The sequence below is a fragment of the Cyphomyrmex costatus genome, unplaced genomic scaffold (assembly GCF_001594065.2).
Source record: "Cyphomyrmex costatus isolate MS0001 unplaced genomic scaffold, Ccosl1.0 scaffold123, whole genome shotgun sequence".
NCBI classification, from domain to species: Eukaryota; Metazoa; Arthropoda; class Insecta; order Hymenoptera; family Formicidae; genus Cyphomyrmex; species Cyphomyrmex costatus.
Window position 1 is genome coordinate 3,216,202 of NW_017275207.1, and position 72,089 is coordinate 3,288,290.

Consider the following 72,089-nt stretch of genomic DNA (forward strand, 5'->3'; position numbering starts at 1 on the left):
CTACTATACTTGTTAAAATTGTAATATATAATATATATTACAATACCGATAAATTGAAATAACACGAGAATTTAATTTATCAATAATTTTTATAAATCAAGTAAATTTCAATTACTTATTTCTCAAATATTTACTTGCATACTTAATTAATTCCATTGTTAAATAACAAAATATTTCGAGCAATCATGTAAGAATATGCAGTATCAATAAGCGCATTTATTATTCCGACTGTTGACAATCATCCATTTCATATCCTGGCAGAACGATTATGCGCATAATTTTAAACGCAATTAAATCGCATAGCATAAATGACAAATAGGGGTGATAAAGAAGCAGTTGTTACAGCTCTCTTGATTTAAAACAAAAAGAAGATGCATAAAGGCTTCGAAATATTATTGTATATACATGTATACACGTATAATATAACTACATCCCTTAAAAATATATACTAGAAAAAGTATTAATCTAAATACATTATCATATAAAAATTATTTAAACAACTAATTTGAATAATGATATAAGTATTATTACGATTAAATTAAATTAACATTAGATTAATATTATTTTAATTTACTGCTGTTTGCATTACTTGTAATTTACTTGTGATAAATAATTTGATCTAAATTGCAACTGTTTAAAATATACGCGAACTATCAATTGAACAATCATACATTTAAAAAATGGGTTAGAAGGTTACAAAATTTTCTTATTGCTAGATTATTGTTATATTAGATTCATATAATTACTTTAACAAAACACATTTTATTATTTAAATAATTAATGCGCGCGCGCTATTGATTTAAAAAATTAGAACTATAAAGCAATCAAAGTGATTCTTTTCAAATTCATAAAGATATATTTTTTGAAATTTTCCACGATTTTTATAAGCATTTTAGAGCATTCTTTATAAGCATTTTAAAAACAAAATATTGATATGTATTTACATTTTTAGAAGGAATAAGTATTTCATTTTTTATATTCAATTTGTATAACTATATCTTGTTTAAAATTTTTCAAATTTTTTTATTTACATATAAAAGGTAAAGGTGATTTTAAATAGAGCCATTCCTTTTTAAATTTTAAAACAACAAAAGAGAACACTCCATAGATAGACGGTAGGAACAAGAGAGGTTAATCACCTCGTGAACTCGCCATATATTGATCTCTTATTCTTCGTCACCCTTTCCCTTACTGTCTCCGCGGTATGCAGTTCAGCCCTCTCCTTCCATTTCGGAGAAGGGTCCTGTGGCGTCTGCGTACTCCCTTTACGCACATGCGTGCATCTACACGAACCAGACAAACGTGATATCTCGGGATAAAGTTACTTCTCATGCTCAGTGAGAACTCTGGAAACTAGAAGACTGACATTTGCCAGTGAAAAGCGGTTTATTCCTTATAAAGAATCGTCATACTTGCTTCACATCGCTATATATCGACAATGCAATCACGCTCTTTCTTCCTGTGACACGCCATCGTTCAGTTTGCGCACATCCGACTTGATTTCGACGAGACCATTCCCGTCGGAAGAACCCGGTCGATCGAGCTAAAGTTATAACAATAGTATCCAGGAAGGTATCTTGTAAAATTCGCGGAATTTAATGTAATAAAAATTATTTGTAATTGTGGTTCTTGATACAAAAACAATTCTGACAAGAGCGATTGCGTGGATGCGAAGGATATATGAATGGGGTACCGAAGCGATTTTTAATACATCGTTGCGCTAACCGATAACAGAATCGTTGACTGACGTTATTGGATTCCAAGGTGATATCAATACTTATATAATTGTACGTGATAAGAAAATAGTGCGAGTTTTTAACTCAATAGACTTATATAAACTTTAAATACTTTCAAGATATTTAAAAAACATTTTGACAAACAGAGATGCCGTTTTAAATTAATGGATCGAATAAATATATGGTGATAATTTTTTATAACTGACAAAAGATAGTACTTTTAACTAATAATTAAATTCGTTACGTAATTATATGATTAATATAAAACGTACAGAAAATAAATAAAAGCAATTCAACGAAGATTTGTTATGCCTTCTTACCTACAAATATAGATAAATACGTAGAACATATAGACAAGATTAAAATAATGTATAACAGATGACAATCATAAATCACGATAAGTTATAATTTAAGCGCAATACTTATTTACTAAAAATTATAATATAACTAGATTAAACATTGAAGACAAAAAAATTAAGAAGAAAGAAACCATCACGGTTTTCATCGTCTCCTTGACCAATAAAAGATAAATAAAAAGATCCATAAACAAAGCAATAAGCCTTTTATCGACAGTAACATCTATAATGGATAAGAAAGATTAAGAAAGAATATAAAGATGCTGGAAGAGAGAATAAGAAAAATCAGAGAAATTCTCACAAAACTGAACGATAAAAAGATATCGCGGGTGTGATACCATGTTGCATATGACAATAACAATTTGCTCAATAATGAGGGCCGGAGATTAGGGGACGCTCAACAGACAAAGAGACGTGTAAATGCCTCGTCGGGTGGGGGTAGCGTCGGGAGTGCGGCAACAACACCTACGCATCGTAACAGACACGCCGGTACGGTGCAAGTAAAACGGCAACACACTCCTCGAACTCCTATAGCGTGGTCTGTAATTCTCTCCGCGACCTCCCAGACCCCGTTGTGGTGTATCCGAAGCCGCGTGGCGCTAGCTTCGTGTCTCGGAGAGGCGGCTGGACTCTTCCACCGCTACCACCACCGCCAGCACATCGTCACCACCACCATCCCCTGCTGACGGTCGACCGAGCGGCCGACTCTGACAGTAGCTCGGCCGACCGATGACAGCCGAGGCGTCAGTCCTCAGTGCGCCAGCGTGCCGTATGGAGCGGTGGCACGCGCGTTAACGTGCGGAGCAGCACGCGTGGACGGCCAGCTGTCAAACTGTCTGCGTATCGCTCCGACGATTCCGGCGAATCCCATTTAAGTGAATCATTGCCTGTCTATTTCGGGGTCAAGTGATCGTGCTATATTGTATTTCTGATTTCCGACAGACCGTGTCTTCGTCACGCAATCCGCGCGTAATTCCCGCGCACGTATAGTTTTTAAAAGATGTGCGTCGTCTTTGACATCACGAAACCGGCATCGAACGGCTTTTACCGAGAAGACGTTCAGCGTGCGTACGCGAGTTACTCGTAAAGAGAACGCGTTGCAAAAGGATACACTCTGTTCTCACTCCTAAAGAGTGACGCACGAGGAGCAACGCGATGACGGAGCTGGCTAAAGAGGCATTCACCTCCCGCAACTACCACTTGGCGGTCGAGCTGTACGAGAGATGTCTGAAACAGCAAGGATCGAGCTACGAGGTGCTGCTTGGTTACGGTGACTCCTTGGTCAAGTGCGGTCGTATCAGGGAGTCTATTGAGATCTACTCCAGATGCTCAACGGCGATGTCCGTGCCGGCCGACAGACTGAAACACCTGGCAACCGCGCTCCTGGAGGACATGGTCGGTATCGGAGCGAACCCCAGACGGAGGCTCGAGACATCCTTCGCGTGTCCCCTATGTGAAGGCACCCTCTACCAACCGATGACCGCCGGCTGTGGTCACACGTACTGTAGAAACTGCGTGCATCCGTCAAAGAACTGTCGCGTATGTGGAATTAAAATCGCTATTGTGAGTGAAACGAATGTGCTAGTGCAAAGACTTGTGGAGAGATGGTGGCCACGAGAAGTGGAAGCCAGTCGGGCGAGGCATGAGGGTGATATTCTCATGAGGAAGGGTCACCTAGGTCAAGCACTGGAGAGATACAACCTGGCAGTTCATCTCGGTAAGAAATCACCTTATCTCCTTGTGACGCTCCTTTGTCTCTCGATGAATATTTAAGTCGTATCACGTATTTAATATATCGGTGCTCTTTATCAATAACATGATGTGCGCCTAAAGGTTCCGTTTTATTGAATAGAATAGGAAAAAAGGTTTTTATTGTGTGATTAATGATTTCTAATTAACGGAAATTAATTTTCTTTTGTGTTTCAATGACAAAAATATTTTAGATATGATATTTAGTCTTTATAGAAAAAGAAATTTATTTAAAGCTTTGCTTTGTGAGATACACTTAATAAAACCTTGTATATATTGGAAATTTTTAGCCACAAAACTTAATTTCTTAGATGCAAAAGATCTTTTCGACACTTTTAAGTATTTTTCATAGAATCCCTCTAACGCTTTATGTTATTTAAGAAGTAAGAAATGCTTACAAAAAAAATATTAGTAACTTAGAAGAAAATGAAACGATTTTTAAAAAATATATATTGTATGACAGAAAAATATATTAAAATAGAATAAATTACAAATGATAATAATAATAAAAACGTTTTAATATTACTTAATATATATATATATATATATGTGTGCGTGTGTGTGTGTGTGTATATGTATATATAACAACACCTAAGAAAAATATCTAAAAGTATTGCTTAATGACTATGAATCATTAAAATCTATTATCAAATTTTGATGTTTTCTATTTGAATCATATTGCTTATCAGTTTGATGTATCATATATGAATGTCACAATTTCAACAATGCTTTTTGATCACAAAATGCTTCTCATTCATTTAGTTTTAATTGAAATTAAAATTAGTTCAACTGGATTGTGTCAAATTTAATTTTCCTACAAAGAAATAACATTAAAAACGATTCTTAAAAATCAGGTGACACCATTTTTAATTTTTCTGTTTGCAAGCAAAGGATAAAAACATGTGGTTATATAAAGATTATTACGAAACACCTAATCTGAATAATATTTCAGGCGAGTCGATAGACTAAAAGTATATTGGTTTCATTCGCATTTTATAATCTGCCACGATTTAATCAAAATCATGAACATTTAGTACTAAAAAAGCATCTTGTTTAGAAAGGAATACATTCCTACTTTATCTGGATTAATGCAAGTAGTTGCTTAAAGAACAGGATATATTTATGGATTTAATGTGGAAATATTAGACAGCAACAAAGTAAACTTGCTGCGATATATACATACACACACACACACATACATATATATATATATATATATATATAGAGAGAGCGAGATCTATGTACATATCTATAAATATATATATCTATAAATATATATATATCTTTCGTAATAAGATTCATTCTTTCACGTATATTTGTTGTTTTTTTTCTTATTCACTTCTGTATCTTGTTTTTTATCACTCCAAGCTAAAGAGACTCCGATTATTGACCTCGGTGTAATTAATTCACTCACATCTGTTTTCTGTCGTTTAAGGTTTCAATTACAAATCCTATGACACTTAAAAATCGAAGATGACTCAAAACTAGAGTCGAAACGTACGAGAAACAAATTTATAAACGTCATCGAAATAAAGGTTGCTTGACTTTGTAATATATATTTATAATTATTCGCAAATTATAATCAGCGGTTGACTCACATTATCTGTCATATTTGTTTTTAATTTATTCATTAATTTGCATTAATTCATGAGTCGTTAACCAAACTTAATAGGTTTGTGCTATTTTATTTATTTTTTTCTTAAAAATAGACTTCTTTTTAATGAAAATTTTATAGTAAACTATCATTTATTACAAAAATTTTATATTTTCCAATATTAAATGGATAACTTTTACATAAATAAAGTCTTTGTTTAAATAATTTAATGTAAAGTTATATTAGTATTAGCTCAATATTTTGAAAATATTTCTATATAAAGTAAGGTAATGAAATTAATCATACAACGTATTGTTCACGTTTATTATTTTGTAAATTATGTTTACAAATTAATATAATGATAAAATTGTAAATCTTATTTGTTGGCTTATTAATTAAATATATTAAAACATACGAAATTATTCTTATAACATAAAATATTATTATTATATTATTCTATGAGATTAAATATGTAAAATTTTATTGCTTAGTTTTAAATTGATTTCAACAGCATTTTATAATTTTTATACATATTATACATACAAAAAAATCATTTAAAAAGGTAGTCATCTTACTTTTTGGTTAAAATATTTAGCATTGATGATTTTGAGAACATACAAAATTTTAAGACAACAAAGAATATCGCTGATTTCTGAATATTATTTATGTTTGAATAATTTCTTTGGTAAAATCTGGGAAGTAATGTAAAGATGATTTATGTTTCGAAAAACAAACAAAAGTCTCTGCGCACGTTAGAGACGAATAGCAGAAATTGAAATTGCACGTTTGATGTTTAACCCTTAACTGCTCTGACGTGGAAGAATTTTAGTCACTGAAAAATTTTTAACTCTATATATCACGAAATATTTTATACATTTTATCTACAAATACAAAAAGCTTATTTAAAAATGTGTTATTGATTATACTTATAATATAATTTTTGTTATTCAATATTAATTTGATACAAACGGAATACTACAATATAAATTTTATTGTTGGAAAAACGATGATTTCTTTTTTACTAATGATTTTTGCTAATCTTTAATTATAAATTACGTAAAGTCTTTATTTAAGCATAAATGCTAATATAATAATATAGTTTTGACAAATAATACAGTTTTAAAGCAATTAAATATTAAAAATAAATTATTGAGTTACATTCTGGTACAAGCAAACGAGTAGTGAGATAGGTCAACGAATGATATGTTTCTAGATATAAACTTGATAATTGTTCAGCAATTCTATAATTATATGTTTGCAAAGATAAACGTTTTACATGACATAATTTTTCATTAGAAGTTAAAAATTATCGAATTTCATCTTTATTGAGCTTTACCCTCAATTTTTGTTATTCATTATATTTAATTGTTTCCATAACAAATATATTGATTTTATTTTAAATGTAATAATTTTCCACAGAAATTCAATTTATAATTTATAACTGGTATTTCACATAATTAGAAATAAAAAAATCAAAGGTAAAAAACCGACAGTCGTATCACAAAGAAAAAGAAAATGAAATATAAATGTTTACATCAGCCTTGCATATCTATCTTATTTTTAAATTAATAAATAGGTTAATTGAATTAGATTGTCATATACATATATGTATATATACACTGTTGCTATACTATATAATTTTCTCTTGCTTTTCTTTTTAATGATTGTAATTACGTGTAATAATTCGTATAAAACTATTGCTGTGATAAGACAAAAAGACCCAAATTGAATACTGAAATCCGTATTCTTTTATGCATACTCGAGTGCACCGAATGTGTAAAATGCGTGGAAAGGGAGGCCTCCGTGTTCGACTACGACGACGACGCCGTTAAGTTCACGGCCAGTCCGAAGCGGTTCTTACATAACGTTTCTTGGAGATATCGGTCTGAATCGACGACGTCCCATCCGGAGACACGCTACGTCTATTCTATGAGATATAGCATATAAATATTTACGCGTTCTGAATCAATTCCTCACACCTTTCAATGTTTAACTTGCAAAACCATATTTTAGAATGCTAAATTCTTTTTTCATCATCAGCATTAAATGCACTACTTTTGTACATGTATATGATTGAAAGTATAAAAATATTAAACATTTATGATAATTCAGAATTATAATACTGAAATTTAACAAGACATTATTAATTTTCATTGACACCGAGTTAATGTATTTGAAATAATTTTTGTTGCGAGCCATGGCTAAATGATCGATCACATCATCTCAACTTCCTTCGTGTCGCTTTTTGAAGCGTATTATAGTTATATCTATCTCTCTCTTCGAGGCTATCAAGCAACAGAATTACCAAGAACAATGACGCGTATACGCGATAACAAGTGAGCGCTTCATGACTAATCGACCTCGCCAAGATCGTCCTTGTTATCTTTGTCATCACGCGTACCTTGAAATAGGATCTTTTACGAGAAAAATATTTAAGGGATTATGTATTGTAAAACACATATTGAGTTAGGTCTTCATCGCTTAAGTTTGCTATTTACCAATAATCAATAATAAGATTTTAACGAACATAAATTCAAGAATTATTTGAAAGAAATACTATCATATTAACAATTCATAACGGGAATAAAATAATAAGAAAAATATAAAAACAATTATATAACAGAGTAAGAATATTGGAAGAAAAAATGAACGTATGCAAATATGTAGATACAAAATATAAGATGCTGCTTTGATGTATTTGATACCTTGAATTGAAAAGAGTGAAACTATACGTGAAGAGAAAAAGACGTACACAATGATTATAAACCAATGTAAACAAACTCAATAAACGCAATGATAATCGCAGTATATCGGTGTAAGATTTCCTCGATAAATGCGATTAGCAAGTGACGTAGTTGTTTACACACATGTGACGCGTAAATATTGCATACAGCATTGAATCGGAATCTTCGTGAATATATTACACTATACAATAAATCGTCGAGTTAAAACGCGAAGATTACGTAAAACAACGTTATCGCTCATATGTTTACTAACGAGCGATTCTACGTGAAAACGAAATTTTAAAGATCGACAAAGAAGATCTTGCTAGGAATAAAACGGGTTATATGTATATAAATATATGTACGGTAGCCATACTACCCTCGGTCGCACCTGCATCATTCACCTGGCCTACAGGTTGATTACGGTAGTTTTAATAACGATCTTCAGTGACGCCGTACACTATACTTTAGAACGAAACTCGTTGGCACGAAAGAAAATGTATCTCATTTCGTTAGTAAATTATGTAATAGATGAGGAAATAATTACAGAGTTAAATCTTTTATATGAAATTCTTCGTCTTAAAAAAATCTCTGAAAATTTTGTTTAATGAAATATTTAAAATATATATCGTTAATTATTGTAAATCGTTAAAAATTTAATTTAGATTTTTTAAATTAGAATTAAAACTGTATTGTTAATTTACAAGAAATAAAAAATTAATAAGCTATAATAAATATATAAGTACAAATATTTACATATTAAATATAAATAAGATGCCTGGAAACAAATATCAAAATATATACAAATAATAAAAAAATATTTAAGTTTAAATAAAAGAATATTTCTACTTTTCTTCTCTCTCTCTCTCTCTCTCTCTCTCTCTCTCTCTCTCCCCCCGAAACATTCTGTATTGCAGACATCGATGATCTAGTTGAAAACATCTTCGTCAACACGCGAGAATGCTAGAGACACTCAATTTAGTCTGACTAATTTGCTATTTTAATCGGCATAAGTTCTCTTTATGTCCAGTATATTCAGTTTACATTTAAAAAATACAATGTATTATTTTTTAAATTACAAAATTATATAGAATAAAATAATATTGTATCACACACATAATTTCTTAAATAACAGTGAAAGTACACATCACAATTTGAAACACAAAGAAATTGAAAAATATTACAATACTTCTAATTTATAAAATATAACAGATTGTGTAGACCTTAATATTTAAAACACATAAACGCTCTCCTTTTCTTTTTACCTTCTTTCTAATATAAAACTGGAGTTGAATTTATTATATAAGCAATATAAACATTAACTTTGATGATAAATATTTTTTCTTCTTTATTTTATTATAAATCAGCTATATACATATTTTTATGATCATCTCGTTTTCATTTTTCTTTCTTTCTCTCTTTGGAATTCGTAACTGTCATCAGTTGGGAATCGCCATATATAAAGAATGCCACCCACAAGAGCATTTCGCCAAGACCGATACTCATCTCTCCACATATTCGCGAATCCCGGAGTTTCGTTTCTCTAAAGGAAGCTATAATTAAATTCGACGCGCCGCTGCGCTTATATAGTACAAATTTAGCGTGTGTCGCGTCGCGTCGCGCCGGTGCAACGTGCTCGACGAAATAAAAGCGATGACAGGCTACGAGGAGTGCGCTTTTACGCTCCTTAACTATGCACGCGAGCTCCATATATCGGTCTTGCTTACATAATGATCGCCGACGCTGCTTTTCTCGCCGCCGATAAGCGTCGCAAAATTACATCGGTGGATTTAATGGCTACAGCTAAGCGATTCTTAAGTCCGATGTCATTGTTCTACACATGCAAATTAAATCATTTAATTGTTAAATGTTGACTTTTCTTAATTGTTAAATGATTTCTATTTCAGAATGGTTTTCTGAAAACCTTACAATTTCTTTTATAATCGGCTTTATTTTAAAATTGGTTTAAATTTATATTCACGTAAGCCTAATTATAATTAGTAATATATAAGAAATTTTATTATAATATTTTTTACTATTACATATAATTATACATATAAAAAATTCTTACATATACATTTTAATTATTTCTTACAATTTAAAAACGAAAAATGCAGAAGGTTAATGATTAAACTTCATATAATGATAAAATAATAGAATACTTTTTTTTTTAATTATCTTTTGTTATCGATACAGTATATTTATTGTTCAAATTATATATTGCATTTATCAATACGGTGTAATAACAAAAGTCTTTTAATACAAAACGCTTATGCAAGATGATATTAAGCTGCACGTGGTGATAATTACGTGTTATTTTAAATGAAATGCACTTTCAACCACGTTTATTTTTAATAAATGTACATTAGTATCAAATATATTCCCTAAATTAAATTAATAAAATTAAATTAATTGAAAGCATTATACAATACAATAATTGTTATAAATATTCCATAATTTTAAGTTTTCTTATTATTTTGTATGCATCCTTTTAATATTGTTTTTTGTTGAATTATTTTATAAATAATTAAAAAGCTTTAATTATATAAAAAATGATTCTTTACGTTTACATTTAAAACATCTTAATAAACGTATTTAATTAAATATACGTTAAGAGAATGTATTCGGATTTCTCTATTAAAGGAAAAAAATCTCTCAAAAAATTATATAATTGTATATATAATAAATAAGGAATATTTATATATGTCCTATTTAATTTTAATAAAAAATTATTCCGTTAGTGTTTTAAATTTTATACTTAAGATAATTTATATTTATTAAAAAAATGTTTCAGTTTCATATAAATCGGGGTCACAGCAATCTGTCGATGACCTAATTTAATTTCTACTAGTAGATCACAAATAGCTCTTCATGTATCATTTTCTACTTCGATCAATGCTGCAATAGTCGAGTAAAGCCTTGCTTGACATAGTCATGCTGAGCACTGTTGAACTTTATATGAACTTTATAAATAACGTGAACAATAGCGCAATGTTACAAAATGTGTTAAAAGCTTCCGACGTATTAAAGCAAATTTAACTTTAGCGTTTAGACCAAATTAAAATAAAAGAAATATATACGTAAATATATTTAATACAAACTTTAACTGTAAAGAAACATTTATTTTTTACATATTTATAAAGCATAAATTACAAAAAATTTGTTTAACATTATACAAGTGAAATAAAATTCACATAGGAAACTCATCCTATCTCAGTTAGAATAATGTGTTTTCTCCAAGGGAAATTAGAAGAGCGACACGTACCTCGGAAAACACGTTAGACTGTGGGCGTGCATCTCAAGAAACCTCGTGAATCCCTATTCGACCCCGGCACGTGCATGGATCTCTGCCAAATCCGAGATGTCATCGTCTATTCGAGTTATACTCGGTCCCGCAAGAGAAGCTGTCACGCGCGAGGACGCGACTCCTGCGGGTCCTATCGTATCAAGGACGCGCTCTCGTAGTGCTTCAACAATTTGCAAAAAGAGCAACGGGAGCGATTTTCGGGTCAGGGCCGCGCCGATCTCTGGTTTAGTGAAGAAAGACCTCGAGGGGAAATTTATTTTTGAGTGAGTTCATGCTCTCTCACTGCTTTATTTGCTGGTTTATTTTGCAATTCTTTATGGCGAATTATAGCGGAGAGTGTTATAAATGTTTTTATTTTTTCTTGTGTTATATATTTTTTGTTTTTTTCTACAATTTAGAATATAATTATTTTCCTTTTGAATAGAAACATTTAGTTTTAACATGTTGAACTATGATTTAATTAAGACGTACAAATTGTGCCTTGGGATAAACGTAAAATATGAACCGACATTATTACGTTTGGACAGATTTATCGAGTAATGACTTTCAGCGATAATTCACGTAGAAGATATCTTTACGATCTATTAACTAAGTTACTTATGATTATCTCTCTTTAATGATAATTTATATTTAAGCTGAAAGAGTACAATGTTGTGCATATATTTTGTCTTGCAATTTTCAGCTTAATTTTTAAATGAATTACTGTCTCAATCTAATATATTAAAACTGATCTTTCGTTAACCTAAAATCTAATAAATTGCGACTATTGCCCAGCGCTCGTAGCATTAAAGGTGACAATGTACGTATAACGTGACAGTAAATAAGACGAGCTATGTCGGAGAACGCATGCTATCTTGTTACATGAATCACGCGATAGTTTATTTAGACCAGTCTTTTAATACAATTATCACCTAAATTAATTATATCTGAATTACTTTTAAATATTATTAAAAACATTGGCAATATTCACATTTTATTTATATTTAACTTAATTTATGTGATACAATATTATATTTAATTTCTTTGTTTAATTATATTTATATAATTAAATAACAATATTTATATAAACTAAAGTAGTAGTGAAAATTGTTTTATTTCTTGATTTTGTAATAACATCGTTCTTGGCTACGTGATGATATAAAACCTTGTATAAAGCTTTAAAACCGGCCTATCGTCGATATACATTCAGAGAAACTAATCTTATCAAAGAACAATACCATGAAAATTTGCACAATGTTTTAACTTGAATAACTTTAGTAATCTGTGGCCATATGGTTATTTTGGTAGTTGAGAATTAAATTTTATGTTACAAAAATTGAGGTAAAACCAATTCTGTACTAATAAATTGTACAGATTTAATTATATAAATTTACACACACACACACACACACACAAATACGTATAGTCAACAAATTACTGTCATTTATAATTTCTTTCTTAAGGACGTGCACGTTATGTGGAGGATTAAATACGTCAACGTTCTTAATTAAGGCCAAATATGTATACTATGTGTGTCATATTTGTATACATACATAAAGAATAGTTGCGCGACGCAAACTCATCTCCTTGCAGATACAATCCGAGACATTAAGATTTGAATTGCATAAAAAAGCAAAATTACTTTTAAATTTAAGGTGTATTATTGCAGGATGGACAATTAAGAAAAAAAATGGGTAGTTTATGACGTCTGTAAGATACCGTTGATAAAAGTGGGTCATGTCCTCAATCCCTCTCCAATCTTCCATCCATCAATCGAAACTCGATTCGTTTCATGTTGGATATTACTATATATTGCAACTTATATTTCAATAAAATTACCAATCATAGATTTCATAAACTTTGAACAGTATTAATCACCATAATTATTGAAAAAATTAAAAACGCGAAAAAAGATATAACAAGTAAAAAAGACAATCTTTTACATACAGATAATTTTTTATACAGGCTTTTTAGAGTTTTCTACAGAATAGAATGACTAATGTAAGTAAAATTAATAAATCGTGATTTATAAATTTTGAAGTAATATTAAATTATTACATATCACGAAAATAAATTGCATACAAGCTTTATTATTTAAATAATTTAATTATTTCTTATTTTTATTTCTGAATTTTGTGACTTATTATTTACACATATTATTTGCACATTATTTTATTAAATTACTACTTTATTATATACTAAAAATTATAAGATATTTCTAAAACTTCTAAGTGATATTCTATTAAATATTTTTTTCTAATAATATTTATTATCCATGAAAGTTAAATAATAAACTGAACTTTGTATCGTCCAAATTATAGCTTCATTAACAACTGCCCACATATTCATAGACTTATGTCAAAAGCCAGCATATCCGCTGCTATTTACTTACATACATTAATCGTCTCCTTGATAGATACGATTTGTTAATTGATTTTACAGAAGTATTGATTACTTATGTATTTTTATGTATGTTTGTATTAAATAAATCTTTAAGAAAATTAGGTATACTTAATCATGTATCTCCTAATTAAATATAAATCGTATTTATGTATAACTTTAATTTAGTTATATTTTGAAATCACTACATAATTTGTCAACTTTTTATCAACAAATCCCTGAAGTATTATCTATTGCCACGATCTCATTATGTAGAAAGAGCAATGTTATTAATTCATTTTTTCAACCTCCCGTTTTTCAATCTCCCGCACATTTGCGACGCAATCTATCTCACGACATTTGGCCTCTAAATATCTAGCGACACATTTTTATATGCAATTATTGATCTTTTTTCGAAAACTCGCACGTCAGAATCGCGAGTTCTCCCACGACTTTTGCCCGCGACTCATGAGTGTTACGCGATCAATATACATACGTTTATACATAATAACAGCGTCACGCCCGAGCGAGTCCACGGCTCTTACAAATCCGCGAGTGCGTTTCGGTTGTGCAATTACCGCGAAGCGAAATTAATCCGTCGCAGGCGCAGTCGATTTATGTCAAGGCGACGACAGAACAGCAATCCACACGCCAATTTTCTCGCATTCGAGGGTGGCACAGACGACGCGAAAGTGCCACGAACAGTACGTGCAAGATGCTATTTTCAGATTTTTATCCTATAATGTTAATCCTGAAAATATATTAGAGTCCAAAAGAGCAACAGCATGTTCACAAATGTTGACAAATCTATCTGTTCCTATATAGATTATTACTTTAGTATCACATCTTAAGTTTTACTTCTTAAACTTTTATAAATACATAAAATAATAGTTCTTTTGATAAAATTTCAAATAATAAATTTATAATTATATTTGTAACTATAGTTTCTTATCCACACATTTACTGTAACAATTGTTTACATTTAACATTTAAAATGCATACTATGAAAGCTTAAAATACATTATCATTCTGTATTAACACTCGACAAATTTATCATGTGTGTCTGTATTATTTTAACTTTATATTTACAAAAATTCCAGGAACAAAATTTATTCATACAAATAAAAAATTAATTCAAATTTACTAGTAAACCAAAATTTTGAATTTTAAATTTTTTAGAAATATGAAAATAAAAATCTTGCTTTTTCTCACATAGAGTAACAAATTATTTATATGCATATTATTAGAGAATTTTTATCCTCCCATGCTGAATAATCCAGTGTGTCATAGAATGAATTTATCTCAGACATATGTAAATAGATATCATAGTTCCGGTCCTCGTGGACGAAGCGATAATCAACGGCAACGCAGAGGGTCTCACGAGGTTGCTTCTATCAATGCAGGGTGCTTAAATTGATTTAGCTGCTTGAACTCTTACATATTTTCTAATTGAGTCCGATTACAACTCGCTTCGCGAGAAGCGCAGTACTGAATTGCACAATGTATTGGCTGAAAGCATCTTTGCGCTGTGTTGCTGTGCTTGACATGTACGAATTACAGTTAAATTGTACGTGATTTGTCATTGTTATTTTGATTATACTTACCTTACAAACATTTAATGCAAACAAATAAACGTGCATATAAATTCTAACGATAAATAACGCAATTTCTAAAGGAAGATATTTTAATTAAAAAAATTTTTAAAGATTAAACGATCTCTGGAAAGTACCATCAAGGGTAATAACATCTCAAATAATGTGTTTAGTAAAAATAATATATTATAATTAAGTTTATTATACGGAAAATTATATATTACACATCTTTTTTTATAAAAATGTTATATAAAAATTGAAAATTAATAAAAAACTTGAAGACTTGAATGAAAAAACTAAAAAAATTATCATCGCTATATTAATATAATTCTCCTTATTATTTCTGTCAACAAAAATTTGGCAACATTATGTATTAAAAACTATATACTATTTAATATTATCATTTGTGTTAACTTATCATCATATCTTTACTAGATATTGCTGTCTTTAGTAGTAGAAAGTTACTTTAGAGATTCATTGCTATAATATATATTCAAAATTGTGTTATTTAATTTTTTTGACAATACTTGGGCTTTTTCATTTTTTTATAATTATAGAGAACATTTTTTTATAATTATTTAAAAATAATAAGTAAAGTATAATCATTTAATTACCTTATTATCGTTGGCACTCAAAAGTGACTCAACCAAAGATACAAATATGTATTATTCATAAGTATTTGTGGTTACAACGCGATCCAAAAACAATACAAAATAGAGTACAAACAATTCTAACGACTAAAACTGACTTTTGCATTGGGAAGAGTTGCTGTTGACTTGACTGAGTCACCGCGGGGCAATCCGACCAGTTAGTCGGATAACGCCTGGCACGACAACGAAAATTTGGCCGATTAAATAGAAACCACGAGCGAATGAACAAATAGCCGCGAATCGATCCGGATCTAAAGCCGAGTTTCACAGCGAGTGTTTCGCCCACACTCGGAGTTGTGATGACCTGAACGAATTACGTAAGACAATCGCGAGATTTGCTCTTACTCACTCGCCGGATTCTAAACGTGCGCGCACATTAATTCGTGATTCATCGTTTAATCCAGCGGAAGTTTTCCCTAATCGAGAGGGTAATATACGCTTTGAAAAGTATCGTCACTATCGTCACCTTCTTTTCGAGTAAATTGCCTTTTTTCGAGTCGACTCTTGCATTAATAATTAAAGAGTCTAATAGAGTGTCATAAAAAATAGAATATACTTTTATATAAAGATCAATAAGCGCGTACAATACTTATTTAGTTGAGAGAGAGAGAGAAAAATAATTATAATTTATATATTAAATTTATTTAAGTATACTAAAACGATACAAGTAATAAAGAAGAAGGTAAAATAAAACATGTACACATACTATAATAAGAAATATATTATTCACAAGAATTATCCTCTATATTGAAATTATTTTTTTAAAAATGATAGTAATAACTAATAATAACGAATAATTTTAATAATGATAAGATACTATTGTATATCATTTTATAATTTAATTTATGTAATGTTAGTGATTTTTTATTCACAATATAATGATCATTATGATTTAGTTACCTAGTAAATGCTATCATCTGCTCTACACACTTTATTAATTATTATAAATAACTTTTAATTTTCGTGTGTAATATCAATTTTATTATCCATAATTATCGATAATTTAAAAAATGAAGGTATTAACAACATTATATAATTACTAAATAAATGAATTATATTTATATATACATATATATCCATATTAACGTCAGTTATTTATAATATTATATTTTAACAATATATTAATGAAGCTAAAAAATAATTTCTCATATAGAAAACAATTGTATAATACAATCGTGTGTTACATAATTTTGCACAAAATTTTTATGGATGAAATAATGAAGTAAACATTTATACTCCAAATATTAAAAGTAATCGTATTCTTTTGCTTTTAATTTAATTGTTGTAGCGCAGTGCTTTAAAAATATTTTAATGTCGATAAGTTTAATTTTTTTAATACGGGATGATTACATATAGTTGTTTTCTCGTTTTATTGCACATAATATATAGTAACAACACATAGTGAAGAAAAGGTCGATCACGTGTGCTCTTGGCGTTTTTCGATGCTCAATGATAAAGACTATTTGGAAAACGCAAAAACTGGGTCACAGTGACACGCAACTTATTTTTTTCTCCTTGTATTCTTTCTGTATACGTATTTAGCCTTCTCCTTTATTTGATATGTCGTAATAGATTGCCGCAGAGAGAACTGGAATCCGCCATTTCAAACCTTTTTCGCCTTGCAATCGGAAACAACAGATTACAACACACCTTCCTACCTTCATACGAATCGACCTATCTTTTACACTTTAGGTATTACATAATGGTGGAGAATATTATGGCGAGAGAGTTAAGTAATAATTATCCAACTTTAGTCAATTATAAACCAGAGTTGAGGTTAAATAGGATATAAAAAATATTTTAATTAGATAAAAAATTCATTAATAAGAAATTTATAATAAAATGTACATAAATAAAGTTTTTTGTGACATAATATAAATTCGCAAAAATCAATAAGAAAAATAAATTACTGTTAGAAATACTATATATATATATGAAGACTAATTAGTCATAGTGAGTCATTTCCACTTTACTAAAAAAAAACCTTAGTATTGAAAAATTGTAGAAGAAAGTTAACAAATTATGACTAATTAGTCTTCATGTATATATTATATATATATATAATAGTAATTTATGTCTCTGAAGAGGGCTCAAGAATAATTAATTTAATAAAGAGATTTGTGTTACAATTGTATTTTATTTCGTGCAACGATTATAGCGCTTGACTCCTATTTGCCCTTTTTTTACTTAATTCCATTTGAACAATAAGGAAGATCTTTGTAAATCAATCTATGTTTCAACAAGAAAAAATTAAAAGTGTTCTCTTGTAAACACATTCTGTGCATACTGCCTGCCACGTAAACATTTAACAAATAATTATAACAAATAATATTTATTAGATTTAAAATATAATTAGATTACGAGAAGTATTTCAAGAAGCTCTCTTGTATTTGAGCGAAAAGAAATTTTGAATTGAGCACGTTCAAACAGTAATCGACAGCAAGTACTCTAGTGTCATATCGCGAATTGACAGCCGATGATAAAATCTTCTGTTTAATCGCATGCAGCGAATACTTTGCGAACGACATTTACTCTCATGCACGTGATTTCTCCACGTGAGCTTGTTGTATAACTTCTGCGTTAAAAAAAAACTACATGCTACTCGTCGTAACTTTGTTTCATACGTACGAAATTACGACCTCTTATCAATGTTACGCTTACATAACATTCTGCTCATCCCTTCCGTCAACAAAGCCCAGAATATTAGATTTCCCTAAAATTGTAGACACTTCCTATCTAAAGCATGAAACAAATATATTTTTTAAATATGATGTATAACTTGATAAATCCTGTCTACTTATAAATCTCATAAAAAAATCTTACGCCTTGTTCATTAAAAAATATTCAATTTTTAATAAAATTTGTAAAACATAGCATTTTATATAAAATGCTATGTTTTACAAATGTAAAATATAGAGCTACCACAACAAAATATATATTTATGAAACAGTGTTTGACATGTTATCAGACTTATGTTTAGAATTAAAGTAAATTCAGATCTTACGAGTAATAATAAGCTCTTATACAACAGTAATGCCTTGAGTTGGAAAATTTTTGTTTGACAGTCCCATCAGTTTACAGGCTACCAGATGCATTCTATTAAAAGTGTACAAGATGTTTATATGTGCTACATTGTTTACACAACTTAGGCACACTCAGAAGATAAAGGGGAAAGAAGCTAATTCCAAAGGTTGATCTGCTAGAGTTGATTATTTTATCTTGTCCGCCACGCTATGCCGGAAGCTCGAGGATATTGGCATCGCGTGGAGGAAACCGCGGACCAAGTTGGCGGGAAACGCCCAGGGAGTCTAGGATGGCCGGTCGATACGCGCGACCGCCAGTTACGTAAAAAGGAATAATAAGAGCATACGCCGCGGCATGCCGGCCGGTCGAACAGGTGTATTTGCTGAGATAAGATAGAGGCCGCGGTCACGTGCCCGGCGTACTGTCAAACTCCTCTGTTATGTAAACTTTGCGCTTCTCCTGGCAAACCGCCATGAAACGACGTTGTGTCGCGTCGCGACGCAGCGCGTCGGGGTCGCTCGACCCGTGCTATCGAGGATCCCGATTTATTTTCGGCAGAACATACTCCGGACTGTCACGACGAATACACCGTCGTTTCGTCCTTTCGATTGTATTCGAGAAAAGGAAGTAGTATCTTGCAGCTCAACTTGTGCAGACATTTTCTTATTATCTACTTTTTATGATTTCATGACAAGAGTTACTATTCGGTTACTTTTTTTTTTCATTATTTTTTATAATAACAATTTGACGTTACAAATTTGTTATGACTATATAATAATAACTAACTAAACGCTGAGACGCTTATGCAAAAATTGAAAAAGTCATTTTAAAAAGTAACTTGCATCATTATGCGTTTACTTACTGGTAGAGGTAATTTATAACGAGTAATGAGTAACGTTACAAATAACGACTAAAAGGTAACGAGTGACTTTTCCAATTCGTTATAAGTAACGATTAAGTAGCTTTCTAACCTTGATATGTTACCGTTACTATCATAAAAAAATTCGTCATTGCCAAACTATTATAACAGATTGTTATAACAGAGTAACAATAAAGATATTATAACACAGTAACAATAAAGAAAGTTACAAGTAATTATGTAGTTACTTTTATTTTCTATATTATACATATTATACAATTAAGATATAAAATATATTCGATTGTCTCTCTTTCCCTCTCCCTCTCTCTCTCTCACACACACACACACACACACATATTGTAATTACATTAATGTTTATACAAGATTAACTACAAAAACTGATTGATTAATTGATTGATTGATTTATATTATTGTTTAATCGTGTAACATAAAATCTAAAAATGACGTATATGTTTGGAAATAGAAATAAGAAATCAGGTAATATATTGAAGCCTGATATACTTTTAACACATGTCTCATCTTTCTGGTTAATAATAAATTAATTAAATAAGACAAGATTATTAAAATGTATTAGAAATAAAATATTATTAATTACTTATGTATTTAACATGAACTTCAATGAAATATATAATAAACTATTTCTGATGCGCAAATAAAATATCATTTTATTTTTAAATGCAAAGAAATTTTAATAAGTTTATTAAATAATTAAAAGTAATTATATAATTCAAGACTAGAACTAGAATAGGATTAGAAATATTGTGTAAACTGAATGCAAATCGACTAAATAAGTGCGAACAAACACAAATGATTAACTATTTTAGTCAGTACGGCCATTTTTTTTTTATTTACCTCAATTATACATATAAACTTAATTTTAACTCAAAAATTTATCAATATCTGAATATTTTTGTTAATTTAATATAAAAATGGCTAAATGAATATTGACAAATTTTTAAGCATTCTCCACACACGATAATATAATATCTATAAATGATTCAAATATTATTTGTATTTATTGTATTGTATACTTATGTTTTATATTATATAATAATATATATGAATATAATTATATCGAAAACTTTTAGAGAGAAAGAGAGAGTATCTCTTCTATTTACATTCACCGATATAAAATAAAGCACATTATATGGCGAGAGCGACATATCGTGAAGGCGGCAAACCCACTCATATGATAAAGTCAATCTGCTATATACTATAAACATATGGACGTGACTATACAATACCGATATGGACATTATATGCTGCTGCCCACACATTCTCAAATTGTCTTGTTCTCGATAGTCTGAATTAAAATATGCGTAAAATATTCTCGCATTTATAGAAAATAACTAGAGTTACACTGAGTAAATATAGAAGTATTATGCCAACGATAAGAGATGAACACTAAAATAACCATATACGTATAATGCTATTCTTCTTGTTTATTGTTTATTGTTTATCAATTGATAAAATGTAGCATTATACAAATATTAAAATCTTTTACAATTATACGGTCCTAAAAAGATTTTAGTATTTGTATAATGCTACATTTGATCTTAAAAAAATTATTGCATCTTGCGTTGTGGCTGTATGCTCATTTCTATTTATGTTTATTTAAAAAAAATTAATATTTTTTTTCCTAATATTCTTTTTTATTTAAAAAATCCAATATTGGTTTTAAAATTATCTAAAATTAATTAGTATTTAAAGTTTATGTATTTTAAAATAGATGATTAAAGTTTAAGTAAGTGCTGCAATAAAATAAAAATTATTTATAGCAATCATATTTTGCCTGAACAAAAATAATACAAAACATTTTTGTTTTATTGCAAAATACTAATAAAGAATTATAATAATATATATAAACAATACAATTGTCGCAATACTAACGAGAATAGGAGCTAAACAAAATCTTACTATCAAACTATCGAAGTATTAAATATTGAAAGCAAAATATCGACTGTTCAAACTTGCGCGATATTTCAATAATGTAACAAAATCATTATTGCTCGTGCTGCGATCAGGACGCGCGTCGTAACGATGGAGATCGACCGACCGATTGCGTAACGATAGATTTATATAAATGGTTACGTTGACACGGCGCGCGCGGAGCCCCGACTGTAGCCACCTAGGCCATCGTTATATTATCTAACGAGGAGCGCATCGCGTAGCCGTAGGTAGATACGTATGATACAATTTTGTTCTCTTGAGACGAACTTAGGGAAATACGTGAAAGAAGCCATCTGATATAATGAAACTAATCTTCAATATCGTCAATTTGACAATACATAACTATAAATATTACGTAACATATCTGATGTAATTTGTGCCAATATAATATCCATTATGTTTTGCTCTTGTAATTCTACAGACAAGACTCAATTCGATCAGAAGTGTTTTATAAAATTTTTAATAAAAATATATTTATGATTCTATCAGTAACGATCAGCAATAGTATTATGTAGTTGTATAAGATTTCTAATGTTTATACTCGATTTATATAAATAACAGAAAATTAATAAAAGTTTGATTATGAGACTTCTTAATGTGAGAGGAAAATATGTACATAGATTATATAATACGTAATACAATATTATGTAATATATACAAGTATTATATCACTAAATTGAAAAATGCGAAGCATTGCGTCAGGCAAATGCTAATTATTTGCGTCACAGAAAAATATTGATTTGCTCTATATTTATATTATATAAATTTATAGGTTGGAAAAAAAAGACTAGATTCTTCTCATCATTTTTTCTGCAACTTGGGTGTTATAAAATTTGATTAAATCGATAAAATCTACAACGTAATTACATTTATATAAAAGAAGATATAAGTAAATAAATGAATTAGAAATTTTTTCAGAAAAATTAAATAACTCTTAACTCTTTTTATACAGATATTTCTAACGATTAAAGTTCCACAAGTAAATATCTTTAGGTCATAAATTGATTAGACCATAAAATTGATTGATAATTAAAATTGATCTCTTTTTCATATGAGGAACTCATTCAATTGATATTGTATCGCGTAAATGTTTATTCGAATCTAACGAAATTTTAATCATTTCGAAGACTTCTGAATATGGGACTTTCGCTAGCGCGCGCGCGTGTGCGTATGCGCAGGGTCGACGTTTCTGTGAATTACATAATAAAAAACGTTATGTAAGGACTAGCGCTACGCATAATCATAGGCAGCGCTCCTGGCTTTTGCCCATCTTGACGAAATTGATCGGTAGATCCTGAATATCGAGCCGTCGATATGCTAGCTAGCTGGTATAACTGTTTGGTGAGCATCGATAAATTTGAAACTATTAATCAAGACTTCTTGGAGGGATTGTTAATTAAAAGTAACACTAGTAGTCGCTTCGGTTGTCGTAAAATTACATGAGATCTCACAATTATAAAGCAAAAAGGAATAAGTGAATTAAAAACAATTTTCTTAATTATACACTAAGATATAACGATTCATTAAGTGACGACAGGTGTGATTAAAAAGATATATAGACCACTGAATATTACTCTTTAAAAATCAGTACATATTTTCAATATGCTAATTAAAAATAAAACAATTATTAATATTTACGGATATAATTATATGTTTACACACATACTCTCTCTTACTTTTTTTCTTCTTTTCCTCTCGTTTTCTCTTACTAAAATGATAAAACAAAAAAAATTACATAAAATTTTAAAATCATTTGCAAAAATATACTATTTTTCCAAATACGCACTAGAGTAAAGTAATTTTATAGGTTTACGTAATCTGAGCGTGATAAGAGAGCAACTCAAATATTATCAGCACTATTTAGAAATTTATTTGATAAATTTTAGAAGAGCTCTATAATATTACCAAATAAATTTTCTTAGAATTTTAACACTACATAATTTTGTTATAAATTCATAATGTATACATTTAACGTATCTCTATCTGTATACTTTGGTTTCTATCAATATAATATAATAATACGAGTACGTAGAAACATTGATTCCATATTTATATGCATTATTATATTGCATTTCTTCAAAACCTTATCGATACTTAACTTTATGAGTTTCTTGGGTATTACAGTTATTAAACAACAGTGAGCACTCTTTAATCTGCAATGTTGACACACTATCGAAATCTTATCTAAACAAATACAATACGTCATTATAGATATTTATATATTTACATTTGTTAAATTCCAAACGTTTGTAAAAGAGATCTTGCAAGATTTTAAAATTGATATAGTTTTAAAATTTAAATGTAAACATCATACTATTTTTAAATCTTATATATTTTCAATCATATACTTTGTGTTCAAATAATTCTTTTTTTCTTGATTAAAATATTGTTTTGCACTAAATGATCTAATCATTACATTGTATAACTTAAAAAGTGATTTATTTTTTAACAAAAAATAATCGTTTCCAATAAATTTTTGGACGCTAAATATAATCAATTTTCTTAAATTTTCTTAAAAATTGAAAGTCCTAACAATACACAATTTTTTGATTGTGATACAAATTCTCCAATATGTCATATACCATACATATTGTAGCAATAATATGTTAATACATTAAAATAACCTTATTTGCAACTTAAATCACACATTTCTCAAAATCGAAACGCAAATAGAATAATTAAGCGAGAGCGTATTCAGCGCTTAAGAAATTTAGAATAAACAACCTTTGTTTTAGTACAGCTTTTTGTTGAATAGTTTTATAATATTACAAAAAATTCTTAAAACATGGATATAAGAAATTGTAGAGATATATCAAGATCTCTGAGAGAGAGAGTAGGTCGAAGACAGTCGGGAAACTCGATCGAGCGGAAGTATCACCGGCTGTGGTACTTGACCATGAAAAGGCACCTTGGCTATGCGCGAAACCACGGATGAAGGTTACCATTACTATTGCATGTCGAAGAGCGAGAGGCACTTTCTGTAGCTAAGAGAAAGTTGAGACACTTTCCAGAGATAATTCCTGATAGTAATTGCACCTAGCAAGTGGAACAGAAATTCTTGCGTGATGCAAAAGGGGGACATTACAATATAACAAATTTTACAAAGAAGTTACAAAAGATGTGTATTAAAAAATTAATATATAATATTTAAAGAATAATAGAATTAAAGCTACTATTAAATAAATAAGATGTTGTTAAAGGAAACATTTCCGTTTTCATAAAAATATATTATAAAAAATATATATAAAGTAGTATATATATATATATATATATGTGTGTGTAAAATATATAAATAATAACTGTAACATATTAATTGTAAAATATACATTGTTACAATACTAATCCAGAATAAATATTTATTACTTGTCAGAGTATTATGTTCCATTTTCACTAAGAACTTTTGCTAGATTCTATTACTTTTTTTCTAAATTAATAATTATGTATGTAGCCCATTTTTGAAAATTATGTTATATAAATGTTAAAACACATCATACATATTATGATACATATCTTACATTATATATCCATTCATTTTAATGTAACTGCCCAACGGCAGTATATTTCAATCATTGCTCGTAACAAAAACGGATATCGAATTTATTGAGGAAAATAGTAGGCGTCTGACGCGCGCGAGGACGAGTCTACGTCTTTAGTTATCGTCCATTATATACGTCGCCGACGTCTATTATAGATATATGTAACTGCCGTTACATAATATTACCGTTTACAATGAGCACGGCACGTCGGCGAAACGTGTCAGTCGACGATAAACAATGATTTCCGTGCTCTCGTTCGAGGAATTGCGCGATCGTAGTCATTGTAATTTCTTACTCAGTTATCTATTTTCCACTTGGATTCATTTATATAGTCGCTACTATACACAATACACAATACACATATGTGTGTAAATATATATATATATCAAAATATGTATATATGTTGTTTATTTGCTACACCGACATTTAAAAATGGTCATTTTTTAATTGCTTGTAAAAAAAGAACGAAAACTTAAAAATAAACAGTTAACGTATTAAACTACTACAGTTTATAAAGTTTGTATATTATTACTTATTATTAGATTCTATTTGTACGTAAAAAATTCATAATTAGATTTTAAAGATATTTACTAAACAGTCTTTACTAAAAACAAACAACTCTAACGGAACCTTCCTCATATAATAACTAAAATAAAATAATGCTAAAAACTATGCTATTGACAATAAATATTTAGTCATGACATTAATAACTATGCAACAAACTATATTAAATATTATGCTTGAAATTATCTTACTCATTATTATTTCATTAATTTGTTTCCAAAATTCGGATAAAGTTTTATCTGGCACATTATATATTAAATTATATTAGATTACAAAACAACTCGTCGTGATACTACCAAGAATTATTTTGTTCTTATGTAACTGCTGGAACTGCTCACTGGATCGAATGTTCAAGTTATTTTGGGAAACTAAATTTCGGTAAAATCGTTTAAAATTGTTATTTCTCTATTTTTATCTTGTGATGTCTTGAGTGTGAAATGCGGTCAAATTAATAAAATCATGATTATATAGACTTCAACAGTACTCAAAAGAATTCCACATCCTAATATTCTCGAAATTAACGCTCACAAATTTTATAAATTCCTCGTATTAATAAATCGAGCAAATAAAATTGTTTGTAAAGAAAATTGTTAAAATAGGAATCTTCTATTTTTTTTTATAACAAATTGAAGTAATAATGGAATTGATTTAAATAAAAAAATTTTTTTTTAAATAGTGACAGCTTTCTATGTGTGCGAGTCAAGTGAAATAATTACAATCAATTATACAGTCAAAAATTAATAAAAAAATTAGAAAATAAATTTACTTCAGATATAATAGAAAATTGAGATATTGTTTAACCAATAGGACATTATATACATGTATATATAGACATTTAATATCGTAGAATTTATGTATTACAAGATTATAATATTGTAGTATTGTATAAATTATAATATTATACATAAATTGGTTAAATTTATAATATGTTACATAAAAATGCTGAATGGATTTTTGAACACTCTGTATATATGCTTTCAAGTTTCCTTTGTAAGTTTATTAAATTACGTTGCACTTTTGCTTCATACATATCTCTAAAAAAAAAGAAAACCTTTTATAAGGTTTATATTTTACTTATAAAATATTGAATGTGAACTATTACACATTATTTTATCGATGAGATCGATTAACGCAAAAAGACACACATTCAAGAGAAATACCTGCTAATAATTTGGCAAATGACGCGTGGCGGAATTACGACGTTCGCTTCACCACGTACGACACGTGGAGTATTATTGATCGTTGCCAGAATAGAAAGACAAGATATATATATATATATGTATAAGTATATATGACCCCTGCGGCACACGGATAATCAACAAGATGTTACACGCGTTGATACATTGTGCATCTCGCTGGCTGGCGAATCATCATTAGTGTCTCCTGAATGGCTTAAATGAAGCACATTGACGCGTTTGCAGTTAATTTAATAACTCACATAAAACACAATTTTTTAATACATATATTTTGAAGAATGTATTTTTATGTAAAAATAATGAAGTTTTTCATTATTTTACAAATATTTTGTTATTTTAACAGAAACTTTTTTAGAATTTTATAAATAAAATAATAACTTTTATATAACGTAACATCTAAATATATAAATACCTTTCTTTCTTTTTTATATATCATACAATAATTGAACAATTGACATATATATAAATGTATCAAAATTCTTTTTCTTAAAGTTATAATATAATAAAATAATATTATAACTTATTTATATATATAATTTTTAAATTTTTAATCATGTATTTTGCATTGATTTACGAATTCATAAATCTTCCTATTTCTACAGATAAAAATATCTTTCTAGTACAAATAAGGATTAAAATATTATTTTAGTAGCTGTAATTATTTTGTATTCTTTCATTTAACCGAGAACCCTCTCATTTCCAAAACAATAACAATAATTCACGCGAGACACTTAAATTTCATTATTGCCATAGTTCTTTTGTGACATCCTGCTAAATCGAGAGAATCTTTCCGTTCCCATAAACGAAGACGATAATTGCACGTGGCAGGCAGCATCAGCGATGCGATGCCAGCAACAACGGCGCGGTGGCGGTGCCGGCGCGCGGCGCGGCGGCACGATAGAGTACGCGCCGCCGAGCCGGGTGACCGACCTTTACGTAACGCGCGGCTGTTTGCGCCGTGCCGCGTCGGCATGGGTGACGTCTACTCCGCTGCAACGACGATGCGTCGACCGTTGCAGCTGCACCGGCGCGACTCAGTCCGCGCGACGCGTTCGCGATGCGACCATTTATGCTGTATTCTTTCCCTTCCCGCCTTTCGCTTCTCTCCCTTCGTGGTTGGCCAGCGACCGACCGGATGCAGTTACATTACGCTCTGCATGCAACTCGGAGAAAGATCGTCGCAATATCTCCACATTCGTAAATTGGGCTACCACATCGTACGAGGATTTAATATACTAAAAACAATTGATCTTTTAAGGTGAATTTATTATCTGAAGGAGTAGGGAATATATCTTGAAGACAAAAAACTTTTTTGTTTTTCTTTTATAAATTAGGTAAAGATGAAAAAGAGGATTCTTTATTCAGAATAGGAGTACAAATAACTTTTCTAAATTACATAATAATTGTATGTAGTTATCACACTCATAAAGATATAAAGTATAGACATTTTGGAGAATTTTATTCAGTTTCATCATTTTTATACAAAATATTAAAAGTATATACCAATAAATTCGTATTCGTTAAATTAGTACTCATTTTTTTCAACATATGTTTAATATATATTTGACTTATTTTACATGCACTTTACTTTAAAAAATTAAATCGCATTTTAATAACATATATCTACATATATACCTATAAAAGTAGAAGACCATGAAGAGAGAGAGAGAGAGAGAGAGAGAGAGAGAGAGAGAGAGAGAGAGAGAGAGATTTTGTGATTTCCTGTCAAATTTTCACGTACTGAAAGACAAGTTCCTTTAATAAGAAATTCACTAATTTATCACACTCACAATCCGTGAAGACTAAACAACCCGTACATTCTTAATCCCTTGACACTCTATCTGTCACGATTCCAATTCTTAGGTATGCCGAGAATGCACAAGCTCGACAGCATGTGCAGCAACAGCTATTGCTCCGATTTTCACGTGAGCTCTTTAGAAGAGTATATTCTCCGTATGACGCTCCGTTAACTCGGTTCTCGAACTCGGCACTGACAGTCTCACTCTTCTTCTCTCTTTTTCCTTCGTTCCATACCACTCGTCTTCTTTCCAACGAAGGTCAGCAGCCGTCTGTCGCGCCTGGTTGAGCACGCGGCATCGAACCTTTCTATGTGCGTCAGTACTCTTTGTACAATTTAGGAATCTCATAAATACAATAAAACTATAATATGTGTGTGCGTGTTTAATCTTTTAGATTTAGAATAATTTGGCAAAATTATCTTGGTTTTAAAATTGTAAATTTCTGTTTTTATAGTAAGTGCCAAATTAAAAAAAAAGCTGTACGATTTAATAAATAGTATAGACATTTTGAGTTTTTATTTGTTATTTAAGATACTGAGAAATTGTGTTTAATAAGTTAATCTGAAGTAAAAAATGATTATGTAATTATTATTATCAATTAATACTTATATTTAGAATTCAAAAAGAGATCCATATTTTCACTAATAAATTTAAATGGATTGTAATTCGATAATACTGTAAAATTTCATTATTTCTTAAGATATAAAATAAAAGATACACATGTACAACAATGTCTGCATAAGTTGGGTTACTTTGTGTTGTGTTTTAATTTAAATATTAAAAGTTGAAATACTCAGAGGATACACAAGTTTTATCTTGACGATATTTTGGAAGAAACGACTCAATTTATTTAATAAATGTTTGTCATACGATAGATTAGGATTTATTTAGTAATGATTTAGATAGTCTAAATGAGAGATTGTTAGGAAACACGCGTTTTAATGATCGATCAGGTCGATTGCCTGCGGTAAGCAAGTGATCGATCATTCGAGGTAAGGACCTTGGCATTCGATCGAACAGACAGGAAGAGCATTTTTTACAATGTATTCGAAGAATGATCACGTTAATGAATGAACTTGTTCAGCGATATCCCGTTGTATTTCTTATAGCTCAACATTGACGCGGGAAATTACGTTCCTTTACACGCATGAATATTTATATAATCGATGCAATCGGATATGATTTGATTTCTCTATAATTGTATATGATAATTGTATATGACACATCACACTAAATATTAATAATAATTTCTCTAAAAGTATAAATTGAAGTAATTTTGTATAAATCCCGAAATTAATATATATCATTTTACGATCACGAAATTAATTCCTACAATTAAGAATTTGTAACGAAAATTTAATTCAACTATTTCTATTTTGATCTTCATAAAAAGAGAGCTATTTCTATTTTGTTTTAAAAGGTAATGTGTAATATTATAATTTATGATTAAATGTAATAATTAAATTTTAAAATAGTTTATTTTCCTAAAACGCGCGCGCGGAAATTATATTTAATATAAGTTTAACTATAAAAAGTTATATGCTAATTTAATAGTAATACTAGCGAAATAAGTTGTAAACACGTTACTAATAAATTTAAAGGAATTACATGTGTAATTCATCAATAACAAGATTGTTCAAGTTTAAGAATAAGAGGCTTATACAACAATATTCGCGCAATAATTAGATTTCTTCATGTTGCGTCTTTAAATTCAAGCGTCGTAACATTCAGAGATAAGTTACATAAGCCGACTTATACAATGTATATAGAGATCGCTTTTTGTATTTGCTCAGTGTATACCAAATATTAGAAGTTCTTCTAACGTTGCAAATCTAGTACAATTTAAATCTAATTATAATATATCATTACGACTAAAGAGTATTTAATACATATTCTGCTTTTTATTTATTTTGAAAACAGACGTTCACATATAGATAAAATAAGATAACTATACAAGTCGCAATCGCGTTACAAGTTGTAATTAATAATAATCGTAATAATTAAAAAATTACTATTCATTGAGTATAACTTTATAAAACAAATTGGGCTTTTTTTTTTACTTTATTACAAAATACTTTTCAAGATGATTAGAAAATATTCCGCAAATAATATTTACATTTCATATTAATTTATAACGATTAAAATTAATTAAATAATTAACATTTTTAAGATGTTAAAAAGTTACGTGACAGATTATTTGAGCATAAAACAAATTTAAAAAAATTAATTTTTTTATAGAACATAAAAATCTCGGTAAGTTACTTTTAATTAATATTCGTAAGATTGACGTGTGCGTTGGAATTTTTCTTTGTCCAAGTAAGGGACTCTAGCCATGAAGGCAATGACATTGCTCACAATGCCAGGACGTGCAATCGCCGCCGCCGTGCCGCCTGCATCGGCCGATGACATCGTCCGCGGTCGCTTCTATAAAATGTGCTTCGCCGCAAATAAACGGCGCTTTTTTACGAGACAAATTTCTGCGAAATTAAACAAGTCCAGACTGCTAACTGTAAAAAAAAACCTCTTAAACTATTCAGTATTTATGCACGATAATATAAGTGCATTCTTATGCAAAATATGCATCTAGGTATGCATCGATGACGCAATGCTCATGCGAATACTCGTTTAAATGTCATGCATGTATATGATATTATTGCACCATAAATATGTAAATTTATAAATAAAAGATATTGGAATAAGTCATTGTGCGCTATTAAATATATGGAATTATTAGTTTATTTGCAAACTATTTGCATCTCTATATTGTTCCGTGTGGAATGCGTGAATCATCAGTCATGAAACAACGTTTGCGGAACTGATCACATACCTGCTCCGTTTTCAAAACACACTTTAAGATAGATAAAAAATTTATTCCGATTCTTGATTCATCAAGAATCTTAAAGCGTTTTAAACTAGAACTCATCCACCATTCGGTAGGCATTTTACGAACTTGTTTTCTCATGTTTCAGCACCGAATAGTCCACTCCACCTTAGTAACAGGGCTCACGTCTTGCTCCTGTTGAATAGACCTTTAGCCGCTCTCACGGACGCTGATCATGCAGTTAGATTGCGGCCAGACTGGGGCAAGGTGAGGAAATAGGACCAAAGCATACATATAATCGATGCATGTGTCAGACAGCAAGGAGTGTCTACTCGATAAATCGAAATGCATACATTTTTATTTAACAGTTTTTATTTAACAGATTTTCACAAAAATGTTCTAATTAAAATAAAATCTATCATTATAAACATTTATTATTCTTTTTATTTTAATCTTTAATTTATTACTTGTGACATATATATGTACATGTAAAATACGTTGCCGTATATATGCGCTAATTTTATTAACATATTGTGTATACAATAATATAAATCTTATTATTATCTTATTATTATATAAAAATTATTATTAAATTATATTTTACTTACAATTAAAATTTATATCTCTTTTTATAAATATAAATTTATATTTTCAATATACAATATATTTTTATTTTGTATCTTTAGGGACACTATAGAAGAGGAATAGCTTTGTCAGCGCTTGGAAGACACGAAGAAGCGCTCTATGCTCTCTGCATTAGCGCGGCCATTGATAAAAATCCACAAGCTGTACGCCATGAATTAACCAAGGTACGTTTTCCCACATTGCCTTTTATTATAATATAAAAGCTATAAAAAATATTCTATTATCAAACATTATTGAAAGTTAATGAAATATATTTGCTTCAATTGTAGAACACGAGTTATTATATAAGTTTGAATAACTTTTAAACTAGATTTGAAATTAATTGACTCTACAGATTCTACACAGCATCGATTATTATTCTCTAATAAATAGAATTGCGTGCAAATAGTTGAAGTTTTTCCAATAATAATAAAAAATCATTAAGTTGAAGAGTGTATCAAAAGAGTGAGCGATTCACGTCGACTCGATCAATCTTTACTTTTATTATCGGAAAATTTCCAATTAAGCTCACTTCGAATTGCACAAATTCATCTATACTTAATTCTCGTAATATATCCCTGTAAATCATAAAACAAGTTTTTGAACGAAAAAAATAAGACAAACCGTAGTCTAAAAATAAGACAAGACGCAGTCCGATTATAAGTTAAAGTATCCACATTCCTTGCGGAGCAATCGCTATCGTGTAACTGGCGGAATGCGCCGCGGGGAACCAAATGCATCCATCTCTATCCAGAGAGCATCACTAACACAAAAGAAATGCGCACCACGGCGTTTCCGGCACGACTACTACCGGCCGAGCAGCCTTAATGACTCGGTACGATAGTCGTCAGGTGAGTGACCTGTACGCCAGGGGCAACGATAACCATATTCGCAAGCAAAACGGATGCTATACGCTACTCTCGCAAACAAATACGCCGTTTCCACGTGTTGTTTCACGCGGCTCGCGACGGCGTCGATATATCGATCTTCTGCCGTGTGACGCACGGCCCCCCGCGCGCGCCGCTGTGTTCTCTACCTTCTCGTACATAATGCAAAATCCTTTTCTTCTACGTCGAATCTTTTAAGAAAGCTCTTATTCGTTCATCTGTCAGTTTCTCTTGAGATGCTTAATTGTAACGAGGCATCTTGTTGCATTCTCTGTAATGCAAACATTCTCTGTTATGCGGAGATTTTCTTACATAAAGATTCGAACAATATCTTAAGATAAGTCTTCGAAATTGTTAATATTGTTAAAACGATCATAACTAAAATATCAATTGTGAGGCTTACATCCAAGCTATAAGTATGAGATGTCGTATTTTAATTAATATTTGACATTGAAACTACTCGACGTTATAAGTTTCACAATATTGCGTCATACGCGAATATTTGCGAATCCCGAAACGCAATTACGTATAATAAGAATCGATGAACATTAAATAATACGTATAGTAAGAATCGATGAATATTAAATAATTCAATTCAATTTGTCGCGTCAAATTTTGATGTTAAATAATTTAAAAAGCGGAGCGTGAATTTCGAGCGTACGGCGATTACATAAGCGAGCGCCCGATGGCAGAATCATTGATGCAAGCTGCACCGCCACTTATGTAAGACCAGGGAATCATTCTTTCCCGTGCCGCTGAATCCGTCAGTTAGGTCCGCATTATGGAAAGCGCACTTTTACTTTCATCATCCGAAAACGTCTGGGATTACTCAACTGTGTTATTTCATGCGTTAATCGCGCCGATTTAGCGACCAGTTGAATACCCGTCGATCTTGCAATTAGAAGCATCTCGTATAAGACACGTCAAGGAAGAAATGCTTATATATACGTGCTATTGAAGGAACAAGTGGAATTTGTTCGTTCCTAGCAAATGTTTTATTTGAAATTCTTATATGATAGTTAATTAATTTTTAATATTGATTTTTTATGTTAAAATAATGATTCAAACTCTATTCATAATAATAATATTTTCTAACACCAATTCAAAAAGAATTTCATCTCTTGCCAAATTCCTTTTTAGCAAAAAAAATATTTTAACATTATTTTTAACGCATATTAATCTTTTTATATACTTATTTTATACAAATTTATTACAAAACTGTACGTCTGTTTGAATTACAAACTTAAAAGTGTTATCTATACAATACTTATATAAGTTCTAATGTGATAGTTAAATAATTAATTAGCACTTTTTAAGTCGAATGTATTGAGTTCTAAAGTAATACGAAAATTATGTAAATGAATTCATTAAATTTCTAACAATAAAATTTTGTTATACATACAAGTTCTATCTTATAAAATATTTCAATGCTTTTAATTAAAAGATGTTTATATTGTTTAAAGGAGTCTGCTTTGTAAAGTAATTAATTTAGATAATTGCTAATCGTTTTACATACAGTATATAAATTTATTTGATTGATAAATATGTTACCAAGTTTGCTATTATGTGCTATAGATTCTGCATAGAGTGCTGTCACCTAAGGTACATCGACAAAATGTCCTGTCATCACGTATGCCGTACAGTTTAACAAAAAGCGCGTTACGCACGAGAAATCGTCATCAACTAATGAATTCCAATCGCAGTCGACGCACTACTCTAAACAGATCCGATTGCGAGGACAATAGCAGCGGCGAAGAAGAGTTTATACAGGTGCTTTCTTAAAAAAATATCTGATTTTGATCTGTTAGATATTTGTTATGCTTGGTCAAAACAGTCTAAATTACATTATACATTATTCGACATAAAAACCAATCAAAGTGTGATAAATATTTATTAGACACTTTAATGATTATGATTATCATTAGCAATATCATTAGGAATAAAAAATACAGTATCACTGGCAACACATAATCATTATTTATTAATGGTATACAGTAAAATAAATATTGTACTAATCGTCTATTTTCTTAATTATTATATGTAATGTTTTAAAGTTTTATTCTGTTTATTAACCATCTGTTTAGTTTTCACACGATTATTCAAGACTCACTTCATTTCTTATTTTCATTTTACAGACAATAAACAGAAGAATTAGATCCTCCATCGTGCCACAAGTCAATACAAAGCTACAAGCAAGTTTAGATCGGGTATATCAGGATATAGAAAAATTGAAAAGTAAGTATTGTCGCCCACCGATACGAACACGTTTTTATATTCGTAAAAATATCTTAAGACGATGTTATTTGTAGGAATCGAATCGAGACCCGCCGAAATTCTCTTGCCAACTCTTTCCGGCGGCACTGCTGGAGAATTGGATTGCATCTTATGTTGCCGCCTACTTTGGAAGCCCGTCACGACACCCTGTGGTCACACCTATTGTTGGATGTGCCTGGACCGTTGTCTGGATTATTCTTCAGCTTGTCCCTTGTGTGTTACATCTTTGGTTGACGTAAGAGGACTTTTACATAAATGTTAATTAATTTTGTAAAAAATGCTTTGAATTTTTTATTTTCACGCAAAAATTTGATTTAATTACATACTAATATAATAATTTATTATATTTTTATAACCCTGTTTTTAAGTTAGCTCTATGATTATAGGAACAATTATAACACAATTTAAGCAACGAAGAATTAATTTGATTGAAAATATAAAGAAAATGTAATATTTAAAAGAATTTAAAACAATTTTATTTTCAAAATCAAGTATTAAATGAATAAAATCAATTAATAAATGAATAGAGAAAGAGAGAGAGATAGAAAGAGCAAATCAATATATTTATAAAATATTTTTCATTTTTTCTTTCTTTCTATTATTTAAATTTTATTACAATAAATTTCATCATAATAAATTTATAATTCAATAAAATAGAATTGTCTTTACATTATTAAAATTTTTAGACTATTAAAACACAGAATAGTGTTAATTGTCTTCATTCAAAGCTATTAGTCAGTTTTTTATTTCTCCGCTATTATATTTACAATTAGTCATAATTTACATTTATATAATGATTCCACATTTTTCTTCAAAAAATTCTTAAAATTTGTTCGTTATTCGTGAGCTCTTGATCTCAAAGAAAGGGAAATACATTTACGCGAAATATTCCGTAACAACATCTATCCACAAATGAGACATGATGCTTTCTAGCGGTTAACGACGATGCCGCAGATTGAAATGATTATTGTTTGCGGTCGTCGAGGCGGTTCGTCACGAGCTTCCGCGTTCGTGGCGTCATTACCAATCGTCTATATTATATTGTATTTAATGACGATGAGGACGACGACGTCCACGATGATCTTGCGCATGCTATTCTTCGCTTTTTATTTCATTTCCGTAATATATCGATGATTGCTTTAGAAACATTCGTTCTGTGATATTCTCTCTCTTTCCTATTGGATAGCTAACAATATTATATAAGTCATATTGCTCTTTGAGATTTTATTATTAATACTAATTTTATTATTAATACTTAAATTCGTAACATCTGTGAAAAATAATTTTTAACAAAAATTGAAAGTGTTCTAATGCTGGAAAAAAAATAAGTAAGCATTTTTATTACCATAATGACTTAATGTAAAATAGTATAACAATGACTTTCATGATTTTCTTATTTTTTATCTTAAACAATTTTACGCATCCATGCACACGTACTGTTCATAAGTGTAGTACAAATCCCTATCCAAATTACTTGTTCTACAAAATTTATTTGCTTGCTTGAAATCGATATCATGAATGGCGTGGTTATACACGTCATGTTTATTCAAGTTATTTTATTAACTTACTATCTCGTTTTGCTTTTAGTATCTAGCTAGTAGCCAGAAAACTGTGACGGATTTCGTAGAGAGAGCGCTTAAAAGCGTAGCGCCCGCGGAATATACTTCCAGAGCTGTGAGTCATCAACTCGAACTGGTCCAAGGACTGGGACTTTTGGATAACGAACAGATCGCCGTCTTTATCTGCACGACAGCATTTCCCTGCGTGGCCTGTCCCCTGTTCGTCTATGAGCCTAGATACAGGTTGATGGTCAGAAGATGTGTAGACAGCGGAATGCGCCAATTCGGTATTGCTGCATGTCTTAACAAAGAGGCGACGGGCACAAAGAGGTAATATAGATTTTATTTTACTATAACTTCAAATTAAATTTATTTATACACAATCACAATTTAAATTAATATATTGAAATGCAGTAATCTAATTTTTGAATATTTTAACTTATAGCTTCCTATATATCTATATCTCTTTTTTTCAATCTTAATTTGTAATATTATTATAATTGATTAGTTACGTATGTAAAATATATGACGATTAATTAAAATATAAATAAAACAAAATAAACTTTTGTTTTACAATTTATGTTTATAAATAAGTTTAAAAACATCGGTTGCACCGATGAGGTAACCACCAACCGAAATACTGTCTCACAGGCCGTATAATTTTATTCGATTTCATGTGATGAAAAACAATCCTTTTTACTATGAGGTTATTTGGTTTAATAAATGATTTTACCTAATATTATGCAATTATTCCTCATATTGCACATGCAATTATCAGATTATACATAGGGATTTCATATGGATTTTATAATGATTTCTGGGACTATGTTCCACGATTACATTAGATGATTATCCCCTCGCGATGCAAATTTATTAGAACTTGCTATTAATAGTCGAAATAAGAGATTTATTTATTTACAAGAATATAATATAATACCTTCTTCTCTATATGAAAGAAGTAAAAAATATAAATATTAAAAACTAATGTTTTATTTTTTCAGATATGCAGAATATGGAACCATCTTAGACATTCGAGATCGAGTATTGCTCAAAGATGGTTGCAGTATTCTCAGCACGGTCGGTGGTAGAAGATTTAGGGTTCTGTCTGGTGGAGAAAAGGATGGTTACGATACAGCACAGGTGGAATTTCTCAGGGATACCATCGTACAACAAGATCAATTATTGAACCTTCTGGAGCTTCATGATAAGGTAAAAACTGTACGAACAATAAAATAAAATATAACAAACCGAATTTCAATCAAGAATTTCGGAAATAAAGATATTTTTATTTATATTATAATACGAAAATATTAATTTACATTTTTAACATTTCTGTGTATTTATTTAATAATAAAATTATAACGTTATATCTTAATTTTATGCCGTTTTTTTGTTTTAGTTATTTATTTTTTTCCTTATTCTCCTTTATTTTCTTAATTAATATTCTTATTTGTAATATTAATTGATTAAAAGGAGGAAAGAAAAATGTACTTTGTATGATCACACTAAAAATACAATCAATTTTTTGACAATTTACTTATTTCCTTAACTTTACAGGTACGAGCAAAAGGCCGAAGATGGTGGGACACAGTGTCGATCTCTCAGAAGTCCGAGATTCAACGAGTGTTCGGACATATGCCAGACGTGGAGGAAGACTGGCCACGTTTATCTGACGGTCCATCGTGGGCATGGTGGTTACTTGCGATTTTACCGTTGGGACCGCAGCTGCAGGTGGGTATTTTGGGCACTACTAGTTTGGAGAAACGGCTACGAGCTATTGAGAAAACTCTTGATCATATGGAGCAAAGACAACTGACAATCGCTGCTGCCCCTTCCGAGCAAACGACGACATCATCAAGCATCTGTAGAGACGGAAGAGCAATTACGGAGACAGCAATGTCGGTCATTCAGCAATCATAAAAAGCAACAAAGCGATACTTTAGAAGCACCAATGTCATTCTGTGGCCTGGAAATAGGATCGCAAATCCTGTATCTCGCATTCTGTGAAGATGTTTTAAGTAGCAAAAGACAGTATCTTAAGTGAAAAAACATTACTTCAAAAACTATAAAATTTATTAATTTTCTAAACTAGGGGGCGAGTAAAGTTTGATATTCTTCGATAGAAACAATCAAGACATAGAGATGTGTGTACAAATCAAGATATTTATGATTACATCAAATCGAATTTTATTTCTTTATTCAGATCCAAATTGACAAAATTTCTTCTGAAACAAATTGAATTGTTAGAACATGGTTTTTAATTAACAACATATTATTAGTTTGAATGATAATATATATGATAGATAATAAAAAATATTTCTATCTGTTTTACTTAACAGCAAGAAATATGATTTTATAAAATTGTCAATATATGTATGTGATTCATATTTGAACTCATTAGATTCGAAATTTTTTAATAGTTTGGATTCGATATAAAGATTTTGATCTGAATAGAATTGAAATTTACCAATTCGATTTGAATTTTGATCCGTATTTTGTACATCTCTATTAAGACATAATATCTTTTTCCACAAAGTGCAAGTCTTGAATATTGCATTTACTAAGCTTACATTTACGATCTTATCGCATTCTGATGGGAGACACGGCATTTCTCTACAGCCATGTCACAGGAAGACATTTTTGTCATTTACCTTTTAAACTACTAATTTAATTATCAAACCTTTTCTACATCGATCTCTCATCCGTTGCTCTCGCGACGAACGATTAACTTCGACTCTATTTGACGTACAAAACATTTATATAAAACGCGTGAAATATCTTAGAAATCTTAGAATGCCTCTTAAAACTCCTCGAATGAAAATTAGGTCAATCGATCAGCGAACACACCTTCGAATTCGTTCGACGAAGTTTCGAGCGATTCCTTCTCTCTCTTTTTAGATCTAGCAAGGAAAGTTTGGAAGTATCTTTCACTGATTTTGATAATATCTTTGAATGTTTCTTTTATTTTTTAACAGTTTCATAACGTATTCGAAACTTATTAAAATCGATGAGGCACATTTCCAGACGTTTTCGAGTAAGTTAAGTTTCAATTCGAGCACTTTACACCTTGTGCTCGTTATCTTCTATTGGGCGCCTTATCGATGAAATGACGAAGAGAAATGGATCCGGCTAAAATGCGAAAAGTGATAATTAATTATTATTATTAGTTTAACTTACGAGGAAAGAAACCCAACTGTCCTTCTTTAATTTTGATGAGCTTTGAATGTGTTGTTTTTTTAGACAAAAAATGAATGACACGTATTTTTTATACGAACTCTAACTCATTTTTAAGAAGTGTAATACTTTTTAGAAAAAATTGATTTTTTTCTTTCAAAGATGAGATTATATATAAAAAGTTTGTAATCATAACATTTAATTTTTAACAGATTGATAACAGATTATCAAAAAAGAAAAAAAAAAAGAATAAAATTTATAACCGTACTTACGAGAAACTTTGTCGCATTTTCTCACAGAAAAATACCGAGAATACTCTATAGCAGAAATATCAAAATTATTCTCCACGTGACCGCTCGATTATTATTGTTGGGCGTGAAGTACGAGAGAGTGTGCCGCTCTTCTTCGATGTTATCAAAGATTATATATTCTTTTGCTCGAAGATTGATATTCTTTTGTATTTAGAATCAGAGCAAAGATTTCTTATACAGGACTTTCTTTAGCGATCATGACGAAATCGACTGCTCAGTTACGAAATAAGTGATATGCATGAGCGGGGAGAATCAGAGGACGAGAGAGATAACAATCATACAAAATTAAATGTAACAAATAACAATAATGTATTTGAGAATTACGCGATACAAGATGTTGATAATAACACACGAGTCGTGTAATATCGAACACGGCAACAGTGGTGCATTCGATTTAATGCCGAGCACTCTATGAGCGAAAGAATAATTTCAGACTCGATGGAATATAAACTTGCAAGGAAGTGAATAATTAAGTCTTACACAAACGCACAGTTCTCGCACAGTTGAATCAAGGCTCTCGCTCTTGAGATTATTTTTCAACTTCGATTCTGAGTGAGAATTATCACGTGGCAATTGATCGTTTCGTCTCGATTGCATAAAGAAGAAAAAAGAAATAAACCTTTATTATTAAAGTTATTTGATTATTCATGAATATATATAATATTAATGTTGCGTCTTTGTTAGTTTTATTATTTTCTTGTTTTCAAGAAGTGTTTTTTTTTAATTTTTCGTCTTTTTTTCTTGTGTCCAAGCTAGTTTCTCGAAGTTGACAGCGGTATATACTGCTTCAGTTTATGAGTACTACTTAAGTTCTTTTTCAGAGATATATTGTATGTCGGTTGTAAACTGATATATTCTAGGTGAGGAACCTACCTCGGGGTACTGCATAATGGATTTTGGTTAAGTGCATATATTATTGGTTTATAATCGGTGTAAAATATTGACTTTCCACATGTGTTTATAATATCCATATATACATATATTGCTAATAATTAATATGTGTATAGAGGCATTAATTCTCTGAAAATGATATTTTGTAGAAAATAACTTTATTATTAAAATTTGTATTTTGTTTTAAGTAGTAGAAATATATTAAAATGATGAAGAGTATACGTAAATTATCATTGATTTATTATTATCATTATATAAAATATTTTTAAAACCTTTTAAAAAATATTTTCTATTTTTTATAGCTTCAAAGATATTCATTTAGGAAGAAAATAATATTTCTTTCTAATTGTACTTGTGCGAGAATGTTACTATAAAAAATTCCCTTATAGTTCTAAAATACAACATAGAAGCTCATCAAAATCGGAAATGCTTCCGTGTATTTCCTTGTTAGAATTAAGAAGTATAAATAATATTGTATTTATTTTTACGCGCAATATATCATTATTTATAATGTAATAATAAGTTATTATTATGAAATTATATTATCTATTATTTAATAATTTTTTAGTAACGTAACAAAATTAATTACAATACGAAAAAAAACATTAATTCATAATATGCAAAAATTTTTATAACGTTGATGGCTATAGTAACATATCTGATTGTGAAAGATCGCGTTTCTTCGGTAAGGCGTTCCAATCCTCTTTGCGCTATCGCAATATGCAAATCTGTTCTTCCAAAACGTTAGATATTTATTATGTATATCTATATATATGTATACACACATATTTATGTATACACATTCGAATGCGTACGCGTGGTAATCAGGAAGTAAGTCGCCCTGTTTTAAACATTTCAATGTGTGTCATGATGCACAAACATTACTTTAAAATAATATATAATGCACATATCGAATGAAAGAAACAATTTAACGAAACTTCGATATATATAATATACATATATAGTACACAGATTCAATGATTTTTATGTTATATCAATTTATTATTTTATCTAATCGATCAATTTAAATTACAAAAATAGTTTTAAAATTATTTTGATTAATCTCAGTTTTTATAGACACGACGACGAACACATAATTACATTTATTTTACCAATTACATGCAAATTTTTCCGTTATCATTTTTACTGTAATAAAAGCTCGTAAAATTTCTATTTAAAGCATATATGTATTATTTATTTTCAATTGTATATTTTTAATATGCCATACACATATTAAACGACTTACTTCCATTACACGTAGGTACATCAATATCTCTCGTGCACGAAAATTCGTCAGTGAGCGAATGCACCAAGTAGAAAATTATATTGTTCATAAAAATGCTCACAGCTGTCATCATATAAGCTATTTTGCAGGACATATATTACATATATATGTATGTAATATATATATATATATGTGTGTATGTATATCAAAATACATACCAAAAACTAGAATTATGAAAACTTTTGATTGGTTATTCCATTAAAATAATTGTTAACTCCGATCATTTTTTAAAAATATTAAATATATAAGGTGAAAATATATGGAATATATATATCAGTTTTTGAACATGGCCGGAGACACTACCGCGTCTCCTGATACAAATTAGGACATAAATTACTGTGAGCAGATGCTATTGAACATTTTTAATGAATTTGTGACGTAATGCATATGTTGCATTTACAACGATATTTCTACATTCACTGGTGCAATCGCTCTACGAACGTTTCACGAGTCTGCCGGTACAATCACGCGCGAAAGCGCGATTGTAGAAAGAAATTTGATATCTGCGAATTAAGTTATTCGAAAAAACGCAACTATTCTTGAACGAAAAGGAGATCCTTCTCGGCTTTTCGATATCGTTGCACGAATCACGGGAATTTTCCGGATCGTATAAACGATCGCCGTACTGATTTTATACAATAACGGCTGATTCGCGAGTCCTACGGCTCGAAATCCCGAAATCTTTTTATACCGCTTAGATTTATTCCGTCGCTCGTAAGATTTTCCGATTATGCTAGCAAGTAATAATTTATTCATGCGGCTTTTCGTACCGTCGAGACATAGGAATCGCCTAAGGAACTATAATAGAAATGTCATATCAATTGCGTGATTAAGCATTTGTGAGAAGCATAGATAAGTAAGGTTGTTGTTATTCATTATCGTAAATAATTTTAAATTATTAAATATTAAATTTATCCTAATGATTATTATCACATTTAAGAGACTAATGAAGAAGAAAATATTCCAAAGGAAATAATATTTTTTTTATGACTTATTCCAGGAAACTGTGAATATATATCACATAGATGTAAATGATGTATATTTATGTATATGTTATATAGTACAATTGTTGTATTTATATTTGCTGGAATTAACTTGCTTGTTATTTCAAATATAAAATATCAATAAATAATTTTTTTAAAATATTTTATTTCTTGAAAAATATTTTGCAGGTACGTTTTATATCAATTCATAACAATTAACTAAATTTATTCACAATAAAAAATTTTTTCATTAAGTAAATTGATAATTAGAAAAAGGATCAAGGTGTATAAGTTATCTAAATCATCGTATCTCTTAAACATTATGCAATTTGGTACATTGCATCAATTAAATAAAAAATTAAATATCAAATGTCTATCATCTTTTATATATTTTAAACAGGATATCTTTAACTCTTCTGACAAATTTAAAAAATTGATTTTTATTTCTTCTATTAATAGAAATTTCAATTTGCACATATATTTAGCACTAAACGTGGCTGTCCAAGTTTAAGTATACAATTTTTTAATTAAAAATCTTACTAAATCTTAATAACTTATCTTAAATTTAATCTTATAAATCTCTCAAATATGAAATCATATTTAATATTAAATATTGTACAATGTTATAATACGAATTATTATTAAATTTTTCCTTATTGAGCAAGCACTACTGTACTATTATTACATATAGTATATACAACATGAATCTATTTGCACGATAATAATAACGACAATCATTACGTGAATTGGTGTACCTTATAAGTACGTCCACTTTTATGAAAGTATGAAAAGTATGATAGAAAGAATGATAAAAAGAATGATAGAAAAGTATGAGAGGAAGAAAGAAATTTTTAATTGATCGACTTAACGCGGTACTCTGTCTCAGCGGCAACTCAATATGAGAAGCATCCTCTATCTAGATTTATATCCTATTCTCTAGACTTTTATGAAATTGTGAATCATGCATTGTGATATTACTATATAGCCTATCTTGTATATTGTTATTGCTACGTTACAACTACTATACGTAATGCCACACGACTTTCCATTTTTACTTCGACATTTCTATATTTATCTTCATCTCTTCATATGAAAAATATTGTAATAAAATATCACGAAGTCAAATTTATTGGATTCTTTTTTACCAGAAGAGAAAATCTCAAACCATGATGTTTAGCTTTTATAATTTCAATCTTTTTATTTTAATACTTTACGTTTTTGAAAAGTGAGAATATTTATTATATCGTTATTTGTTATACTAGATAGGGATACTCAAAATAAAACACCGGAATATATCAAATCTATTAGAAAAGCAACTATATGTCTTCTTTACACTAATTGAGATTCATCTCATTATTCTATATATGGAAGTATTAAGGTACGATTATAAAAAAGCTAATAATTTAAGGGAGAACATCACTGTGACAGCCCAAAAAAAGGCTCTTTTTGAGAATTTTTTTTTTTTGAAAACTGATATTTGTATGAATTATTGTTTTTATATATTCAAAGTACATACATTTACGTAATTATTTAAAAAAATTTATTGAATAATATTAATATTTGTAGCTTCTGTACTCATTGATGTGCACCTCGTCTGAAAAAAACATGGGTGCACGAGCGCTCGTGCTGCATCTGAACGGAAGCTCTGAAATAATTTTTTTTAATTTTATTTTAAAGTATATGAGTGTAGCTTCAGTTGCACGTACGGAATTTTTGATAAAATAATTGTAGACAAAATGGTGCTGTTTTAAAAAAAAATTCACGATCTTGCGACAAAAAACGTTATCTTTTTAATTGTTTTTCAAAAACTAATAATCCGATTGAAAAGTTCGTACGTGCAACTGAAGACAATTTCGTTGTAAACATTCTGTCCAAAATTCAAGTCATTCGGATAAAAATTGGCCGAGATATGTGAGCGCCCAGTTACGAAAACGTGGTTTCGAGAAAAACACTTTTAAAGTTTTACAACCGATTAGCTTATATATAACGATATAATTTCGTAACGAATCAAAGTGCGTCCAATCCGGGTGCATGTGAAGTGTTCACATCTGAAGCACACAAGAAACAAAAGAATACCGGTAAAACTGCCTACAAGTAGATCAAGGGGACTGCTGAATGTCCTAGCGGACCACGTTCTACTCTATCACATATTTACTATTGTTCCGTTAGGAATTTCAACATAATATTATAGGGACATATTTTCAAGTCTTCAAACATTAGAAAAATGCAAAAAAATAAAAAAAATCGATTTTTTAAAAATCGTCACAGTGATGTTCCCCCTTAAAAGATATTTTTAATTTTATGTTAAATTATATGCCAGAAAAGTTTAAAATAAAATTATAAAATATAGAATATCTCGTAAGCTATTAATTTTTTAATATCTCTATATAAAAACTTTTATATATGCAGAATAATTAAAAGAATTACATGTAAAGCAATCATATAATATTCCATAAAAGTAACCTTAAAAATAATCTTTATTTAAACCATAAAACATTAATAAATTAATTTTACCATTATTTTTGTCTGCTTTTGTACTATATAACTTTTATCTAACACTTTTATTTATTGAGTTCAGTTTCGACATATCTATTCTTGCATCTCAAATTGGTTTCTAATTGAAATATCTTTTTCATAATCTATATTTAAATGTGATTTGACAGTATATAAAAACACTTTTAATATTACATTCAATATCTAAAATCAAAAATGTATCACACCATGTATGTTTCAATTCGATATGCTATTAGCACGTCATTCTGCAAAGAATGAATTGCAAAGTTCAAATCAAACTTCCTCGATGTGGCCCCATCGAGTATGAAAAATAGGACCGAATATTTGGTAAAGTATTCTGTTGCACCTCCACCCAGCAGAGATTATTACGGTCTGAAAATTTTTGAAGACGAGGTACTAATAAATTTTTGAAGACGAGTACTAATAAATTTAAAGTCGTTCACTTTTCTCCAATAACCTCATCACACTTCTTAGGTAATTCTGTATTTATGGAAAATTTCTCACGGACCTCATAAAGCACCAATTGTGTATCGTGCCAAGCTTATCAGATTTGATCAGGAAAAATCTTTGCAGAACGAAATACGTCGCGGATTTGGTAAAGCATTTTTTCGAAAAAAATCCTTCATTTTATTAAATTAGAGTTTAAAATTGTTTCCTGATTTTATCAAATTAGTTTTAAAATTGTTTCCTAATTTATTAACTAATAACTTATTTACTCACATTTTTATATTATTTTAAAATAATATTATATATTTTTTTAAATTTTTTATTAATAATAGACAATGAGATTATAATGTATCCAACATGTACATGTAATTATGATTACATGTAATACAATAAAAATATTATGTGTGCATATATAAAATTGTGTACTTTTTAAAATACTTTGGAAAAAATAAGATTACATAATATATATAATATAAAATTCAAATTAATACTTTTATTTTTCCATAATAATTATGCTAAACTGCAATTTCTAATATTATAGGTAAATATTTATTAAAACACGTGAAAAATATTGCTGAAGGAAATAGAAATACTCTTTTAACTTTACCAAATTCCGTGATCGGAGAAATATCAAAATATTTGGAGTTCACAGATGTACTTAAATTATCTTTATTATCACATATTGCTTATGAGGTAAAATAAATTATTAATAAAGTTAATATGTAGTAATGTAATTTTCTATTTTCTGCATTTTTATTACGTCTTTTAGGATAGTAAAAGAGATTACAATACTAATAAACAGTATTTTTTACTGTATTTTTTCTATTTAATAATATAAAGATGAAATTAAAAATAAGTTTGCTATTTATTGTCTAATTTTTTTTTATAAAGAAGAAGTGTTAAATAGAATAAATAAACCATGAAAAAAATAAAAGTAATATATTAAAATTTATATAATCTTTATATTGTTTGTAATAGATTGTATTTTTACCAGGTATTCAATACTGATTTAGTTTGGCAGATACTTTATACGAGAGATAAAAAAGCCAATTTAGAAGAAAAAAAAAAGGTTATAATCTGTGGTTGGAAGCAATTATATAAAGATAAAGAAATGCAGGCATTAATCAAAAATCAAAAGGTATGAAATAATATAATTAAAAATAATTAATGAAAATATAATCTGTGTTTGATATAAAAATATGTGATAAATATGTTTTTCAGAATCATCAAATTTCGTCATTAATTACAAATCATGCAAAAACTAATAAATTATTAATAAAACCTATCAGCGATGCACCAAAATCTATCTCGTACAAAACATCAACGACAAAGAAATGTTCAGAATCTTCGAAGACGGAGCTTGTAACAACCCCACTTTCTAAAACGATATCTGATATCCAATTTCGCACGTATACAAAGAATGAAAAACCGTTTCTGCAAAATAAAGATATAAAAAATACTAATTCTACATTCAACATAAATGACAAAAATGTCAAAACAGATCCTATTACGTCAAAAACGATAACAAAGCAAGCAATTAGAAGTGTTTCTAAACGTAACGAAATATCTGACAAACAAATAAATCAAACAATAAAATCGGAAAAATGCTCAAATAAAATCAACACGAAATCAACGACATCAGTACAAGAAAGTAAATTAAAATATAAAACACAAACTGCTTTTAAAATATCAGTTTCAAAAAATATTGTAGAAAATATCAAATCATCCTCGGTTCCAAAACAAAATTTGCGTAATAAAACTCAATTACAGACAAAGGGCAAGCCTAAGAAAAAAGTAATTGCAACAAAATCTGAAATATTTAACAATGATGAGTTATCCGAGAATCCTTTTATAATCAAAGATGACAAAATCGATCTAGCTGATTTAATCGAAGCAAGTTCGAAAAACATTCAAAGTCCGCGAAGCATATTTGATTATGATTTCAGTTGCGTAGAACAGTCAAATAGATTAAATAGAACAAAGGACATTTTAGGTATTAGAAATGAAATTCAGAATATTGATAAATCGAAACAATTGAAATCTACCAAAAGTAGTGTCATCACAAATAATTTTTCTCATAAAATAATTCGGGGTGATGGAATTATGGAAAAGCTTTGGGAGAAATCTGAGACGTTTAGTAAAACATCCAATGACTCTCTTATAAATGATAAAAAACTTTTATCAGGAGGAGATGATAAATCTTTTTCACTTTCTGAGAAGTATATGAAAGCCCGAGAAGAACTTCAAAAATCTTTAGATTGGAATCGAAGCGATTCAGCATCTTCTCAAAATCGATGGGATCCAAATATAAATTTTCAAAATAAATCTTTCATAAGTTCTACAAAAGTTGATAATAATGAGAAAATCCCAATTCCTGAGAGGTCATTAAAAACTTCTTTTCTAAAACCATACTCTTTAAGCGATTTGGAGAAAGAAATAAAGTTCTAAAGATATTCAGAAAAATTAAATAAAATCTACATCATCGAAAATATTAAAAAAAATAATAATAAATAAAAAGAGTATATATATATATATATATATAACTAACAAAAATTTCTCACATAATTTCAAAAATTATAAAATTTTGCATTATGTATTAAAGTGATGTAAACAACTTTAAACGCTGAAAATAAATATAAATTTTGCAAATACACATATATAGCGTAATTTCTCTCTCTAAATTATTACAAACTACGATTTTCTCTATTTTATATTCTGTATAACACTTCTTTACAGAATTTAGAATAAATAAATTTATTCTTTTATAAAATAATAATTATATGTATCTTTTTGTAAATTGTTTTGTATTATTTTTAACAGTTTTAACGTAATTAATATACTTATAATATATATATTAATGTATTTTTAATGTAAAGTTATCTTTTTCACGCTTTTATTTCAAATTTTCTGCTTAAACATATAACGATAAATATACATAAAACAGAAGGGATAATTAATTTGTTATTAAAAGATTTTAAAATGCGGTTTAATTAAAATGAAATTTATTTATCTTTTATTTAGTTGTTAAGTTTATCATTTTTTTGCAGATATCGTAGGTACATATGTATGTGTATAAAATAAAATAGAGCGTATTAATTTGCATTTGATGATATGTGTTTAGGTACAAGCTTTTCCCTAAAAATTATTTACATTGCATGATGTGTATGACAATGACAACAAGGCGGAATGCGTAAAATTATCGATTACATATGCTGACATTCGCTATTAAAAAAAAATATTAATACTTCTGTCTAATAATAAAGACATGTCTTTTATACGTTTGTAAGCTTCATTTACAAAATACATCATAATTTTCAGAAATTGTTAAACTAGCTCAAAATTACGCATGTAACATTTTCTATATGTTTGCCAGGAAAAAAGCAATATAAAGTAATGCCTATATATGACCCATGTTTTTCTATACATAATTAATTTATTTCAGGCATAAAAGCAGTAAATTTATGACTATAAAGATAAACAATACTATAAATATATTTTAACCTTACTATTAAAATTAATTCTTGATGCACCAAAACTGTTGATTATATTTTGTAAGTTTTGCGCAAAATGTGATAGAAGAGTTATTTAATAAAACCTTTATGTAAAGTGTTGTTTAGAAATAAATTTTAATGTATTAAAAATTATTTGTGTAAATATATATATCGAATTACGTGCTTTCTATCATTAATAATATTTCTTCTATTCATTCCTTCTCAATATAATAAATTAGTAATTACACTCAACAAACGACACTTCAATTGAACCATCAATAATGCAGTTCCATTTTCAAATGCAGTTCCTTATTGTCATTTCTATTCTTAATTTTATCATCGCTATGTAAATATTAATATTTGTTTAAAAATTTCAAATTATTTAAAATTCCAATTTCTAAATTTCAATTCTTAATTCCTATTCATGTTATACGATCAATTTCTCAATCCTCATTTTCAGCGGTTCGGAAACATCTTTCATATTCTTTCAATATCTTTTCAGAAACGTAAGATTCAATATATTATACTTTTTACAATTTAAGGCGCGAATTTGTGCAGTGTTTGCATCTTAGGAATTGACGTGTCCAGCGTCGAATACCACAAAAAAAATTTAACAAATGTCGATTTATATCAACGTTATTAACAAGATTGTTTTCATAATTGACTTCATCGCTTTCTCGGCGTTCGAAGACAATTCGATTTTGTCGGAAATATTTCCAAAAAGAAACATTAGAAAATGTTTCTTTAAAGCAATTTTCAAAATTAATCTTATCTGTTCATTCGAACTAAACTACCGCCATGGCTCGGTCTCATCGAACATTCGATCTATGTTATCTCGTAGCATCTTTTCTTGTTCTAAAAAATCAAAATAAATTAATTCTCCATTATTTAAATTCTCTCTTATTTTAAATTTTAAACTTTTCTAGTCAGAAAAACTCAAATATATATGATAAATATGAATAATCACCTTTAGTTAAATTTGCTATGATACATTGTTTTCGGAGGAACTCTGTACATAAAGCTCGTGACAGGCCGAAAGCATGCATGTTGCAAGTAAAAGTCCTGAAAATATTACATACACATTAAAATAAAAATATATTTAAAATAAATATGAATCAAATATTAATTTTTACCCTAATTGTCCAAAGACAATATTTGCTTGAAACTTTCTATCTTCGGCGGCAATGCTTTCCTGATCTAAAGATTTTGGTCGAGGTGGTACCGGTCTTGACGCTCGCTCACATTGTACTGCGTCAAAGAAAGCAGCTGTCCAAAATCTCATAGACGTCCATATTGGTTGAACGCGTAAATGTGTGTACAAATATTCACGGTAAGGCTCTAATCCAGGAACTTCCACTAAAATTATATGTTAAAATAAATATACGATCTTAAAGACATAACATATCAAATAAATGAATAAACATGATTTACAAATTAATAAAAAAACTCATAGTTAACACTTTTTAGAAACTTAGTATAATTTTAATTTAAAGATATTACGTATTATATTATATCTTAAATATTTACTGGTTTTTAATGTTTGATATTAATAACTCTTTTTTTTAATATTTCTATATTATTCTAAAATTATTACAATATTAAAAAATTTACAATTTTTCCAGAATCTCTGACTTAGAAAGGTTTTTGTTACCTTCATGATAGAAAGTGAAGCACATATTCATAAGACTTTTAGCGGGGGCAAAATCATCCGCTTCATGGCATTCAAAAAGCGCAACTGCAAAATGCTGCGCCAAAGAATAAAATGAAGCTTCTGTCACACACGCACGTGCTCTTCTTGCGTTCACTACTCTGGAGAACCATATTCTTCCCGATTCTGTCTGTAAGTATATTGTTGCATTAAATTATAAGTGTCAAAACAAACGCATATAACTTTCTACTAATTTTAGTACTTTTCATGTTTTCACATTATATTATATTGTACTTATGTATTATTGATCATTAATATTGTATTATTAATATTTTACATATTATTGATTGAAGAGTTACATCTGTTTTGCAAGATGTATAACACATTCTTATAATATTTTATTATAAAAACAACAATAAAATGATGCAATTAAAATATTTTAACATTTGACAAATACCAAAACCATCTGCCCAAAATTAGCCTTTTGTTCTTGATCGATAGTATTAGGCGCATCAAATAGTAAAGGTACAAAAGTTTTCATAAAGTCTGCGGCAGCTTCCTCCGACTGACTATCAGCTGATAAGCTCGAAGCCCAGGATTGAACAGATCCCGATGAACCTAAACAATAATAAATTTATGTTGCAATAGTTGTTACATATATTATAATTTATGTTTGTTCATGATATTATTATAAACATACCTAATTAATAAATAGCTAAAATAATTTCTTAAATAAACATAAAAAAAATATAAGAATTATAATCGGCACCTGATCTTTGCCACATTCTACGACCATCCATGTTAGAATCCAGACTAGTGCTGGGTCCGTAACCATCTTGATCACTCGTAGAATCACTGCTGCAAGGCATGTCTAAAATAAAAAATTATCTTGTGTCAAATATATGTTTAAGTGTAATCTTTAACACGATTGTAATTAATGTGTCAAGCAATGGTGCGTCACGGGTGATACCTAAACTTGCAATAAAATCTAATCTAAATGATTTATTGGACAAAAATAAACGACAAAGAGATAAAAGTTGACTAAACTATACAACTAAACTGTTCGTCGCTCTTACAACAATTATGTTCCGTTAGTTAATATTCAGCAAAACACAAAGACAAAATCATATAGATATGTAGATAAGTCCGGAATAAAGTTAAGAAGTGTGTCTATGATATACGTATAGTGTATACTGAAATTATACAATATTTGATTCAAAACAATATCTTCTTCCATACGTATTAAAATTAATATAAATATAATCAATAATCATTAATTTTAATGCACTAATGTAACATGAAGTTTATGCAAATAGATATTTTATTTATACTAGAATTACTTGCCTACAGCTACGATTCACATCCTATCAACGAAACATATTAAAATTATTACAATCACTTATTGACTTGTTAAAGTTAAAAAATTGTTTAAAGTAAAATGATCCAAAATACAACGAGGCACATTTGCGAATGATCATTATTATAATAGATGATACTAAACGTTACATATGTATTTACATCCGCGATATTACTTAACTGTCTACACCTACACATCCTTTGCGACGTATCGCTCAATGTTGCGGAAATAACTGAAGCATCCAGTAGACGATAAGTGTGACTATTTATCGCAATTGTACATAACGGAATCTTTTCCGCCCACGTAGAACGGTTCATCATTTGAACTATGAATGCAATCGGGGTGCAATAGGCAATTCGTGTGAAAGTATGCACACACATATACACAGGTAACACATCTTTACCAAAGGGATGCAATGTCTGGCAAGAAACTACAAGTATGATGACGCGACGTGTTCGAATATACGAGTGTCGAGAATTGTTTTTTATATATAACACGTCCAAAATAAAATTGATGACGCTGAAATAACGAAACAAAAACGCAAATATTTAATCGCACCTTTTCCAAACAAAATTTATTTTAAATGTAAATGTATAACAAAACAATGTGTCTTTTCATTTAATGACTTTTTATTAAACTTTATAATTTACATGATTAAATACATTAATTTTAAATTTTGTTATTGTACTACAGTTCTAATTTCGGAAAAATAAAAAAATAAAAACAATTTAAGTTGTGCTAATCATAGATCTTTTTTTATTATATTAAGATTTTTTGGATCAAATCAATCTCTCATTTTTTCAATTTTTACTATAATTATATATTATTAAGATGCAGTTACACTTCCAATATTTGTTATTTATCGTAAAAAAATTATATACAATATATAAATAACTCCAGAATAAAATTAGAAAGCATAATTATATTAAAATTATATTTAAAATAAAATAATATTTGTTTACAAAAGTAAAAAAAAAGTAAATGCTATAAAATTAGATTAAGAGATTTTTGTTCTTTATTTGTGCAATATTGTATAATTTTTAATAGTATAGAAGAAACTAAAATAAATTAGATCTTCCGATCTATTTAAATATCTTGGAGCATTATGAAATCTTTAATTACGAAAATCAATATTTCCAGGTCAAACCACGTAAGGCTTCGTTGCAATCCACCCATGAATATTCGAACACCAGGTTACGCGAACATATCGATTGCACTAATATTCGCTAATCACATCTAGCTGAGGAAGAGGGGTCGAAACTTGGACGTGTGATAAGATATACAATAGCTTCTAAATATCGAGACTTTATTCAGATAATATATCATCTAAATGTTGATAATTAGTTTTATACATAGAAGCCATACGCGTACATTAATACTTGAATAAAAATATTTTCTTATTAAAGATGTAATAATCTTTTATGGAATTTCCACAAAATATTTATTGCATTCTTACAAAACTGTACTATTTGCTTTGATCTTTTATACTTTTAAAAATATAGATGTAAATTTTTATCATATTTATTTTGATGAGAATTATATATATAATTCTTACTAACACGGAAATCACATTCATATTTTCAAAAATGTATTTTCCTTCATGTGTCAAAAATTTATAAATACTACACAATACTATTACTTTCTAATAGGATATTAAATAATATATACCGATTGATACTTCATCTATAAAAAATCTCGACATTTTAAGCTGAAGCATCCCTACGTGTAATACACTGAGGGGACACGTGGGTGAGATCACAGGGGCAGTCCACACTGACTGACTATTACATTTACCTAAACGGAAAACAACCGTCTGATAGCGGGTCGGCGCCCTCGCTTCGTGAAAGAAAGAAGAACACAATATATTATTTCCAGCCGAGTCTCAGTAACTGCATGATCGTAACAATCGCGAGCGAGAGAAAGATAGCAACCGTCGTCGAAGACGAAGAGAGTCATTGACTTCGACTTGGTCGACGTCTGCTGCGGATAATTGGAGGCGAGAGCTAATCACCTGCTTTGTAATTCAATTTCTCATAAGGATCGGGTCCGGTCGCTTTGATGTCCTGCTCTTGAATGGGCTCTATACTTTCCTGGCTGTAGCGATCAGGACTGATATCGTCCTGTTCAGTTCGATTTTCCTGTTTCTTACTTGAGACTGATCTGGAGGATGCTATCTCTTCATAAGTCATCCCAGGTGGATATTTTCGCGTTCTGGAAATGTTGACGCATCCCTGTCGTTCCAATTTGTGTCGCGCTATTGCCTCATAATCCTCGTAGGATAATCCCGAGCCAAATCTGCGAGTGAAAAATTGCATACGTATCACAGTATGAATATTCACGAGTAGTAAACAATACAATGTTACCCTTCTCTGATAAGTGTAAATCCATGCTATATAATATAATGCGTACAATACGTTGATAGCTTATTAATAGTTGCACATATAATTAAAATTTACGTTACAAGAAAGTTATATGATTTTATGTATGTCCTATGTATCATGTATGTATGTCATGTACAGCTTAGCAAATACCTAATATTAATTCGGCAAATCGTATAACAAATAAAATTAAGTATAATAGCTAATATGAAGAAGATGTAATAAATTTAAAATGTGTGGTATTATTTTAAAATTTCTTTATATTTTAGACATCTTTTCTAAATATTATCTACATATAAAATATACAAAGGATATACTTATAATAATAAGTTAAAAGAGATAAGTATGTATGTATGTATTTAAAAATTATTCGTGCGTATTTTAATAGTATAAAAATTTATTTCAACTCTATAAATAAAGAATTATTAATTTAAACAATTGAAAACATTAAATTCCTATCCAGTTGAATAACATTGCCAAGTTTATAGTATCTACGTTCTCAACATACATGACCTAATTGTTATAAAGCATTTAAAACAACAAAATGCTTTACTTACCTTGGAAGCCTGAGTTTCCGCCGTCCTAATTGCTCTTCTGGCTTGATAGACTGTAGTGCAGGTGCTTGTGGCGATGATGATGGCGTGGAAGGGGTTGTAGTCAGTTCGCTTTCTTCTAAGCTACTGCTAAGAGCGGATCCTATTCTGTTCCCTAGGCCCTGAAGGTATTCCCCGCTTCCTCCTAGAGCGGTTCTCACAGATCTGAGAGCACCTCTGGTGCGTCCAATTAACGATGCCCCTCCGTTAGATGGCAAAGCTGTTGTAACGTCTACCATATCCTGAAATAAGTACATACGTAAATCGCAATTAACCTGTGAAAGCCTATAGTTTCAAAAATCATAGTAATTTAGTAGTGCTGTCGGCACTTCTCGTACCTAGACAACAAATTGTATTGTACAATCTTCTTATATGAATCAATTAATAGCTGAAATAATAAGTACTTAAAAAATATAAATGTAAAATGTAAAATTTAATAATTATAATGTTGCATTCAATAGATAATTGCATATCATTACGTGATATATAAAAAGTACTGTGCTGTGCGTATTTGAAAATATGTACAAATATTTATCATTGCAATTTTAATTAAAGCATTGTGTGCCGATAGAGTAAGATGATATCATGGAATTCATTATCAAATTAATGAGCATTTGAAGATTCAATTTTGCTTTTACGATAATTTATATACAAAGTATATATAAAAAGCGTTTCTTGCTTTTATAGAAATGCACAAAACAAAAAATATATAATATAAGAATTAGTTTAATTTATAAAGTTAGACATATATATTTCCACGAATTTTTTAAATTTATATTTATAAAACAATTTGTGCATTTTTACGTCATAAATAAACAAAAAGCAATACAAATTTTTAATTTTGTAATGCGTAAAACCTTTCATAAATAAAAAAATTAAAATTAATAAAAAGTATACTACTCTAGACTTTTTCGAAATATATAAATAATAATATAAATGTTTCCTTATTAATAACAATTTGAGTGTAATGATAGCAAGGAGAAATTCTAGTAATTAGATCTTATTCGACAGACCTCGTTTGAATGCCGATCATGAAAGGGTTTCTAATTTGCTGAAGTAGTTTGCACCGGATTCCTATTACACATTCCGACTTTTCAGCAAAGCAATTTGCGAAACTCGCGACCTACCTCGTCGGTTAGTTGTAGGCTCAATACAGTCCCTGCGAATAAGGCTGAAAGTAATCTCAGATAAGAGACGTAAGCTTCATTTCCGATGTATATAGGCCACTACCGACCACCTACTCATCTATGTACACGTGTACGCTATGCGTAAAACGATAACGGTGAATCGTAGTAAAAAGGGAGTTGGAAAAAAGATATGTCGAACGAAAATGATAAAATTTCGAGGTCACTTAAATTGTTTGAACTTGTGCCATTTTATTAAAAATAAAATAAAATGAAAAATATTCAGAAAACAAGGACAATAAATTATGTATGTAATAGGAATTTTAATTTGTATAGCGGACAATTAATTTATTATTACAACTGATTAATAATGTGAAGTCTTCTGTAATGTCATATGAAAAAGCTTTATGTTATTAATTACTTGTTCTTTATACGAGCAATTACGTAATTTTGAATTACATAACTAATAAGAAAGTCACACACACACACACACACACATAAACTGCTATTAATCCGTAAATTTCCATGGAAAGTTGTCTACTATATAGTTTAGAAATAATATGTGACTAAAAATATATACCCCGGGGCAAAAATAAAAATCAGAGCGTAAGTCTAACATAAAAGGAGAGTAACAGAAGTGTAAATCAAACCTTTAGAAATTAAAACAACAAAACATAAAAGAGGCTTTTATGTTCCCTTTATGTTGCGTTATTTCAATTTTTACTTTCTAGAAGCTTCGTTTACGCTTCTGTTACTCTTCATTTTTTACTCTAACATTTGATTTACGCTCCAACTTTTATTTTTCACTAGAAGACAAGTTTATCAATTAATTTACCAACAACGTACACACACACACACACACATCACGATAAATCTAAATGTGTTTTGCTCATTCATCCAATCATATTACATTAATTACATACGACCTTTTACATTCATACTATACACTTACACTAAAAAGAAGAACGCGCAACATATCATTTGGAAAGGGCAATTCCATTTATATCATGCTCTACTTTTTTACTCGCAAAGAGTCTTTAAACGATTTATTTATTCCGAGAGCTTCCGGAAAATGGTAACGTAAATGTATGTATAAATATATACATTTTATAAATACGGAATAACTTATTTTCTCGAATGTTACCATAAAATACATCTCCCTTCAATGTCTGTCAATAAATAAAGGAATGATGTAAGACCAGCGTGAAAATCAAATACTAAGTCGTCTCTCTCGCTCTCTCTCTCTCTAGATTTTTATAATCTTACATTGTGGGGGGTAACCGCAAATGATATAAAATCAACACGGATATCCTTTGCGGCTATTCTTAACCACTGCGTACAAATTTTTGGTAAAATACAGTTCATTATATTCTAACTGCTTGGGTTTGTAAAAATTTTACCACTACATGATTTTCAACATTATAACAATAAATAGTAATCATTCGAAGTAACAATGCTACTAAAAACATAAAAGTTTAGTTTAATAAAACTTTAATTTACAACTGCATAATTGATATATGTTAAATGATTTTGACAAATAAAAAGTTTTAGTATATAAATAAATGTAAATACTGTTAAAATCTTCTGTTAAAAAATTTCCCGGCTAACTTCATGACTTTACTTAATACTATATACATATGTATATAGTATTAAGTAAAGTCATAAAGTTATATATATGTTTATATAATTTTATTATTATATCAATTAATAAGAAAATCAATAAGAAAAAATTTAATATAGAAATAGTTACAGTAAAGAATGCGCAATAAATATTTACCGGAATTTATCATACAAAACCGCAAATAAAACTCTTTTCATAGAGTCTAAAGATAGATCATCGATTACATCCACATGTCTATGGTAAGTTCGACGCCGCGAGAATTTCCAATTAATGTGGGCGATGCGAGGCCAAAAACATAGGAATTCTGTATCAATTTATCTCAATATTTGGAATGTAATCATTAAAACATCTTAGTCTTGAAAGAAGATCATAAATCAATAATTAAAAAAAATTCAATAATTTTAATAAAAAAAATTATTAAAGTGTGTATGTATAAATGTATCTTAAAGTATTACAGTATATGATATTTAGAAATTTATTTGTAATATTTATTGTAAATTAAATATTTTTTCTCTTTTTTTTTTGAAAGCATCTATTCTTTATAAAAATAAATATCTTCAATAATAACATAATAAAAGAAGCGATATAAAATAAAATAAAATTACTACTTAAAGAATTAAAACGAAAAATTAATTTTATTGGTTTACATCCTTATAGTTTATGACATGTGCACGAGGACATTCACAAGTAAAGTTAAAAAAATACTGGCAATAATAATAATAATACATTGAATATATTTCTCGATTATATTATAGTATTAGAATAAGACTCTAGATGCATATATTAGCACTACGAGATATACAATTTTATATCAGTAATATATAAAGTTATATGTGTGATGAAATATTACAAGGAGCAATGATCGGCACATAAACAGCGGCAAACAAATATCAATGAAAATTTATTATATCGAAGTAGATCATACGGGAATGAACTATATCGAATTGCATGTGGATGATAGTATTTCACAGTGGAACACAACTGCAATGCAGCGTTATCTATATTATGCAGTTCCACGCTATGCGGGACATGCGGGGCATTCTTAAATATTAAAATTACAAAAAGAAAACAGACAAAAAAAGGAAAAAATTTCTTGGCGTATTTGTAAATACAATGACAAAAATACGGACTATAAGCATAAATACAACAATATACGATATTTGTCACTCGGTAGCAATATAATTATTAAACATAACTGCAAACAGAACAGACAACAGTTTCGTCGTTGCTCGGCGAGCAATAAATTATTAATGTAAAATATGATCTAAAATATATTCCACATGCGAAAAATTGATATTACAAAAATATTAAACGAGAAACGCAAGTAACAGTTAATATATGTTGCAACAGTAAATTTGCGTGTCGAAGCTACACGATTATATTCGTCAAAATGCAAGCTAAAATTTGCATTGGTTTAAAATATTTTGAATTCCATTAACTCGCACATTAACTTCCTCGATTCTTAAAAAATATTTTCCAACATTCTGCATATTAATTTATATGCTATTACACTATACAAATATGAAATAGCATATTAATTTATATGCTATTACACTATACAAATATGAAATATGTGTAATATGTTACAAAAGAGGACACGTATAATTTACATTTATCATTTTTCAAAGAATTATTACATTAACACTCAACAAATTATTACGTTAATAGTAATTAATAACATACAAGATAATTTACAAATAATTTACAAATACTTCAATATTTATTAGTTGCTAAATAATTATAATACCAAACAATTTAATCACAATTTTGACTTACCATATATTGTTATATAGTGTTATAGCTTATAACAATTAATCGCGTGCTAGAAAAATTAAAAAGTTAGAAGATACAAATTAAAAATTGTATGAAATGTTCTTGTTAAATAGACTTTCATATGTTTACTCTGTCAGTGAAATACAATTTAAAGCATACGCGATTTACACATTAATTATAAAAGAATTGTTAATAAAATCGTTATTTAATTAATTATATAAAAATATTAGTTATCTGATAAAAATATCAGTTACAAGTATATCAAATAACTCTCTCGTGTAAGATAATAAATCATTACAGTTATGTAAGCGTAGCTAAATTTCTATTCGTAGTTAAAAAACATATGATGTCTTATTATCGCATCAACCATTTCTATGCAACAGAATCGAAAAACATGCAAAGACTGAAAGCTTCATAGTTACATATTCGAAAAAAATTATTAAAAGTAAAATCTTAATAATCGAATTTGAATAATTGAATTTAAATTCAATAAGAAATTGTGTTAATTATATACATTATATATATATATATACTATATATTTATATTTATGTATATAATTTAAAAATTAATTAATATTATTTAATTGAAAGTAGTAAGATAATATATTAAATAAGGAAGACTAAAAGATAGATGATAATTTGCTAATGATACAATAAGCACATCTGTCAAAACAAACAACACGCTATATCGTTCTATAAATTAAATACGTTTTATTGATCAAAGTAAAAAGTATTCCGATGGTAAAGTCTAAACTCATAGATATCTAATAAAAAAAATTTTTGTAAATCAATATAAATAGATAAAAAATAAAATAATTCCATACGTCTGTGTTGATACGAGTTTATTGCAAGTTAATGATTCGAGTTTTGATGTATTCTTTCAATTAAATACCGTGGACGAATGAAGCTCTGGATCACAGACAATCACTATCACCTTCGTTAAATGTTTGTATAAACACGTGCAACACTGCTCTTGACATACTACTATGGACTTGCACTATTGCGAGCTCTGCAGCTACCTCGGGGCCCATTGGCACGTAGCGTTGCATTACCCCTCCAGAGGTACGATCGGATTAATAAAAGCGCATGCGTTTATCGCGATCAATACAAGTCTCGATTTACCGGCACGTTAATTGATTTCAGTCGTGAAGAAATTTGCCATTATACACCTACTGGCAGTCGATACTATGCCAGCTAATAATAAATTATTTCACAAAAATGTTTCAATATACAATATATATATATTATACATTTATAGTTGATGAACATAAAAGTGTAAATTAATAAAATATCTCTACGCTTGAATCATAGATTTTTATTGTCAACAAAATAATAATAAATAAGTTTTTCTCCTATTTAACTAAAAATTGTAGCGTCAAATATGCAAAATAATGAAGAAATACGAATTTGATTAAAACAATTTTTTAATTATAATACACGAACAATTCAATCGTGCTACTAATTATAAATAATGGAGCAAAATAACCGATCTTAAGCAATGATTTAGTAAAATATCAATAATATAATAAAGTGTCTTTTGTCAAAATTAATAGTTTGATGTACCTATTAGTAAATCAATAAAGTAGAATAGTCATGCGAGCAGAGTTTCAAATTAAACAAAGATTCTATTATAATTATAGGTACACGCAAATATAGCAAAAATGTACAGTTATTTTTTTTTACAAGAACTGCTATGGTTAAGTTATTATTTATGTCTTTTTATAGCAAGAAAATTTACAATTTACAAGTACAGTTAACAAATTTTTCAAAATACATAATAGATATAGTTTGAAAGTTATATGTATTTATATGGTCGCGTGTATACCCCCCACAGCAGCTTTAGCAGGTAGAGATATCTCTCCTTTATATCAAGTATAGAGTTTCCTATAAATATAAAAGAACACAGACATGAATCATTACTAATTTATATAGAATATATTTTCTTTTAACATTATAAAAAATAATATACAATATATATTTTTAATAATTTCTTTTAAAAGACTATAGGCAATTTTTTGTCAAAATATTATTTGAACAAATGTATTTTTTATAACAGTAATAATTCTGTTTGAACAAGTTCTATACAAACAACTAATTACAAAACAAAAATTATTTACTTTTACCACTAATTAGTTATTTATATTTTAGAAAATAGGTAAAAAAACTGTACCCACGTTTCACTTTAGAATCCATACTGGAGAGACTCTGACCACTAATTTCAGAGGAAGTTCTTCTTGTAACAAATCAACTTGTTATTCATCATCATTGAAGTTAATCAGAAGTAATACGACACAGCTACCATTGTTTCGGATTGTATCCCGAACGGTATCATTGTTTGTTATAATTGATTTATAACTTCCTACAGTAAGAGCCGGTTCTGTACGATGCATATAGGCTAAGATCTTATAAATCTTGTAGTGCAATTTATTGGCTGCCATCTGTTTCACCAGATTCAACTTCTTGTAGTTCTGATTTATCGGAAGCAATAAATCGACATCGAATTTGCTGTACTAAAACCGTATACAGCAAATTCGCGACCTGTACTAATTAAATAGCAGGATTTTAGAAAAAAAAAATATATATATATATAATACAACATTGTTTTACAACAACTCTTCATTTAAGGCTTGTTTCATATTTATGTTGTTGAAATATAATATTTACACAGTACCTAAAATTTTAGTGTGATTCAAATATAAGCGGGAATTGATAACCTAGCGAGCGTCAATTAAACTGACTACCGTATGGTGCAATTCGCTTATTATATAGGATCTTTAATCACAAAATCACATTGAGCTTCTTCTAAATTAATTCTTTAATGTTTAAGAACTTATAAAAAAAAAATTAAGAAAAGCTAATAAATTTAAGTTTAAAAATAACCAAATTAAATTAAAAATTAAGGCATTTCAAATTAAGTCAAGTTCAAAATTATTGACTTTTAACTTTTTTTTAACTTTTAACGTTTAAACTAGTTACTACCCAATCCTGGTAATATCTAGATAAAAAATTGTTTATACCATAGCGTGCAAAAAGATTTATAATGCAATAGTTGAATAATTTATTTCTTGGCATTATAAATTAATATAGAAAAATATCTCTATGTTAATGCCTATATAATAACAGTGTTTGAGATATCAGAGATTATTGTTTATTTTACCAAGGTATCAAACATAATAATTTTGTTTTACGCAACCGAATTGTAATCGCTATTGACATCATAATTAACGACATGCTGTACAACATTCGGCGTAAAATGGAAAATCTTGATATCCTTCGTGTTATTAGAGATGTTCATATAAAAATTTATTAATTTTTTGTAAGAAATTTTTTAATTGTTATTAACAAAAAGTACCTAGAAACATACACACACGCACGCACGCACGCACGCACGCATATATACATATACATGTATATGCAGAGTTGGAAATATTATATATATTTTATAAAAATAATACCGTTACTGCAACTTTCTTTAAAAAAAATAATTTAATCGTCGCTTCAATATTGTTAGTAATATTTTAAAATAACACATTAACGGTCCTACTGCTTAGAAAATTATTTTTTAAATTACCTTTTTTAATTATTACTTTTCTAAAAAGAGAGAGAGACTAGAAATAGACATTGAAAGCTATAATGTCTATACAAAGTATTCTGAAATTTGCAAATTAAAATACAGTAAAAAAGTTTTCGAAAAAAATAAGTTAAAAACTTTACCATTTTTCATTTTGAATAACAGTGTTCAAGATATACTCGTAAAAGCTTAAAACTGTGACCAATTACAGATTACAATTAAACAGTTGCTGTCTGTCCATGAGTTGCCACGCACGATATCTATAATTATATCGATGAGCAACTCATGGACAAATAATCGTTTAACTGTAATCTATAATTGGCCAGAGCTTAACACTCTTGTATCTCAAAAAGTATTACTCGGAATGATAAATGGCAAATAGTTTAAAAAAATTTTTTTCGAAAACTGTTTTCTTATAATATTTTTATTTCGCAAATTTTGAGATATCCTGTATACAAGTATAAGCAATAAGCGATAATAAATGTTAATAATTCGAAATTTAAATAGACAATTTGAAGATAAATTAAAAATATGACATTTTTAATATTTACATGTGTGTAGTAAAAATTTAACTATCCATATACTTACAAACGGGTAAGCTATATTATGATATTGCATATTTTGCAACAACATATTGTGTATATTATATTCTGAATAATATACGATTAATTGCATGCCATTTTTTTATATTGTATTGAAATTGTGTGTGTGTGTGTGTGTGTGTGTGTGTATATATATATATATATACACACACACACACACACGCACGCGCATACACACACAATTTCAATACAATTTTTTTAGCTTTAATTCTCCAAAAGTAAACAAATAAAGAATTTTATCCTATATTAATTAACAGGTTTATATTTTATATAACAGATATAAGAGGGTATTTTTCTCTTACATCTGAATTATATTTTTCTTTTTTCGCTATTCGTTTTGATATTTCTTGAAACGAAATGTTCATTACTCTAGTTAATATTGTCATTTTTGTTACTTTATTTAAATTTCATCACAAACAATTTAGTAAATCATATTTTATTAGTTATATATAATTTTAAGGAATAGTATAAAACACAAACATATTTTACACTTTACAACATTTTACACTTACTTTGTATTAAAATTTATAATACAATTAAATATTATTCGGCTACATTTTATTTATTTAGTGAAGCTTCTTTTTCTTTGTATAAAATTTTATAGAAATAGAACGATTGAATCATTTATAATTATCATGAATTACTTATGCGTTATTTGTGATTTGCCTTACATGGCTTCCCTTCGATGTACAACCAACAACAAGATATTATAATTGTTTCAAGCCGGAAGACAATTGCGTGGATAATTTATGATTTAGATACATAATTCTTAAATTAATAAACCGATAAAGTAAAACAATTTTTTAATAAACATGTTTATATTCAATAACATAATTGCGTTCCAACATTCTGTAGTATGTTTTATTGCATATTCTTTATTATATAAATAATTTAGTCACCGAATAAAAAAGGCAAAATATCTAATATTTCATGATTTCATCTTACACTCAATGCGTATCTGCTGTACAACATTATAATACACATAAGTCTGCTCCTTACATATTGTCTTCTTTTTCGAAGAAGAGAGAGCAACTTTTTTCCGAAAAAAATACTCTAGTTACATTCTATACATATGTATGTATAATTTCAAAAATATTTTTTTCTGACATTTTTTATCACATCACTCACAATATTTTCACAAAACGATTCTTTACAATAGTGTCAGCATGTGATTTTTTAAAAATACGACAAACTGCTCCAACACACATTAGTTAACTGCAGGAATAAGTCTTGGCAGTTGGCACTTGGCAGGAATGTCTTCAGAAGGCAAAAGCAATGACCACTTTATTCCCGCTCTTCATTCATCACATGTGCACTACCTTCGGTGTGCTAAAATAATATATCACGTAATAATAACTTTTGTTATTTACATTACTACATTTAAGATTAATCTAAAAAAACAAAGAATTAAAATATAATAAAAAATAAAATCAATAAAATTAAAATTAAAAAGACCAACAATCTATAAAAGTAAACATTTAGACGATTAATGAGTTGTGTATATAGTTCTTAAGTTATAAAACTACATAAGCATAGAATTAAAATTCTGTGAAAAAAAATACAATATTACAAGTTATAAAATCGAAAAACAATTTCATATTCTATAAGATTAAATAATACATAATATTAAAATATAAAATATATTTTTTATAATTTACCTTTTGCCCCACAACCAATTCAAGAGAACGCTCGATTGGCTCTGAACATCTCGAGCTATAAACATCAATACATATAATTAGTATAAAATTTTAAATATTTGATAATATGTTTACTAATAATTCTACTACTAAAAAATCAAATGATACCTACAGAGCGTGTAATTAGCGTTAACGAATCTTGCGGCTGCTTCGGGCGGTAACGTGTTTAAAACGTCTCTGTGTGCTAACAAAGACATTTGTTGTGTATGTCTTAATTCTCGTTCATCCTTCAATCGTACATCCTTTGTATGGCTGACTGAATGTAGCTGTGACAATCTAAAGGAGAACTAGCTTATATCAAACTGCAAGCGATTTACAATATGCAGAGAGCGAGATATTTAATTATGATATGCTAAAAGGATAAGAATAATTTTGATTCTTCAACATTTGAACTTTGTAGGATATTGGAAAATCTATAAAGAAATACATAAATTTTTATGAAAATCAAATAAAATAATGCAACTTTCAACTAGATTACGATATCGTAATGAGCTTAATAAATTTCTGCCATCATTTGCGCCAATGATGAACATCATATGAACGACTAGGATGAAGAAAAACATGATTAATTTGACGAGAAACTGCGACTTTTAAAAATAAAAAATCTATCTACGCCAGTTTTGTTTAATTTTTTCTTTAAATACGCTACATAAAAAATACTCTTTTGTATTGTACATTTAACATTTAAAAGTATGATTATAGAATTTTCTACCTACGTAGCATTAAATATTTTTTTTTTTTATAGTGGACAAATCAAATTCAGAAATTATGTTTAGCGTTAAATGTAAAAAATAAAAATTTCCAAATTAAATCAAAATATAAAAAATCCAAATAATAAGCTCTGTGTAAGACTACGTTCATCTAGAAATAGTAAATTTGAAATGTCATAAAAATAAATTTTACTTACTTTAGAGCAAGAGCTTCCTTATCCTCAATCGGAATGTCGATAGCTTCTTTCGCAATCTCGACTGGTCCCTCGGACTTTGAAGGTGAAGGTTGTTCCACGACAGGTTCTATTATCGTACTAGAAGACAATGATGAATCTTTCATTGGGTTTGCTTCGGCGCTGCCTATTCTCCTAAGTTCTTCGTTCACTCGGATCGCATTAGACAATCGCAATTGTAATGTATCGCGCTCCTCAAGCAACTGCATAAGTTCATGAGTCAATTCCTCACATCGGACGTCCCTTTGATGAAGCATATACAACGCAAGATCTAATTCATTGGAAATTGTCTCCTTATTGTCAACTGATTGAACGGTTTCTGAGCTTTTTGACGATGTCGATTCAACAGTATCTATCTTCAGAGCATGCTGTATCAAATCGTGTTCCAAAACCTTTTGCATCAACAATTTTTTCAGTCTATTTACCTCTGTTTCGTTAGTCGCTAATGCTTGCCTTAACTCATCCAATTGTTTCTCTTCTTCCACGGACAATGCTAGGAGTTCATCTATACGCACCTCCTTTTCATGAATTTGTACCTTTAAGTTATGAAGTTCGGTGTCCTTGGTAATGCTCAGTTCAGCTAGTCTTCTTTCTTTTTCCGCCAGATCGTCAATTGTATGCATCAATTCGATCTCTTTTTGTTTCAACTTATTGTCTCGATCATTCGCAGTTGTCCGTAATTGTTCAAATTGTGCTTTCAGATTCTCGATATCGCTATCCTTCAATTGAAGCTCCGCTAATAACTTCTGGTTTTCCTCTAATAATCTTTGCTTTATATTATCAATCTCCGATTCTTTCTTTTGCAATTCCTTTTTCAGAAATTCTTCAGCGTTAATACGAATTTGCTCTTTTTCCGAAGTTAATTTCTCGATGGCGTTTCTGCTCTCTTCAGAGAGTTTCTCGTAATCTTTAAAATGCAGAATCTGCTCTTGTAATTCCGCAATCATCGATTTTAACATTTGTATTTCTTGTTCTTTGCCATACAATTCTCCCATCAATCTCTGTACAGTTTCACGCAGTTCGAAGTCATCTGATTGCGGTTCCATGCTAGCCTGGAGACACAACTGCGAGTCTTTCTCGGCTATGACATACTTCAATTCGTTAATCTCTTGTTGATTCAAGTGCAATTCGTTCTGCAGCCTAACAATTGCCTCCTGATCATGCACAGATCTTCGATCTCTGGAAAACAAACTGACTTCCTCCTTAGACGTGTGTTCCTGATTTTGCTCATTAATACGTTGTGTCAAAAAATTCACTTGCTGCTGCTTCTCTGTCAAGCTCTCCGCAGTTGCTCGTAAGGAAGCTTCTAATGTAACCTTCTCATTATACAGACAATTGATTCTATCTTGCATCTGCTGGATAATTGTGGGATACGTATTCTCGCTCAAAACATATTTCAGATGTTCCAGTTCTTGCTGCTTAACTTCCATTTGCGCTTTCAATTCATTTATAGTGCTTTGCAATTCCGCATCATCGTCACGATCTATTCTAGGGACCGGAAGACTATCGATCATTTGAGCACTCTGCTCGTTGCGCAATCTCTCCAGTTCAGCTCGTTTGTCATTCAATTCTTGATTCGTGATCTCTAATAAAGAATTCTTATCACTCATCATGGTCTTAATTCCTTCTAAATCGTTCTCTTTGGCGCATAATTGTGTGCTCATGTAATGCAATTGCTCAGTTTTCTCTCGCAAGTCACATTTCAAAGCATTAACATGCTCTTTATTATTTTCTATTTGAGTTTTATACACTTCGGTCTCCTGGTCATATTGCAATAAGATCGATTCTTTTTCCGATTTTAGAATTTGAACTTCTTGTTCCAAGCTGTGAATACGTGAACTATATTCTTGTAAGTCAGTTGTAGTTGCTTCCGTGATACTTAATCGATTTTGCAAGTGTTGGATATCTGCTAAACATCTTTCCATTTCTGCTGCGAGTTTTGTCTTCTCTTCCTCGTATTGTATCAATTCTTGTTGTTTTTCTCGCAATTTTTCATTCATCAAATTCATATCAGTTTGAATAGTTCCTATTATCGAATTTCGTTCTGTTAGATCCTCCTTCAAATATGCAATTTGTTGCTGTTGCGTCTCCAATTTAGTCGTGCAATCTCGCAGCATCAAGGTGTACTCATCGATTGTTGATTGCAATACAGACAATTTCTTTGTTAAATCATGTAATTCCTTATCTTTTCCTTCGATTTCAATCGCATGCTTCTGGACCAATTCTTGAGTAACCTCACTAACGATAGTATTTACTGTCTCTACACTTTTTTGTTGTATCAGCTCATGTTCCTTGTCGCTAAATGCTTGCTTCCAGATTCCTACATCTTGTTTCTTCTCGTCCAATTCTTTAGTCAAGTTTTGTATCTCTGATTGTAGCGTCGCTTCAGCTTGCTGTCTTTCTACGTATTGAACTTGAAGCTCTTGTTTCAGATCAGCAACTTCCTGGACTCTGGCGTTAAGCAATTCCGTGACTTCCATTAAGGATGCATTGACGGCTGAAAATTTTTCTTCCGAGCTTATTAAAACATTACTTTCCAAAGCATTTTTCTCTTCTAAAGCTCTTTGTAGGTTGTCTATCTCCGTTTGTAATCTACCTATCTTCTCTGCAAATTCAATCTTGAGAAGATCGTTGTTCTGCCGCGTTGCTGTCACTTGATCGTTCGCATCTATTAGACTTTGTTCATATTGTTTCCTGAGAACATCATATTCTTCCTTACTTTTGTTTAAAGCGCTCTGAAGCTCAGCATTTTGGTTGTTCAAAGCGTCTAACTTTTTCATAAGCTCATCGATGTTATTGTTATCTTTTGGTTCCAAATTTACCATCGCCATTTTTTGTTCTTCTAAAAAGTGTTGCAATTGCTCGTTTTCTGCTGCAAGCGCTTCTAACTCATCCTTCAAATCGTCTATTTCTTCTTTATATTTCTTTGATATCATTTCCAAGTCATCATTAGATTCTACTGATCTTTTTTGAAGCTGACTACGTGCAATAGGTTTATCGATTTCATGAGATGACGGATCACTTTGACTTTCGTGTGCTGAAGAAGAAATAGTATCTTCTGTACCATTTTCCTGTAATCGCCATTCTAAAGATTGTATTTTGTTACCTAGTTCCTTATTTTGAATGCGTAATACCTCAACTTCCATGTCCTGTCTCTCTTTCATTTCCATATATCTCTCATTAGCTGATACTACTACATCAAACCGTTTTAATAAAGCTTCTTTCTCAGCAATAATATTTTTCTTATCCTCCTTAATTTCACTAAGAGCTTTTTCCAAACTAGTGATTTGTGCTTTTAACTCCTCTTCAATTGTCTTATCCAAGTCGAAAAAGCTGTCAGTCTGTTTTTGCGTCTTTAATTGTTGTTGCAAGTCCCCTATTTGCACTTTATATTCTTTCAATTTCTTTACCAATTTACCGCTCTTTACTTGCGCAGATTTACTCTCTTCGGCGATCCTAATGTTCTGTGTTTCTAGGTCTTTAATTTTATTTTCTAAATCTTCTACTTTTGCATGTAATTGCATTTCGGCACTCAATGTCATTGTGCTGAGATGTTGATTGCTAATAGCTGATTGAACATTCTCTGCACTCCAACCCCAAGATTCTTCATCGATATTGAGGTTTCCAGAACCGTTGTCCCAATCCAAACCTATATCCAACTGAATTTCTTGTTGTATTTTCTTTTCGATAGGAGCTTGGGCCGATTGTACATGTTCTTGTCGGTTAATCGATTCATCGACCATAGAAACTTGTTTTAATTCTTGTTCAACCGATTTTTCCATGGAAGCAAGTTCTTTCAAGCTATCTTCGTGTATCTTTGATTCCTGGAGACTCTGTTTTGAATCATCCAAAGCTTGCGTAAGATTTGCAATAAGTACTTGAGCCCGATCCCTTTCTTGCAAAACATTATCTAACTCAATCTGTAGATTGCGCTGACTCGCGAGCGATTCCTTTAGTTCTTCCAAAGATTCCGTTAAATCATTTACTTGCAGCTGTAGCAAGTCTCTCTCTGTGGTGGTCGCCAAAATACGCTGTTCCCACTCTTGTATTAAATTATTGTCACTGACACTACTCGCTTCTGTTTCCAAATTATTAATCTGAAGTTTATATGATTCAACTTGCTGATCTCGTTCCGCTGTTAGTGTTTCAATAGTTTCTTTTACAGAAGTCAATTCTGTTTTAATTGCAGCGATTTCTGTGTCTTTAAGTGAAATTTCTGTTCGTAAACCGGCTTCTACATCTACATGTTGCTGCAATTTCGAACTCAATTGTTGTTTTACAGTATTCAATTCGTTAATCAATAAATCTATTTGGCTACTCTTGTCAATTACAACTTGCTGTAATCTCTGTGACTCTGCTTCAACAGTATGATATTGTTCTCGTAACATTTTCAAATCATTTATCTGACAAATTACATTATCCAATTCTGCATGCAATAAATCTATCTGCACATTTTTTTCAGAAAGAAGATTCTCTCTCTTTTTTAATTCGCTTTGTGAATTTTCAA

General features: G+C 29.4%; 4 protein-coding genes across 5 annotated transcripts in view; 2 read left to right on the forward strand and 2 right to left on the reverse strand.

The window, feature by feature from the left end:
• Positions 1–3,247: 3,247 nt before the first annotated feature.
• Positions 3,248–39,187, forward strand: LOC108782252 (LON peptidase N-terminal domain and RING finger protein 3). Its single transcript, XM_018550471.1, has 9 exons — positions 3,248–3,809; positions 31,984–32,102; positions 32,522–32,644; positions 34,922–35,116; positions 35,482–35,581; positions 35,656–35,855; positions 37,208–37,509; positions 38,181–38,388; positions 38,737–39,187. The coding sequence occupies exons 1-9, from the start codon at positions 3,248–3,250 to the stop codon at positions 39,097–39,099; spliced, it is 2,172 nt and encodes a 723-aa protein (XP_018405973.1). The 3' UTR covers positions 39,100–39,187.
• Positions 39,188–46,603: 7,416 nt separating this feature from the next.
• LOC108780658 (uncharacterized) lies at positions 46,604–49,232 on the forward strand. The gene is made up of 6 exons (XM_018548434.1): positions 46,604–46,730; positions 46,812–46,932; positions 47,326–47,477; positions 47,779–47,922; positions 48,006–48,435; positions 48,496–49,232. The coding sequence occupies exons 1-6, from the start codon at positions 46,641–46,643 to the stop codon at positions 49,230–49,232; spliced, it is 1,674 nt and encodes a 557-aa protein (XP_018403936.1). The 5' UTR covers positions 46,604–46,640.
• Positions 49,233–51,065: 1,833 nt separating this feature from the next.
• On the reverse strand, positions 51,066–56,567 carry LOC108782013 (uncharacterized protein KIAA0513). The gene is made up of 9 exons (XM_018550163.1): positions 56,216–56,567; positions 55,292–55,575; positions 55,075–55,116; positions 52,693–52,794; positions 52,381–52,541; positions 51,927–52,113; positions 51,409–51,631; positions 51,243–51,337; positions 51,066–51,130 (listed from the first exon to the last, which is right to left on the reverse strand). The coding sequence occupies exons 1-9, from the start codon at positions 56,506–56,508 to the stop codon at positions 51,066–51,068; spliced, it is 1,452 nt and encodes a 483-aa protein (XP_018405665.1). The 5' UTR covers positions 56,509–56,567.
• A 9,481-nt stretch (positions 56,568–66,048) lies between these two features.
• The window catches only part of LOC108782282 (golgin subfamily A member 4), a 17,700-nt gene continuing 11,659 nt past the window's right edge, over positions 66,049–72,089 (reverse strand). The window contains exons 7-10 of one of the 2 annotated variants that reach the window (XM_018550507.1): positions 67,547–72,089; positions 66,752–66,915; positions 66,601–66,655; positions 66,049–66,271 (exon numbers count right to left, since the gene is read on the reverse strand). The exon at positions 67,547–72,089 is cut by the window's right edge and continues 4,032 nt beyond it. In XM_018550507.1, the coding sequence (XP_018406009.1) occupies positions 66,247–66,271; positions 66,601–66,655; positions 66,752–66,915; positions 67,547–72,089 (4,787 nt within the window). In that variant the 3' untranslated portion in view covers positions 66,049–66,246. Of the gene's footprint in view, positions 66,272–66,596; positions 66,656–66,751; positions 66,916–67,546 lie in introns of those variants that run through there. The other variant, XM_018550508.1, reaches the window with a different exon arrangement.

Excerpts from the sequence above, each read along its gene's own strand:
- LOC108782252 (XM_018550471.1), top strand. The coding sequence starts at position 3,248 with ATGACGGAGCTGGCTAAAGAGGCATTCACCTCCCGCAACTACCACTTG. Across the intron at positions 37,510-38,180 it reads GAGGCGACGGGCACAAAGAG|ATATGCAGAATATGGAACCA; the intron begins GTAATATAGATT and ends TTATTTTTTCAG. Across the intron at positions 38,389-38,736 it reads TTCTGGAGCTTCATGATAAG|GTACGAGCAAAAGGCCGAAG; the intron begins GTAAAAACTGTA and ends TTAACTTTACAG.
- LOC108780658 (XM_018548434.1), top strand. The coding sequence starts at position 46,641 with ATGAAAAATAGGACCGAATATTTGGTAAAGTATTCTGTTGCACCTCCA. Across the intron at positions 46,731-46,811 it reads TGAAAATTTTTGAAGACGAG|GTAATTCTGTATTTATGGAA; the intron begins GTACTAATAAAT and ends CACACTTCTTAG. Across the intron at positions 47,923-48,005 it reads CATTAATCAAAAATCAAAAG|AATCATCAAATTTCGTCATT; the intron begins GTATGAAATAAT and ends TATGTTTTTCAG.
- LOC108782013 (XM_018550163.1), bottom strand. The coding sequence starts at position 56,508 with ATGTACTTATTTCAGGATATGGTAGACGTTACAACAGCTTTGCCATCT. Across the intron at positions 55,576-56,215 it reads CGGAAACTCAGGCTTCCAAG|ATTTGGCTCGGGATTATCCT; the intron begins GTAAGTAAAGCA and ends TTTCACTCGCAG. Across the intron at positions 52,542-52,692 it reads TAGAATGTGGCAAAGATCAG|GTTCATCGGGATCTGTTCAA; the intron begins GTGCCGATTATA and ends ATTATTGTTTAG.